Here is a 56,508-nt window from a genome sequence, read left to right as displayed (position 1 = left end):
TGCATGTTTAGCCTACTTATCAGAAATGTCCATGCTCATGTTTAATATACTTATAAAGTACATTGCCATAGTTTACGTGGATATTGTTGTTAAGTACTTTGATACCAACAATGTCTAGGAAAACTGGGGGGTTGGTTGTATTTTTTCTGCAACTTTGTTACCTGCTTTAAACACTTGAGCCTTGCATTTATCGATGCTTAACACACCGCATCTACTAAGCTGCTGGCTTCACCATACAGCATACTGTATTTTTGGCGCATTGGTGCCACTGTAGAAGCAGCTGCTTATCCTTGTGCTCTTTTGCCGGATGACCTTTGTCCTCTTAGTCAGTCCTCTCTATCTCAGCGCTGGAGACGGTCCACTTTGTGTAAGCATCCCAGTGGATCTGTCCTTTCCATTTCAAATGGTGCAACGGGTCGCCATCAAAGACGTAAAGGGTTGTGACTCTATTTCTGTCTCCTTTGTGAGGCGGTCCATGTGGGCCACTGTACAGCCCGGCTGTCCCTGAGACTAAGCGGCACCTGTCCTCCCCTCTATGTGGAGTTGAGTCGCTGTTAGAGAGCAATGTAGGTCAGCTTATGTTCTCAATATGGGACCATGGGGAATACAGCGCCACATTCACAATACCCACTTTATGCCTGTTAGAGGTCCTCTAAACGCAGGTTGGCTTCCCTTCTTTGCAGTGGAAAGAGGTAGAGTTTCCGAAAGGGACTCTGACTAAAGGTCTCTCTGTGTCACTTTTTCCCACAGAGGCCTAGTGAAGAGTGAAATGTCGAGAACAAAAAACCACAGCGCTTTCACTACTTTGCAAATAGTGCAAAAGCTAAATGCAACTGTGGGACAGCTTGTTCGCTATCATATCCCTACTTCAGTGTTATCCAAATTGTTGAGATGGTTGGAAACGTCTCCATCTGAACGAAAAAAAGAAATGGATTATAATATTATCAATTATGTTTTCTTTAGTATATATCACCTGAAACTAGAAATAGTTGTGTTTTCGTTACCTTAGAATGAGCTGTTGTATATCTACATACAGGGGCGGTCTACGTCACAGAGCTGATTGCCATGTTTCTACAGTAGCCAAGAAGGGACAAACCAAACACTAGCTCTAGATAGGGCTATATATATATGTTTTCACATCGGCCAACAACACGCTTGACACAAGGGAGAAGTTTCAGTTGACTGCAAACTGCAAAGTTATCACTACATGCCGCCAAATCCTACAAACTAGACCTTTAAAAGAAGCTTCATATCCTCCATTGCCAATTACAAATGGAGGCAAATTTAGGAAATCAGGCGATAAAATATCCATCCATCCATCCATTTTCTTTAACCTTACCCTGTTCAGGGTCTAGGTTTTGAAGGCACTGTCAAAAATACACATAAATAATTTTGAAGTTTATGCTGTATGAGATTTTCACATTGTTTGCTTGCTAACTGTACATGCTTGCTTTGCACAGAAGAGGAGGAGGTGGAGGAGGAAGAGATAGCAGAGGAGGAGGAGGAGGAGGAGGAGGAGGAGGTAGTAGAGGAGGAGGAGGAGGAGGAGGAAGAGGAGGAGGTAGAAGGTAGTATTGCTTATGCTAATATTTGTTTGCATGCCAGCTGTTAATAGATGACTTAATTCTTAACATACTGTTGTCAACCACGTAGTCTAAAAAAATATATGTTGTCGCTGTCCATGGAAAACCAATGTTTCTCCAAAAACGATTTATCAGCTGAGAAAAAAACACCTTGTTCCCATCAACATTACAACACATTTTAATGTTAAGCTATGCATTACATTCCAATTTACCAGGAGATTCATAGTTTTCACTGGACAGTGATGATATAAAAGTCTGGGAATATAATGTTATTCTATCTCTCTGTTTTACTTATGTACCCGTATATCTGCGGAAAATCCAGTTAGTGTTTAAATTTTCAATTTGAGTTGTACCGGTTTATAAAGGTACATTTAACACCTAAATAGAAGTCCAGAATCCTGAAAGTATTGCCTTTCTCTGTGTCTTTTGTTATTTGACTTATGGACAAATTCCTCCGTGTTAGTTACTGGGTGGGGATTCAGGTGGAGACAACATACAGTTATCTGTGATGATAATCTTAAGCAGTGTCCTCTAAACACACCTGCATTCCTCTCTGGACAAGTCCATCAGCACTGACAGGTGAAGGTCAGATTTGTTGCCTCAGTTCCATAGCAGTCTACTCAGGTCATTCCAACTGCAATCATTATTGAGAGCTTACTAGACCAGCAGGTTTGCAACGTGTGTCAATCAACAATAACACTGAGTTATTGTTTTACAACCTGCTAAACCAGAAGAGCACCAAAAGAAAAAAAGAATAAAACAATTGACAAAGTAAAATTTTTAATTATCGAAGGGATCCTATCATTATTAATTTTATTTAGTCTCTTATTACCTTTTTTTTATGTTAAATTATCATTTCATTATATTGTGGTGTTGTTATGTGTATTATTTTGCCTGTTTTAAAAAATTATAATAAAAAATGTATTATTCGCAAGCAGTAATCCCTTACATCAAACTTAAAACTTGTTTTGACAATTATATATACTTTTTAAAATCTTGCTAAGTATGACCTCTGACCTTGTTCATCAGTCAAAAAGTATCTACATGTCAGTGTGAAATGTTGACTTTGCACTGACCCTCTCATCTTTTAGCAAATACTGCAGAGGAAAACGAAGCAGGTATGGACAGGATTTAGCAAGTTGAGAAGCTTTCATCAGTATTACCCTGTGGGATGTTTCTTTTTTACTTTTCTTTTTAAATATGTTGCCTCATAAACTAAAGATTTTGCTTTGTTTTATTCTTTTTTATGCATACACAGATGAGGCAAAGCACAGGTCAAAGTAAGAACAGAGTTTATATGTATTCATATAACTTAAATTGAAACTCTGTTCTCTGTGAGAGACATGTTAAGATGAAAAGATTTCTATTTTTCAATCCTCCTCCTCAGGCCTGGTTTTGTGCCCGGCATGGCACCTCCTAAAATCCCAGATGGAGAGAAAGTGGACTTTGATGTGAGTTCATCTCAGTACTGACTACACCTGCGAGCTGTCTTTTTTTGGGGAAGGTTGATTGTTCACATTTTGAGTTCTTGCTATAATTTCAGGACATTCATCGAAAACGAATGGAGAAGGACATGAACGAGCTCCACACTCTGATTGATGCTCACTTTGAGAAGCGTAAGAAGGAGGAAGAAGAGCTTCTCAACCTCACAGATCGCATTGTATGTTCATATCTCACTCATTTGTAACATGTTTAGTATCAAATTTTTATTCTAAAATCTTTAAGTCACATTTTGAGATTACTGTGGTGGAGTGGAGAACAGGGTAGTTCTCCAATCAGAGGATCGGCGGTTCGATACCTTGCCTCGGCAGTCGATGTGTCCTTGGGCAAGACATTTAACCCCAAGTTGCTCCCGAAGTCTTGCCATCGGTGTGGACTGGATGTTGCATGAATGTTAGTTAGAGTCTGATGGGCATGTGGCACCTTGCATGGTAGCCTGTCATCAGTGTGTGAATGATATGTAATGATATGTAATATAAGCTTTGAGCTACGGATTGTAAGTCGCTTTGGATAAAAGCGTCTGCTAAAATGACTGTAATGTAAAAACATGATTTTGTTTTGGTCTGTAAAATATATTTTCTTTGCTACTTTAGGAGACACGCAGGTCAGAGAGAGCAGAGCAGATGAAGATCAGGGCAGAGAGAGAAAAGGAACGGCAGAACAAAGTAAATGTACGTATACCAAGATAAATAACATCCATAGGAGATACTGCAACTGTAAGATCGATCATCTTCGTAACCTGCTATGCCTAGGAAGCGGTTGGCCACTGGCTTTTAAATATTTCAATGTGCCATTTGGTTATCTTACCCCAGTCCAATCCCACCTATAATCATTCTTACATAAAATGAAACCAAGTTCAGACAATATCACTCATCAAAATACTGTAAACTAAGTGATTAAAGTTACCATAATGATTTCCACCAGGAAGAGAAAGCGAGAAAAGAAGGGGAAGAGGCGAAGAAGAAAGCAGACGACGATGCAAGGAAGAAGATGATTCTGTCCAACTTGAGTTTCACTGGATACAAGGTAAAGATTTTCTTTATATTTAAAAGTACACAAGCATACTGTTTATATGGACACGTCGCTCAATGTGTCCTCTTCCTGAACAGCAGACACAGCCTGGCGCGAAAAAACCAACGGAGAGAGAAAAGAAGAAGAAGATCCTAAATGAGCGACGCAAAGAGATAAATGTTGATCACATGAAAGAGGACAAACTCAGGTAAAATAAAGACACAGTGGCAAAAACGTAACTCGTTTTTTCCCCGATATGTTTCACGATCGATCGCTTTCTTGTTTGTACTGATGCAGGGAAAAAGCCAAGGAGCTGTGGGACTGGGCTCGCCAGCTGGAGGCCGAGAAATTTGAACTGCAGTATAAGCAGGCAAAGCAAAAGTACGAGGTAAGGTATCGGGTCATCAAGCGTACCATACATCACAAACCTGTTTTGAATCTTGGATGCATGCCAACATATAAATAGACCATGACAGAAAGATGTATGGGAACATTTAGTTACGTTTAACACCATATCAAACTGGCCCACCAGTTTCTCAGTTATCAAAAGTGGAATTCAGCCAAAGATCAAGGGATAAAGATGAAGTAGCATTATAAAAACAAGAGTGAGATTTGATAGATAGCTTATCTAGACTGCTATAAGCAGGACTAGCTAGTTTAGCAAGTGTTACCCTACTTTTTGTCCCTCCCTCATCACAATAGGGTTCAACCGAACTCATGTATGTGAGATTTCAAATTTCAGATACTAACATGTAATATCATTAAAATTAATTTCCCAATTAAAGGGAACAGGTTGTGAAAAATCGGATAAATTTAGCCTCAGGTAACGCGAGCTGTGGCTATCTCACCAGCTAGCTTTAACTTAACTGCATGCTCTTTTTTATGACACATTTCTATTGCATAGTCCTTTTTTAAATGGTAACAACCATTTCAAAAAGTCACAATCAGTTTTGGCCCAAACATTTTTTTTTTTTCAACATCATTTCCACAGATCACGGTGCTGAGAAACCGGGTCAGTGATCATCAGAAAGTGTAAGTTTATTGTCTTATGTATACAAATCAGAGTCAAAATGTCATTATTTGAAGTGCCTTCTAACACATGTAGGCTACTGCATGAAAGCAAGAAGTAGTACTTTAGTAAATAATGCTTTTTGTGTGATGAAATATCACTTCTGTATAAAGTCTATCACCTCTTTTCATTGAGAAGTAACTGGGTACATTTAATCTAATGAAATAAATACATTTAAAATAAGCCCCACATTTACCAGTTGAAATATTAAGGTAATAAACACATTCATGCAATGACAATCATAATCCTGTGTTATAGTTTAACATCATTTTGAAATGGGCCATTCCACACAATGAGTAGTTTTACTTTTTGTACCTTAAAACTGTTTTGATGCTAATACTTTTGGCCTACTTTTACTTAAGTGAAATCTTAAATGCCTTTATTTTTACTTGGGAAGAATTTCTGCACTGTTGTATTGCTACTTTTACTTTAGTGAAATATCTGAGTAGGCCACTTCTTCCCCTACTGCAACGTAGACATCTGACATCTAATATGTATCTTTAAACCAATGGATCTTTTATCGAGACAGGTATAAATACAAAATGCAAAGCCATAAAGTAGAATTGAAAAGGCAGAAAGTAACATTCAGGTAACCAATAATTCCCTGCTGACAGTCTGCCCCAATGTAAACGTTCACTTACTGACCTCATCGAGTTTCCACCTCCTCCTATTTCAACTTCCCCTCAGCTTCTATCGCTACACTGATCTCCGTTTGTTTGAAGCGGCATCAGTTGCAGCCAACACAGTGGCTTCCTGACAGCAGGACTAAAGTTTCCTGAGTGGCCAAACAGGACTTGGGAAACAAAAGGGCCATAAACACGAGAGGTGTTTAGACAAAGGGCAAGCCGAGGTATCTGAACAACAAATATGCACTCCGTCTCGAAGGAGGGATGGGGTTGAAATGCAAGTACAACAGCTGAGGGATCTTACAACTGCTATGTGATATCATCGGTGTTAAAGTAGCTCAAAGTTAAACAGTGACCGGACTCTGCTGCCATCCTAAACATGTGGATCCTTCCTTCTGATCTCATGGAGGCAGCAATGAGGGTTCTGAACAAAACTTAAAAAAGCTTATATTGTTTTTCCTGAAGAACATGAATCGGCTTTGCAAACCAGTAATACTTTAATACTGTAACTGATCATTTTTTTATGGTTTCAAGTAATAAAAACCATAAATAAACAGAATTTGTCCCAATTTCAACTAAAATGTATAGATGTATGTGTTTATCATGAAGCTGCAGGGGTCAGGTACCTTGGTAGCAACAGCAGATAAAGATAGCAGTCAACTATTTGGTACCAAATCCCCTTACAACAGCAGACAGCTATGAAAAGCTCTCTGCGCAGTATCTGAGGCCAGCACAAGCTCTCTGTGGAGCAGTGGTTCCCAACCTGGGGGGCAGGACCCCTAGAAGGAGTCACGCGATAAACACAAAATTGTGTTTATTTTTCTCTAACATTTGCTACTTTCCTTTTGACATTCAGTATAATTTCATCTCTTTGGGCTACTATGATTATTCAAATGAAATACAAATAGGAAAATTGTTATCTGAGAGGGAAATTACTCTTTGATAGAACTCCTTACAACTTGTTGACATGTACCTTCTCATGAGGGGTAATTACTGCTTTGTGGTTAAAGAGTTGGACCAGACATAACATTGACCCTAAAGAGATTGTAAAAAAAGAAAGAAACAAAAAATAAGAGATTCTGGTCTGCTGCTGTTTAATGCACGTGCGAGAAAATGTCAAATGGCTAGATTCTGAACTATGAGGATAAACTGCTGCAAATGAAGGGTAAATGACAACAAGACCAAAAGTTAACAACTTTTAAAAGAAATCTTGCTTGTAGTCTCATGATGTCTGAAGTTTCCTTTCTGCAACAAGAATTTCCCTAACATGATTTAAATTTCAAATGCAGCCACAGTGAACGATTTATTTGCATCACAACAAATAATTCCATTTTTTAAGTTTGTTAGAATCAGAAGATCGGTGAGACACACAGCTCAAATTAAAGGGTTCCACACACAAATGCATTAACCATGGGAGGGAATATACAAGGTTCATTGTGCATTACAGGTTAGGCAGGTTGTGTGTTGGCTGATATGGCGGAAATCTACTGACTTTAACTCTATTGTCAGTTCAAAGGGTACCAGAAGCAAGCGTGGACTGAGGAAGTAACGTGTGAACACCTGAAAATAACCGCTTTATAACATTTTTCCAAAATACTTGAACAGGCATGGTCAAATTTCCAAATGCTCTTAAATATGATATCTGTAAAACAAAGTACATGCTGAGTTCATCTGCAGGAATGCAGCGGTATAGTAGTAGAAGGCTGAGGTGTTACAGCTTGTGTTTATTAAACAGGGATTTGACAGGAGTTGTGTAACCCATTAAAGGATATCACTATGACAACACTTTTCAAAGTAATCATAGTTCTGTCATACCAATAAATCTGTCATTTTTAAAGTACTAAAAGTGAAGTTGGGACGAATTCATTAGTTCTTGTGTGTACGAGTTTGTGGTTTCAATGAATTAAAAGAAAATCTTTGTTTAACAAACCAGAAATGGTGGCCTCTTTTTTTTAAAAAGTCTTTAGTTCTCTCACTTGTGGGAACTTAAACATGAGCGCTAACTTCATGGTAATTATAAAAAATACTTCTTCTTTAATCAGGTAAAAATCCAGACAGCCTTGATGTGAGCTCACTGTATTACCAGTCCTCTATAAATAACCGAGAATTCTGCACATAAATATATCGATGTAAAATGAGTAAAAGTGTCACACATGACCCAAGGATTCCCTCTTGGCCGTTGGCTGAATTAAGTTGTTTTAACAGTTAGGAATCAGGTGAACAATTACATAATGCACAGAGTGAAACAACAACTGCAGTGTCTGGCTCTCAGAGCTGGTTCATAAGCCTCAGAAAATAAATTATAAGGGTGGAGTAAAGTATCTGCCCAGAAGCATTTCAAACTGGCCAAAAGCCCAGAGGGGTGTGACAAGGGGTGTGACGAGACATGAGCGAGGTTTAATGAAACTCTTTATTCATGCACCAGTGACTGTGACTAATGATGGATAATTAACTCAAATTCAAGAATTTAGCAACACATTTACAGCTGGAGGAGAAGATTTCTGTCAGCTTTATTTATTACACTTTTTGGGGACATTACACATTTTTCAAGATCATGCACATACATATGAAAAAAAAGATACATCACCAACAAAAATTGTCAAATGTAAGCTCTCATCACTGCTTAAGACAAGTTCACTGTGTTTATAGCAAACGTATAAACTCCAACAGAAAATGTTCTTTGTGTTGCCTTTGTTCATTTAACATCATTACATCTTGTTATGATGTTAAAAAACAATCTCAGTGCAAAATTGAATCTTAACCCTTATGTTATTATCTAATAAAGCAAGCTCATGGCACAAGATTTCAGGCATAGACCCAAATGCTACGTTAAAAAGACATTTGAAAGCAGTTCAAACTAGAAAAGCAAACAATAGCAGTCTAAGTTGCTAACATGTTACATCTTACCCTTTCTTTCCTACAAAGAAAAATGTACATGGCTACCGTTGATGGAATCATCATGTGGATGCATGTATTAAAACTGTAAGTATTTGTGAAATTAGAAGGGATACCGCTAAGCCCTCGGCGAATGTGCAGCAGAACTTCTGGTGAGTTTCTCTGTCAAAATGACTTCCAGCCATCGGTTGAAGCTGATTCCTTAATCGACAACTTGAACCGACTTGTGTGCTGCCGTGGTGATGTCATTCACAAACGTGGACTTGTTCATCCCCTGCTGCGGGACAAATAGTAAAATGAAAATCAGTGCACCGCCTCAGTAACCGCACTGAATTTACTGTAAGTGACAAACCCGTGAAATAAACTGCACTCTGCTCATGGCTCATTTCTCGTGGACACGCTTTGAGTTGGGGTTGAAAAGAAAGTCACGATGCATCGCGCTAATGTGAGTAATGTGCAAACAAAGCTACTGAGCTACTAGATTTCCTCGACCGTATTGCTTTCAGAGCCTCGATCACACTCATTGGGCATTTCTTGAGAACCCAGCCTAATTACAGCTTTCTCCCTCCGTTTCTCACAAATACCTGAGAGAGGCGTGGACACTTTTGAGTTGAAGGTGTGAAACAGAGAGGACACACCCAAACCTCAACAGGTCTTGTCAATCGGGGTTAAGGCTTCAACTCACCTTTTTCAGGAAGCTTTGTAAATCTTTTTCTGACCACAGGTTGTAGAGAAGCACGGACGCAGCTTTGCTGGTCTTGGGTAAATATCTTAGTAGAGGGAAAATAACAGTTAAAGATCTGTTTGAACATACAAGTCAAATATAATCTCGGTGAGTCATAGTTAATACCCGTATCTTGAATGTCTGCTTCTATTCATAAGAATACATATTCTCGCTCTGCTGACGTGCAAACTTACTCTTTTAGGCTGAGAACTTTCAGGGAGTTGATCAGGTTGTTGTTCAACAGTTGCTTGCCCATCTCAGGTTCCTTCATAAGCAGGCAACGCGAAGTCTGGCAGGCCATGGCCAGTGTGTCATCAGACTCGTTTCCTTCCTTGGTGCCTGTGCTGAGGATGCCCAGGAGCTCTGGGAGGGCTTTACGACCTTCAGTATCAAGGCAAACAAAAAACCCACAGGCTGGTTAACACAAGCAAACACTTGTAAAACTGTAAATGATTGTTTAAAGGTAATGCATTTTAAGGTACTAACTCAAATGCTACAACTAGGAAGTAAAACAAAATATATATATATTTCTTAATACTATGATTAATGGTATTTATGTTTAAAACAAGCAGGTGACTTTTTTTGTCTCCTGCTTGTGACGCATGTTCTTACCTATGGCGTTCTGCAAGTTTGGGTTTTTGGTCAGGTTTCCTACCAAAGCCACTGCATTCTTCTGGATGTTGATTTTCTCTGATTTTAAAAGGGGACTGATAAATTGCAGACCATTCAGTTTCTGCACAATGGTCTGGCTCATTACACCGGCAACCTGTCAGGACAGATAACCATGCGAACTCAGGAAAACATAAAGCAGAGTGCAAGCGTATACCAAAACATGCATTTATTAGTTGACCTACAAGTTTTACTGGTGACAGAAACCTAAAATGATCATTTTTAAAACTTAAAATGATAATTGAAAGGTTATCTAAACAAGTCTCCATGAGCTACAACTGCTCAGATAATCAAGTGTAATGGTCAGCGTTTAACAGCACAACATATTTTTTCTCACAATGCTTTCGTTTGCGGTGAGGTTCTGCATGGCTCCACAACAGGCATCCTGTGTTTCTTCTTGCTGGCTGGTCCCAAGCAGAGACAGGTAACTCTGCAGAGTTTTGGAGTGGATCAGGTGACCGGCTCCACTAGGTTGTGGATCCTCAACGACCGGGAAGTCAAAGTGACGCTGGATAAGAAAGGGGGCAGAAATGGTGATTTTCACATGCACAAGCAATTTTTTGGCTAGACTAATCAATAAATTGCTTGTTTGCAGGACAATATGGAGCGATTTGGTGTGTAATGCCAAGGCAAGGGGAGATCTCTCAGTTGAGAATAGATGGATTGGCACTATTTAACTATTACTATTCTTTTTAATTACTATTTGTGTGCTGTTGATATGATGGTGAAATTAATAAATATTGTTTCCATTGAAAAAATAAAAATAATAATCTATTTAACATATAAATAAACATTCAACACACTGAAGAAAGACGTGCTTTCATTTCTAACACAAAGCAAAAGGTAACACCTACTGGAATCAGAGCACGAAGACACACACTGTCACTCTAAGCCTTTCAAAACCTAGAAAGTAATTACCGGTTAAACTGCCATAGTCTTGACACATTTAATGGACAAGTCACACTAAAGAGAAAGATTAATGACAGACATAATATATAATCTAGAGAAGACACACTGATTCTGTCTAGACAAAGTGAACACTTGTAGGAAGTGTCAAAAGGTAGTTTTCAAAGTATCCCTCTGGCCCTGTTCTACATCAGTATTTAAGTTTGTCTCTGTTGTGCACTTTCCTCGTCTCACCTCGTGCTCTGAGGATTTGCCCTGTGGACTGAAGCAGCCGATGGGGCCGGTGTCTCCCTGGCTGTGGCCCCCGTTGACAGCCTTGGCCAGCGTTGTGATCCTGCTGAACAGAGCCGGAGCCTCGGCCTCCAGCTGGAAGGTCAGGTTGTGCAGGACGCACACGCAGTTTTCCACCGACTGTTCCGACATGTAGAACAACACACAACATAAGGGCACGTGCAAGACTCAGACACAGAAAAAGTGCAATAAGGCTCAATTTTGGCTCAAATATTGTGCTGGTGATGTTCCAACTTTGTCCCAGACCTATAAATTACCAGAAATAAGAAGCGTCACTGCCTGTTGTGCAGAAAGATATTTAGCCACTAATTAAGCTATAATAATAGATAGGAAATTGTAGAGCACAGATACATTTTAATAACCCATTTTTGCCACAGGAAATTGATAATTACAAGAATGAGGCAAACAGATAATTTAAAGACTAAAGCAAAAACAATAAGTTGTTGCATTGAATCATTTTTTGTGTCAAATGGAGCCATTATCCTGCTCATTGGTGACAGTTTTTTAATAATCCACATCACTGTACAATATTGAGCATCAATAGCTTGACTCTTCTGTTCAAATCACGAGTCTGTAAACCTGTCTGTATGAAGGCTACATCGTGAAGTAGCTCGTTTTCTGATCAGCTGAGAACATTATGACTCATCTGGGGTTTTTGTTACAATAGAACTGCTCTGTGGAAACTACGATAGCTTCCCGCTATTATGATGAATGTTTTTTTTTTCCACGTTCCTCTTGAAGGTGTGACATGTGAAAAGAGGTGCAGAGAGACAGAGAGACAGTTTGTAGCTCTAACAGAGAGTTTGAATAAACACATTATTTTCTCCCTCTTACCTTATCATCGGGTTTTCCTGCATCCACGCAGTCTTTAACATAACTGACCATGGAGTCCACCAAACCTCGACATTTTCTCATCGCCTGCCTGTTGCTTTGCTTCGTGCTGCTTAAATTTCTGTTTAAAATTAAATTACATTACAGTCATTTAGCAGACGCTTTTATCCAAAGCGACTTACAATCAGTAGTATATTACATATCATTCACCCATTCACACACTGATGACAGGCTACCATCAAGGTGCCACCATCAGACTCTAACTAACATTCATGCAACATCCAGTCCACACCGATGGCAAGCCTTCAGGAGCAACTTGGGGTTAAGTGTCTTGCCCAAGGACACATCGACTGCCGAAGCCAGGTATCGAACCACCGACCCTCTGATTGGAGAACTACCTTGCTCTCCACTACGCCACAGCCGAAAAATCACACATTAAAAAATGTTAATATACATGAAACATTATTATTTTTTATTAGTATTTTCTTGTCAGTTGGTGTGTAAATGTAGAACAAGCACAGCGGCATTTACTGTTCGGATTTAATAAAGCCTTGCAGCAATGCAGCGATTTAATTGTCTGACACTAATTTCGCCTTGCCTTGAAGGTAAACAGTAGTAATCTAGTTCATTCAAAGGAAAACAATAAAACAAGTCAAGTCAAACAACTACAGCTTTCCCAGAATGATACGGGAAGTGAGTCAATGTTCTACACGAGAGCCGTGTGTTTGCTGATGCAGTACGATAACTGACTGACATCCTAATATCACCTGTGACTGCGGTTTGAATGATGGTGATGTTGTACATTTACACTCAAAAGAACAAGTATTAGAAACGCCTTCAGACTCTGCAGCCTGACTCTCCTGCAGCTCTTTCTTTTTAAAGCATCAACTTTGACATAAAAAAAGCTTCTTTTTAGGTGCAGACAAGCTTGGAAAGTTTTGGAAAGTCAATGAAGGCATGAAAGGAATAAAGTTTTGCACAGCACGGAAATAATTAAAATCAGTGGAGACACATGAAGATCAGTATAATGCAACCCATGCAATCTCAATACAGTTTTACTCTAACATTACAAACTGTATCCTCAAAAATGACCTTAAAGTTCAGTCAACATCTCTGAAGACAGGGCTGGTGTTTCAAAAGAAATTAGTTTTACCCAAGTGTACCTAATAAACTAGCAGCTGAGTGTCTTATTGTCTTATTGTGATGATATTCATATCTTAGAAATAATTAGATGTATTTTTCACACAGGTGACTTAATAACAACCTTCTACTGTGTTGCTCAAAGGGCGGGGTCGAATATTAAATCAATTACATCAATATACTATTGATTTATCGTGGTTCCAGTTTGCAAGTCACGTTCACCCCGCCCTTTGTAAAAACACAGCGGATTGAGAGCTTGCCACCAAGAGTAGTAGTATTAAAAGCAGTAAAAACAACTGCTATTAGTAAGCTATGTCATGTATATATATATATATTAATGTGTCTACTAATTGGTCCGATTGGAACCTGAGCCTCATGACAGATAAAGCAAACACACACTGGGGTGATATCAGGTGCTCGGCTGGATCTTAAGCTTGCCTTAGACATCCGGTGGCGTTGAAGAAGACCTCAGGGTCCTGGCTGTTACTGCTGCTCCGGTCTGGACCTGTTGTGTACGGCAGGATCGCACGCTCCATTAAGACTGGCAGAGCACTCTTCAGCAGGTCTGGCTTCAAGCTTTCTACTGAGGACAAATTCCACAGGAGACCTGGAAGGAAAATGAAAAACCTCAGTTGTTTGCATGGCACGTCAAACAAATATTCATTCACAGCCCATGGGAAAAATATTTAGCTATTCTGTCAGATTGTAATTACAGGAGGACTTGATTTGTTATGCTACACACAAGTGGCTCCCTGTATGACTTGTTTGCATGGATAGGTGTGTGTGTGTGTGTGTGTGTGTGTGTGTGTGTGTGTGTGTGTGTGTGTGTGTGTGTGTGTGTGTGTGTGTGTGTGTGTGTGTGTGTGTGTGTGTGTGTGTGTGTGTACCCCTCTGTGTGGGCTAACTTGTACCTGTCAGCTGTTTCTGTATCTCGACAGAGTCCGTATCTCTGAGCAGAGCCGTGGCCTCCGTGATGCCGCCCGAGTGATGGATCTTTTCCTTGTTATCGTTGCTCTTAAAGGACAGGTTACGGAGGGCGGCCGAGGCTGTCTGGCTGACCTGGGAGCTGGAGCTGCGCAGCAGACCCACCAAAGGATGGATCCCTTTGAGCTTCAACACCTGCGAGACAGGAGGGCTTCGGAAGTTAGCACAGTAATAATTTACCACATCAAAATGATTGGGACCCTTTATTTTTTATGATGGATTAAAATGAGTTGAATAATACTCCAAGTCAGCAACAAAGGCTGAAATACAAACGGGGGAAACCGAGCCACGGTCAAGGACTTGAAGGACGTCCAAAAAACCCATGTTTACTGCATGTTAAAGATATAATCCTTAAAGGGACAGTTCATCTTTAAATTCAAAATACAAATGTTTCCTCTTACCTGTAGTGCTTTTTATCACTCTGATTCTGATTTTGATCTCGTTATGGTGTGAGTTGCCTTGTTTGGGAGATATAGGCTGTTGACATGTCGGCCTTCTCTCAAACACAACAGCACCATGTGGCACTCGGCAAAGTCTCTTTTAAGCAATCATTACCCGGTTACTTAAGATAATCCACAGACCTTGTTGTGAACAGTTTCATGTAAGAACTATTTTTTTTCAACCATAGTTTCTAGATAAAACTCACACAACAAATAGCACACTACAGGTAAGAGGGAAGATATGCATTTTTGATTTTGGGGATGAACTTCCCTCTAAGATTTGCATAAAACTAAAAGGATGAAATCAAAGGTTTTTGTTAATATTCAAATGCAGATAACAGATCCAAGGATGATTGACTGCCAGGAATGCTCACATTTGATCTCACAGGTATCAGCCATACTGTTCACCTACACAGGATCAGAGCTGTCTTAAGTTACTGCCAAGTCTTCAGTGGAGTTCTGACTGACATGGGGTGAGTGGGTAATGACTGAATGTTCATTTTGGCAGGACAGTATGTTTATGACATTCGTAAAGATCTCCACACTGAATCTCATGTGCTAAAACTCATAAGCAGTGTGTCAATAGGATATATGAAGATGACAAGACAAACCACCTCCTCTTTAGCCTTGTCGTCGATGAAGGCATTGTGCTGTATGTAGGAAGCGCCACAGTGCTGATACGTCTCATCCTCGTTGGAAAGATACTCAACAGCCTCCTTCATAGTGATATCAACAACGCCATTGTTGTTGTTTGACCTGTAAAAAAAAAAAAATACAATGTGAATGCTATTTAAACACACTGAGAGGATGCTTTAATTCATTTTTTAATTTACATATTTAATTCATATCATTTGAAATTAGGGAAAAAATATGGCGAACTAACCCAGGATCTCCTTTGCTCTTCGGAGCACTCTCAGTGACGGGAGACTTCGGGACTGTTTTGGTCACTTTAACTTGGCTGCCAATAAACTGGTTGTTTGTTTTGATCTGACCTGTGCCATTCACTGTGTGCACAGACTGCAGCTGAGGCTGGGATGCGGTGTTTGTTACAAACTGAGTGGTGACCCTCTCCGGTGTCCTGTAGGTGCCCATGGTGGAAAAGAACATCTTCGGAGGAGCCGAGCGCTGTTGCATGGAGCGCTGCCAGACCAGATCAGAGTCGCTGCGGCTGGTGTTGGCTGGACCGGCCGCCACGGAGGCGACGGGGGCGTATCCCCTCTTGGACTGATAGGTGGAAGCTGAGCTCAGCTTCACACTGGATCGATTATTGTTGATGACTGACTGACGGTTGGCGTTTTTCTCTAGGCTGAGCTGCAGAGACACAGAGCACATGTGTTTGCAATGAAAGATATATTCTTGTCTCATGAAGGCTTATTTCAGCAGCAACGAAGCAAAGAGACAGAGTGACTGGTGTAAAACTGGCGGTGGAAAGCTAAATTATGAAAGATGGTTCTTGGTGTGCAGCCATGTGGGTTTGTTATGTGACGGCTGGCAGTTTCTTTGGGAGAGGCTGGTAAACAACATATTCATGTGGAGACAGAAAGTCTGGAAACAGGTTTTTGAGGAAGAAATGGGAGAACAAATCTTTGAGCCTGTTTCTTATTATTGGTATCAGGCCGCCACAATGTGGTATACACAGGGTGGAACGAAACTGACGCAGCAAATAGTGGTGAATAAAAAAAACTTTGATATATTGGAAGTTATAAGTCAGTTGTAATTCGCACAGACCTGGGAAGGATCTTAAAAATACAGAAAGAAATTATAAACTTTTTAGATTGTCTTATTTTATTTTTCAAGTTGAATTAATTCAGTTTAAAGTTGAAATAATTATTTGATTGATTGATTGATGAGCCAGTTAGTCAGTTTGAAAAAAATTATATCTGCAACAGTTTTTCATAATATGTTTTTGCCTTTTTAAGCACAAATGCCAAATATTGGCTGGTTACATTTCTTTAAATGTGAGTAATTGTCTCTGTCATTTATTATACATATTAAATAAAATATGTTTGGGTTTTCGAAAGTTATTTGGACAAAACAAGCTCTTTGCATCTTGGCCCTGATCTAAATCCAATATATCTCATGGTGTTTAAAATTAAAAATAATAAAAATTCAAAGACATTAGGTTCTAAATAAGATCAATACCAGCTTTACAAAACACTGTGTAATGTCTGCAGTCTTGTTAAATGAGATCTCTGATTAAAAACCCTCAGTGGTAGCTGCGGCCCTGCCCTCTATGACTAACAATAAAGATAAACAAATAAAATAAAGATAAGCTCCATTACTTACAGATTTAGAAATGCCATTCCCGAAGAAGAGGGCTCCATTAGACGCGTTGGACTGTGACTGTGACTTTGAAGTGTCTATGAAAACGAAGTCATACAGAGGAGCTGAGGAGACACGAGGAGGGTTATCAGCTGATATCATATCACACAGTTCATCCACGAGATCAATGTATTCAATTTATGTCTATTGTTTAAGGAAACAGAAAACAATCAGCTGGCGGCAAGTCTGATCTTTGGTTTATACTTAATGACAATAGTGTTCATTTGGTAATAAAAGAGGAATTCAAGACGGTATATCATTACTGCTCTTATCTAATCTTAATTTCTTCCATCATTAATCTGCTTACTACTCTTATTATATGACTCTTTTATATCAGATGATATTGAATGTGTTGTAACTCTGTTGTTCATTCTGTACACATGCCATCTATTGCATATCTATTAGTTTCTTCTTTTTTTTTTCTCCCTGTTAAAGGTTTTTTGGGGTGGAGTTTCTTTCCTGTTCCAATGGGAGGGTCCCGGGACAGAAGATGTCATATGTGTACACATTGTAAAGCCCTCTGAGGCAAATTTATCATTTTTGGCTATACAGAATAAATTGAATTGAATTAAACAATTAAACATGAGAGGTAAGAACACTTAAGACTGGTAGACAACAGGAAACAGAGGGTCCAAAGTTGAAACATACGAGGGAAGGTATAGATTATTGCTTAATATACCTGAAAAGGTCACACTGACAATCTTATTTTGATATTCAGCATTATTTGTTGTCGTTGTCCAATCAATAATCACTTGTATCATATATTTATATGGAACATTTGATTAAAAAGAAATCCGGGTATGGTGGACATTCAAATATGATTAACTAAATATACTCTTGTTATTCTGATGTAAATTGTTTCATCCCATAGACAGATACAGACTGGTCTCAGGTTTCTTTTTAATTTATTTTCTTTCTCCTGTAGGTCACTTAATGCAATTTAGAGACGCATAGGCCACCACCCAAACAATGAATTAAAAAATACTGAGTCCACAATCAGCCCCACGCCCCAATAAACCACCATAAACATTTGACCACAAACCAAAAAGGGGGCCCTAAAAATGGTTCAATTATAAAGTTGTGTAATTACTGTTCATATTTTACATACTCGGCTCAATGTTCAGCTACACTTCCGGTAAATATAATCTCCTGACATTTAAGTCTAAAAGGTTTCTCAAAGTCTTCTCCAATCTGCCAGAGGGGCTGACATGAAAACTTCCCCTAGGCTGTAAAAAGTCTCTAAACCTTTTCACAGAGATAGATAAACAACAAGCAGATGGCACTAGATAAGGAGCAACAGGTGAAACTGGTTGACATGACATCAGTGCCCTGCAGGGCCGTAGACACATTATTGTTGAGAAATAAACAATCATGAGTCACAGTCCCCCATGAATATGTGAAAAAATGTTAAGTCTTGCCACATTTTGGCAGTTATTGTAAATAGTATTGTAAATTAGCTTTTGAATTATAACGATCTGCACATGTTATTCAAATGCAGCAGCTCTTTAAAAGGAACAATTTCCCTAAAAAGCAACTGCCGCAACAAGAGCTTTGTCTCTGTTTGCTCTCAACTCATCTAATTATTCCCAGATTGCATCAACATTTCTAGACAAAAAAAAAACTCCTAGAAAATTATGGAAATTTTCTACAACTCATAACAGGTTTATTTCCAAACATAAGGGGTCTAAATGGAGGTTTTACACTCTGACTCCTGGAGGGTAAAGCCATCACAGTGATCATCCACAGTAATCATAATAAAAGTTGTTGTTTTTATATTATTGTATACTGTACAACTATCTTTAGTCTTGGTGTTGTGTGCAGGGCTCTGGAGTACTGGCTGCTCTTACATGTTGGAGATAAAGAAGTGGATCCGCTCCTGCTGCTGGACGTCCTGGACTTGGTCCTCCGGATAGTCTGCACTTGTTCCAGGACTCGCTGTTGTCCTGACCGGTACTGGTGGACGGACGGCAGGGCCAGAGACGTGTCGTCCACATTGCCGATGGAAATGGCCGATTTCATGGGATCCAGACTCATTTTTGTTTATTTTTACAACTGTCCGGGTGGTCCCAAAAAAAAAAAGCATCCAGACGAGGACCGTGAATGAACTCGTTTAACTGTGTTTAACTGAGTGTTAAAGTGTCGGGAGGTGCCAGAGGATAGGAGCGCACCTTGCCCTGCCCACCACGAGACCGCGCCCAGGCACACAATGCAGGCTGTGAAGAACACTTTCTCCTGCTCGTCTTCACACACACATTGTCTGTGTAGTTGTATAGTATGTGTATTTATTGTCTGTGTCTGTGTAGTTGTATAGTATGTGTATTTATTGTCTGTGTAGTTGTATAGTATGTGTATTTATTGTCTGTGTCTGTGTAGTTGTATAGTATGTGTATTTATTGTCTGTGTAGTTGTATAGTATGTGTATTTATTGTCTGTGTAGTTGTATAGTATGTGTATTTATTGTCTGTGTAGTTGTATAGTATGTGTATTTATTGTCTGTGTAGTTGTATAGTATGTGTATTTATTGTCTGTGTAGTTGTATAGTATGTGTATTTATTGTCTGTGTAGTTGTATAGTATGTGTATTTATTGTCATTTATTGTCTGTGTAGTTGTATAGTATGTGTATTTATTGTCTGTGTAGTTGTATAGTATGTGTATTTATTGTCTGTGTAGTTGTATAGTATGTGTATTTATTGTCTGTGTAGTTGTATAGTATGTGTATTTATTGTCTGTGTAGTTGTATAGTATGTGTCTGTGTAGTTGTATAGTATGTGTATTTATTGTCTGTGTAGTTGTATAGTATGTGTATTTATTGTCTGTGTCTGTGTAGTTGTATAGTATGTGTATTTATTGTCTGTGTAGTTGTATAGTATGTGTATTTATTTATTGTCTGTGTAGTTGTATAGTATGTGTATTTATTGTCTGTGTAGTTGTATAGTATGTGTATTTATTGTCTGTGTAGTTGTATAGTATGTGTATTTATTGTCTGTGTCTGTGTAGTTGTATAGTATGTGTATTTATTGTCTGTGTAGTTGTATAGTATGTGTATTTATTGTCTGTGTAGTTGTATAGTATGTGTATTTATTGTCTGTGTAGTTGTATAGTATGTGTATTTATTGTCTGTGTAGTTGTATAGTATGTGTATTTATTGTCTGTGTCTGTGTAGTTGTATAGTATGTGTATTTATTGTCTGTGTAGTTGTATAGTATGTGTATTTATTGTCTGTGTAGTTGTATAGTATGTGTATTTATTGTCTGTGTAGTTGTATAGTATGTGTATTTATTGTCTGTGTCTGTGTAGTTGAGCTGCTGCAACACTTGAATTCCCCCATGGGGATCAATAAAGGAATATAACATACCTCTCTCCATCATGGAGGACGTGACCTATTCTCCACTGACAAACAGAAGTAAGAAAAAGTGACCATCCGCTCGAGCAGAATGAAAGGTTTTAGAAACCTACTTTCACTTGAGAGTTTCTATCCTGTGTAAGACATAATAACATATCACTAACACTAACAAAAAAAGTCCAGTCCTTCAAAATGTTACTAATTAAGAGTACTGAAGTATTATAAGTAAATCTACAGAACATACTGGTTTACTATTTTTTTTTCTTTTTTTTAATATGACATAACTAGATAGCTATCAATGCTATGTACTATTTTCCTGCTGTAGCTGGTTGAGGTGGAGATACTTTACTTTAAATACTATGTCATTTAGTACAGTGGTTCCCAAACCAGAGATAAATCTAAATAAAACGATTGATAATTAATGGAGCAGGGACAAGAAAAAAGTAATACACTAATAGGAATTCAGTTCTTGGATTTTCTTTTTTTTGGGGTGCAGTTATTGTATAATGTTAGTGCTTTGGGACTTGACAGTCATTAAACAGTTATTTAACCCAGTAATGATGTCGTTTCATGTAAAATCTGAAGCTGAAAAGAAACTAAATCTGTGAAATCAATGTACAGTAGTGCAGTAAAAAATAAGTTCCTCCTAAATTTAGGGCAGTACAAGTAAAAAGTATTTAATTTATTAATTTTACAGTAAATATACTAAGATACTTTCCACCCCTATATATTTTATTAGAACACTCTGAGGGCCAGTTTGCTTACGGAGTACCTCTACTTTTAATGTATAATTTTTTAGTCATAAAATTTAAATATAGGCTACGACAGCCACAATCAGTCACTTTAACTACCAGTTATCAAACAAAATGTCACAAAAGCAACTCACAAATCAGACTACATTAGGACAGATAGGTGATAAAGAACACTAGAGGCTGAAATGTAGATCATAATCACGCTACTAAATCAAAGTTCAGACCTGTTCACAGTGCGTGCTATTCCTCCTTACCTGCAACGACTGCAGGAGTTGGAAAATGATGCCATCACATGACAGTGCTGAGGCCTACTCGGCCGAAAATATCACTTAAATATCATGCAAGAAAAATAATAAGACTTTTATTGAAAATGCATGAGTTAAAGTAGGAAAAACAAACAATATATACTTACTGAAGTTTGAAAGGCCAGGGTTGCACAAGGGATGGGTGGCATATACTGAGTATTTCACCCCAACAACCCTTCATTTAAATCCTGTTCAGTGTACACCACTTCATTATTCTCTCCTTTCATAAAACAAAACATCAATCTTCTGTGAAAATCCAAAGACTGATTTCTGTTTGTGCAAAAAAGACCTAGCGTCAAGTTTATTTGCATGCATTAGGTGTTGTGTAGCCTGATTTGCCTTCAGCATATGTATTCATTTGTGTTTATGGGTTGTGTCATGCAATCTGAAATCCCTTTGTAACCCTGACCCTAGATTTATTGGCGTTCTTAACCGCGGCACCTTTACTGTAGGTAATGGCACTGTTATGGATTTTTTTTTTTTTTTTTTTTAAATATGTACCACACCCATGGGTGCTATTGCCCTGAAGGTGTGCCTGTACCAGCTGGCAAGTGCAATCTGGTAAATATCTCTCCTATGCTTCACCATTTGTCTTGTAATTACTGGTGAAAAGCCAGTTTGGTGTTCCCCAGTCACATGTACTTACATTGCTCTCTAGTGGTGAATGTGAAACCCATCAGACAGAAGTCAGGCAGTAAGAGTGAAACATCTTTATTATTGCTTTCATAATCATGCCCATCACAATTTACAATTGGAATGAACATCAGGTGTTTTTTAAAATCTATATCCTTTACCAAATTAAGAACTATTGAGTGCTTTTTCAACATCGTGGTGAGATAATGAACTTTAAAAAAGATCAGTCATTGTTAGGCTTTTGGTGTGTCATAATACTGTTTTATAGCCATCTAGATTATTAAGTTATGTCCTATCTTACATAAAAGGAAGTGGTTCATCGGGTTAGTCAACTAAGTGCACTGCACACTTTCTGCTACACCTTTTCTACAGTACTAAAAACATCATGTACTAACATGATGATACATAAAGATGCTTTCCGGTGCAAGACAGTGAACATGAGAAATGCTGATAAAGTTTGTCCCTTTCCCCTCAATACTAAACTGAGAATACTTAACTGGTGCATGGGATTGTTGTTTTTAAATGCCACAGGAAGCCACAACAATCTGTCCTTCAGAGAAAAAAATGTTACTGACAATTATGTAAAAACTTCAATGTCCAGAGTGCTTATTTCTTCTGTACATTGGAGACCACAGTGCTTCTATCTGAAAGTAAATCAGCCAACCGTCTGGACCTACGAGGATTGTGGTCGAGTCATGAAAAGGGGAACATGAAAATAAGAAAAAGAAACAACTGGTCCCGCTGAAACTGGTGGGTGGAATGCAGGTCCGACTTAGGTTTGAGATACATAGAAGGTCTCCTTTAAGACCTTAAAGAACAGCAGTAGCACAGACAGTAAAATACTATGTTACAGAGAGTGTGTTTGTTGAGGTGCATTAAGGGTAATCTAATCTGAAGACGAGTATATAAAATGTACAAAAAAGATCAAAGCATGTGTCCTGCACTACTTTCAGAAACGTTCTTTGGAAACTCATTCTGCGGTGCAAATCTAAACCTCCACAGCATATAACACATTCACAGGGTAAACCTCTCCTCAAACATCCACCTTAAAGCTCACTTCAAGGGGTTTCTTTCCGTGAGCCCACATTCCCGTCCTGCTCCCGTTCTATTCCTCCGGGTTGAGGGCGCTGGGCTCGTGACCCTCTGGGGGTTTCCGTTGGGCGTTGTGGGGCTGAGCCAGAGGGAAACCCCTGAGCTTCTCTTGCAGGCTTCCTACAGCCAGCCTCATCTGGTCTTCGGCCCCCTGAAGAGATTTCACCTCCATGGAGTAGAAGACGTACAGCAGACCGGTGGCGAGCAGGATGGCGAAGCACAACGCAGCCAGCAGGTAGAAGGAGGTGCGAGGGAAGGGCTGCTCTGCTCCCAGAGCCAACCAGGGCACGGCGGCGATGGCCAGCTCCAGAAACAGCAGAGCCAGCCCCATCACGCCGGTGCGTGTTGCTGTGTAGCGCCTCCTCTCAGCGCAGTGCAGGCCCACTTTCACCTCAGTACGCGCCTCTGTCACGATGTCCACCAACTCAGCCACATTCCCTATAGACGTGAAAGGGAGAAAAGAGAAGGAGAGTGAAAAATAGAAAAAGAAGTCTACCGCCATGCTAGCAGCTCTGGGAGGCTGTGTTTAGGCTCCATTCAAACAGCATTAACATTGCAATATAACATTAAATATTCAATGTGCTCCTTGTTAATTAAAACTCATCGTTGCAGAGGGCAATTTCAGTTTTAACGCTACAACAAGGAACTTTCATTTTGTGTTGATTTTGGCGGCCCCTGTGGACAAACGTTGTAGTGTTTCCAAACACCAGATTCCCTTTAGAAAACCTCTCATTGCACTGCAGCAGGAATTTTGCATGAATTCCAACGTGGCATCAAGGACAAGCATTAATAATTACTAAATAAAAATAGACAATCTAGTCACTGATTGTCTTGTTTACATGTGGGTCATATAGAGGCATAAGTATTATATTGTGACCGTGTCATAACCAGTTGAAAGTTCCTTCTTTAACCATGAAGCTATTACAGGATGTGTTCTGGAACAGACATGGACATTTTGCAAGACTGAACAAAGTAGATTCCGGTACCTGTGACTGACATTAACGGAACCTTTCTGAATTGCTTTTAGGGGATCTTTATGGGCTCTCCTGACAACTTTATTTTCCCGTCTTTTTATTGGTTCCCAAATAGACCTAAAGATATGTTGGTGTTAACATATTTCCAATTGATGGGATTAGCAGTTATTACAATTCACCCTGAGGGAACCATGAACGGCACAGCAGCCCACCCGTAACTGTTGATGTACATCAGTCTGGACCAAAGCGATCGACCGACACTGGCGTCACTAGAGCCACTCAGCTAGCACGGTGGCTGAGCACACATACCTGCAGCAGAGTCCTGATTCTTTGATGTTCTTTGCCTGCCACTTTCAGCCTCAGTTGGAGTGTGTGGCTCCAGTCTTAATCCAGCGTTCAGAGCCTCGTGGTCGGAGTACGGGAATGGATGGTCAGGGACGGAGCCTTTGGTGGTTGACATGAAATCACAATAAACGTCCGTTTTGGAAGATCCCTGAGAATAAAAAAAGAAAGAAAGGAGAAATGGTTTGGGGGGTCAAAACGCATCGCAAATTCATTTGATGACTCAAATATCTTGACGTGAAAGTGACGGGATACACATTTCACCCACCTTGAACAGGATGTAGTCGATTCGAATTCCTTTCTCAAAGGGACCAAGCTCATTTTTACCGATAAAAGGGTTGTCAGCTATTAAAGTCATGCCATCCTCACATCCCTGAAAAATATATTTTTTATAACATTTATTAAAAACAAAATACAAGTTAAAGTAAAATAAAATTTTACAACCTGACTCTTGTTTTCATAGTCTTGACCCATAATTTCTATATGTCAGTTATGATGACATATAACTTGCCATCTGAATGCCAGAGATATGGGGCCAAAATGACTCTGCTCGATACAGCTTTACAATTTTGCAGAACTACTTTCTGACCAAGAAATGTGTCATGGATGATAATACCAGATGTCTAAGGTATGGTCACTTTACTTTTACTTCCACAGAAATGTTTTAGAGAATGCTAAATTAAGGACTTGTTAGCCATCCGTGCTGTTTTAGAGCTGTCTACGACTGTTATTCCTTATAAAACGTAAAAAGTTAAACGTTATCATATCCAATACAAATTATGGCCCAAACTGCAAGAATAAGATCCACATTAGAAAGCTTAATTTTCCTTTACTTGATATTAAAGTAAAGTATGGTATCAGGATAAACAACGCTATTATCGTTGTTGTCACTAATGGGGCTGAACTATTTTGAAAAAAAGATTTAATTGCAATTATTTTTAAATGTTTTCTTAAGTTTGTAGAATATAAAGTGTAGGTCAGGATATCTCTGCAGCATGACAATATTTAATAAAAAATTAAAAAATGGTACTTTGACATTTTGTCTTTAACAAATATTGCGATTGAACTACCTACGTCAAATTTAGCAGTTTCTAAATAAGAGTCTCGGAGTCCGGTGTAAGACTTCAATAGTCTGTTGCCGAGGTCCTGAGGGTGTACGTTGAGGTCCCCACCTAGAATAACCACATCTGCTCCAGCAGAGGTGTGGCTGATAGGCACAGAAAAAAAACACACTATTAGTAAGGAACACAAACAAGATGAAACTTAGTTAAAAAGTAAGTACTGAATAGGAATACTGTCAGGCACTGTAGTGTGGCTTTAAACACTTCAGTAACAGGTGAAGTTCACCCTTAGAAAATATGCAAATATCCTCCAGTGTAGACAAATAGTGGCCCGCACTCTTTGTGCAGAATCAACAAACAAAGACACACTACCGAACAAACTGCTGCAGCTCCCAGGCCTGAACCACTCGGTGAGGTAGATAAGAGTCCTTGTCTCTGCAGTACTCTGCATGCAGCTGAAATCAATACACAGAGACGGCAGCGCATTGATCAATAACTGTATTTAATACATCGGCAGGGCTGAGGACTGATGTCAGGAAACCTTACATGAGTCACGTAGACGTTTGCAGTCAGGCTGCCCAATTTTAAGACCGCCATCCCGACAGCTTTACCTCCAAACCAGTCGCCATGGTGAACCTAATTATTGGGAAAAACACAATATGTTATTAGAGACAGTTTGATAGTCTGCACAGAGAGGTTGTTACACCAGAGAATCACTTATCCACTCTCCTTTGTGGTCCGTATCTCTGGACTCTGGAATGAGCTGCTGGAGAAGCTCAGACAAGCCATCTATCTATCTTAGAGCTGCATTTATTATCTCCGCCCAGGGTAATCTTTTCAGTTCGGTTTGTTGGTTTGTTTGTCAGCAAAATTATGGAAAAACTACTGGCCCGATTTGCTGAACGGAAAAGTTTGCATTCAGGGCTTTCTGCGAGAAAGGGTTTATTTTAACAAACTCAAACATGATCTTTTCCTGAACCTAATCAAGTAAGTTAATGGCTAAACTTAAGGAGATTTCTGGCAGAAAGCCCAGAGTGCAAACTTCTTTTAGATGCAAAACTTGGTGGCAGGGTGTAGCACGGGCCAAAGAAGAACTCTTAAGTTTTGGAGCAAATCAATTATTTATTTTCGTGTGTAAATATTTAGCTGCTAAATCATAGTGTTTTGTGTACTAGGACTTTTTTATGTATCCAAATTCAAATGTGACGCAAGTTATTACTTCACCTACATTTTTTCGTTTATGATAACAAGCTTCAATTTTCATGATGTTATTTGAGTCTAAGCATTTCATATTTGGATATGTGCACATGATGATAAGGTGTCATCTTTTTTTTTTTACAAATGAATGTGTGATATTTCCAAATTAGAAGTACATAATAAATGCACAGCTGAGATTATGACACTTTAGCTAGCCACAACCATATTCAGACATAATTCTTAATGATTTTGGAAATATATACAGATATATAGAGTGGTTGTGTTTGCATATTTGCATTTCATTGGCCTCGGCAGAATTCTCTGCTCTCTCTGTTCAATTGTTCTTTATTTTAATCTTGTTTATATTTTATTACAGCGTTCATCTCTTAGTTTTATGTCTTTTATGATCACTCTGTAACCTATTGTTAGTGTCTCAGGCTCTCTAGACTCACCATGTAAGGATAACCATTCAGTGAGTAGCGATAAAGGAATGTCTCATGGATTCTGTGTTTGGAGAAAATGGCCAGGCCACTGCCGATGGCTCCACTGAAAAAAGAGAAACAGGACATGTGGGTATGTGGCATGTTCCGCACACCAGCTTCAGCAGTACGTGATTATTGTTCAAAGAAACAAGTCACATCCCTGGTTTCCGTTCAGATCTACAGTATTATGGGATGTAGAAGTGAGAACATATCTACTAGAGAAGACAGTTTTGTGAGCTGCAAAGGGGATTAGAAAGGTAGGGCCTTTGATTAAACTCAGTCTTATGCTTTGGTATGGAGGTCAAGAAAGAATTAAGCCACACAAAAGTTAATCCTTTAGGTACTGCCTAGGCTTCACTTATATTTTGGGTCTTTGGATCAATGCTTTGCAAGTACATTCTTCTGACAGAGAGACACTTCAGGAGCCTTTTGAAAATATGACAAGTACCTCGTGACTTTTAATCTTAGATTGAAAAGAGTGAAAAAAAGTACCTTTTGAAGTGATGAGAGTAAGGATGACTACAGGCAAGTTTCTTTTTCAAGGAGAGAAAGTCCTTCTCACTCCACACCTGAAAAAAATGGATATGTAACGTGGAAAGTAGAATATAGCAGCAATCTTTGCATAATTAATATTGTTGAGACGAGTTTACAAGAAGATTTATGACTTTAGGTTGATCTTCATTGCAAAAAAAAAAGTGCATGAACCGAAAAAGTCGGTAGACAATGTAACTCTATAACTCTGAAAGATTGCATCCACCAACCTCTTGCAGTAAGACAATATCATGCTCTTCCTTGCACAACATATCTCCAATCATAGCATATCGCTGAGAAATGTGTTTGCTGAGGTAGCGGATCCCCCTGGGAAAAAAAAAACCGAACGCAGTGTTTTTGTAAACGTGTATCGAGACAAAAACAACACAGTGCATTAAGAATCACTACAAACCACAGCCACTGACCAGCAGTTCAGAGAGAAGACCCGGACATTGACAGGGTCTGTGTTAGCCATGCTGGAAGATCAGAGGATCAGTAGATGATGGGAGTGTCAGATCAGGTGAGATGACTGGGACAGCTCCTAATGTGACACGTAAAAATGATTGTTGTTATTAATGAGGTCAATTTTTGTTATCTGATCCGACACACATTAGTTGGCATGTCTGAGGGCACAAAACTTTCCAATTAATACACATAAGCATTGTAATAAAACTGGAGTAATTCAGCACGGAAACACAGTTTGAGGGTTGGACGACTGGAACTTGCCGACCAAGGGTTAAAGTCACATATGACTTAGATTCCTAAACTTTATGAGCTGAAAAACCACACAGTCACAAGCCTCGATAGGAATGTGGTAAAAGACATACAAATAAAGATAAAATGTAGCGATGTAAGCACCAATAGTGCAAAGCAAGCAGATTGCAAGCCTGACTATAGTTCCAGTTCTTGGTCTTAAATAGGTTTAAGGATTCAGCAGATTTTCACCATATGTAACGGAAAACCTCGAAACAAATCTCATTTGTTCCTCTGGAATACTAGTTAAATATGTATAGACTATTAATACGATACAAAAAAAGTTTGGTATCCGTAAAGGTATAGTCAGGTCAGAAATAAGCATCTTTGTTTTGTAGTTAATATGTTGTTAACTGACCCTGGCAGGCCTAACGGTGTCATGCAGCTGAGAAGTGTTGATTCTTTCATAAAGAGACAAAGTCAAGAGGCGATTGCATTCTCTCCTTTCTCCTGGGAGAGTAACAATACACCGGCCCCCGGACAGAGTGCTGACATGGCTTTACTCTGTCTGGAGAGAGTAACGGCAAGCAGCAATGCAGTGCAAACCAAGAAGCTTTAGTGTCAAAGGAAGAACTGGATGTTAATACAGAAAAACCCAAAAAGCATACATAAAATAAACAATTTCCTTGCTACATTACATTACAGTCATTTAGCAGACGCTTTTATCCAAAGCGACTTACAGGAAGTGTATTCAACATAGGTATTCAAGAGAACTACTAGTCACCAGAAGTCATAAGTGCATCTCCTTTCTTAAACAAGCATCTTAAAGCATAAACCAGAGCAAAAGTATAGTGCAGAAGCAAATTACTACGAAGACAATAATTGCAACAGACTAATACGAATAGAATAAGTGCTACAAACTACTACGAATAGGTATGCTATTTTAAGGGTAAACATTAACCTAAAGTTGTACAAAGCATATGACTAGTAGTTCTCTTGAATACCTACAGTGGGAACGGAAAGTATTCAGACCCCTTTAAATTTTTCACTCTGTTTCATTGCAGCCATTTGCTAAAATCGAAAAAGTTAATTTTTTTCGCATTAATGTACACTCAGCAACCCACCTTGACAGAAAAAACCAGAAATGTAGAATTTTTTGCAAATTTATTAAAAAAGAAAAACTGAAATATCACATGGTCATAAGTATTCAGACCCTTTGCTGTGACACTCATATTTAACTCACATGCTGTCCATTTCTTCTGATCCTCCTTGAGATGGTTCTACTCCTTCATTGGAGTCCAGCTGTGTTTAATTAAACTGATTGGACTTGATTAGGAAAGGCACACACCTGTCTAGTGAAAAATTTAAAAGGGGTCTGAATACTTTCCGTACCCACTGTATGTTGAATACACTCATTGTAAGCTGCTAAATGACTGTAATGTAATGTAATGTAATGCATATGTCTGTGTTTACCCATAGAGAAGTGTATAGACAGTACATGTTGTAGCTTATATTACATGTTAACCTTAATGCAACCAACACTGGACTTTAACCCAAAAATGTGGTAACACTTACTGACACTATTTGCAAAATATGACAAATACCCCGGATGTAGCACATGAAAAATCACTCCAGATGAATAAGTTACATGTGGCCCCAAAATCCTGGTTGTCTGGTGGTGTTCAACTCACCTATCGAACCTGATGACGTCAGCGGAAGTGAACTGGACCGCTGGACCGCTCACTGTGCCGCTATGTTAGTTTAGCTCCGGAGATAAAAAAAAAACACTTCCTTGAAGCGCGCCAGCTGGTCAACTATGACTGAAATACTAGTTAATTATTACCCAAGTCGGTTGGCCATCATCTCCAGAACACTAACTGAGCGCAGTTTAGAAATCACCATCGCTATGTGCTGTTCCTTCCAGCGCAAAGTCAGCTGGGATGAAAAGTATTTGTGCTGGACTTCCGGTTGTATTTTTTTTTCCCCCTCCAAAATAAAACGGGAACTTGAGTCGCGTCCCTATTTCAGCGACATGGCTCCCTGAGTTACATTTTGAGTGAATTGTAACTGTAAATAAGTTAGGTTTAAAAAATATAAGAATAAGAATTTATTGTGCAAAATTTGAATTAGGAGGCTTTTCTCAAACATCCGGTTTTATTTCGCTAACTTCATTGTCGTTTCCGGTTGGAGTTTGGCAGCCGCAATTACCTCTGGGAGGTGAAGTTCTTTTAGTCAAAAAAGTTAATGCCCTATTTAAGAACAGAAGTATTATCAGATTAATGTATTTAATGTATAAAAAGTAGAAGTATTCAGTGTACAGAAAATGGACACTGTTAATAATGTATCACTTCATTTAGATAGGAAATCACGCTTTTTGTAACGGACTACAAGCCAAAGGGGTTTAATCTTATACTTCTGATGTAAAATCTTAATCTGAAAAGTAACCAGTATTGACAGTATATTTGTCAACTTAATATAGTGGAGTAAAATAAAGGATAAATAAAAAAGACCCTTTTTAACTAGTGAAGAAGAAAGTAACAGAAAATTAAATGACTCAAGTAAAGTAAGTACAAGAACCTCAAAATTGCAATCAATTAAACTACAGGACTGCACTAAATTATCTTACCTGATCATGAATTTTAACTAGAAACATTTTTATCATACTTTAACACATAGGCTCTCTATTGTGGTTTCAGTGCACCAATATCTCTGGCCTTCATGTTGCTAAACTTAAGCATCATGCAGCTACTATAAAGTATTAACTTCTATGATAAGAGCATTTGAAGCTGCAAAACAGTGGATAATTCTAATCGGGTTACAGAATTTGGTGCAACATTTGGGATCCCAGGGGCACCCTGAAATAAATGTTACACTGCACCTTCCATTCAGTGAAATGGGTAAAAAAAGAAGTACAAGCAAGATCACAAAGCTAAATTGTGAAAGCCAACACTAACATAATTAAAAGTATGTATGTAAATAAAAGTAGTTTCTATAGGTCTAAAGGTCTCTTTGATATTGAAAAGAAAAGAACCATCATGGACAAAACAAATTTAAACAAACATGTTTAATAAGTTTTCTGGGGGAAAATGGCCCCAAAGGCACCATGCGTCTCTTATTGTTAGATACATTTGTTTGATTACATAGTCCAACCTCTACTTTGAAGTATAAAATTGCAATGCACAATGGTAACAAAGACAACAGTAAACCACCTTAAACCAAAAACAAATAAAACAAACAAAAAAAACTGCCCACACCATTCAGAATATGATACATTAGATATCTCATTATTAATTATCAATATCAGCACAATCACACATTATTTTCAGTGAGGCATATGGCAAACACTGAAAGTCAAAAGACAACAGAATCAAAACAAAACATGAATCTTTATAATGGCGAAAACATGTCTGTATAAAAGATAAATTGAGAAACCTGCTAGAGGAGGAGTGTTATTGTATCTAGCTTGTGAAATATGACATTCAAAGCCAGGTGCAATTATCCCACCGCACAATATCTTAAATTTGAACTTTTATAACACAATTGTCCAGTGAACCACAAAGAGCAGACACTTGTCAAGCAGGATCCATGGGATGACAGTTCTCCTGTCTCTAATATGAGTCCTGCAATACTTTAAACATCTCCATCACAGTGGAAAAAAACGATCAATACATCTTCAGTACCCCACCCTGCCCTCCCGCTATTTCTCATCCAACCCTATAAATAACAATCAATGGTCATACTCCACAGCACAGAGACAATAGCTCTCATTCAAGACAATGATTTCGTTTGATTTCAAAATGATTTCATTTTTAATGTCAGTAAAAAGAAAAAAAAAAGTCTTAAATATCAAAACTGAACTTTAATCACGAATGCAGCTTCTCCACACATTACAACGGAGAAGGGTGAAGCAAATGAACCGACTTCACAGCATACAATCTCTTTTTTAAACAAAAGAAACAGTGATTAACTCCCCCCCCCCCCCTCGCCCATTAAACCATGGTCTCTGTGCTGAGTTACTTGAACACAAATATGAACAGAAAGTCCCCGCCCCCCTCCAAAAAAAAAATACTCCTATGTAACACGTATTCCTTTAGCATCCACTGACTCACAGTACAGAAACAATTCATTTTTTTCAATTAGGCTACATAACTCAAGGCAGAAAATAAGCACTGCTGTTGCTTCACCTCCCCTTTCTTGATCTTTTAAGTGCAACCAAGCACACGTCTTCAAACAGAGAGAATTAACAGTGGATCTCGTAAGGATGGCAAAGCCTTGGCTTTATGTCAGGCTAGCATTTTTACAAGGCATCCCTAGTGTCAAAAGTCAGTTACAGATAGATGCTTGTAAGACCTGATTTTTTAAAACGGTGTAATAAAATGTAAAAAAAGCAGAACCTAAATAGTACGGTAACACAATAAACCTTCTCCCTATACATGTGGACTGGAAAACTTGGGATGATCTTTATGTAAAAACAACAGGCTACATGAAAATTTGTTGTGTGACATCCCATTACTCTGTGTGCCCAAATACAAAAAAAAAAATACGCCTCAAAAGATGTCAATTTGAGAGATTTCTTTCCAATTAATTTGGACAAACCACACCTGTCTGACTGTTTTCCGTTCGTTTAAAAACAAGAGGTAGTAAAAAAAAAAAAAAAAAAAAAAAAGGCAATCCAAAGTGGCAGGCAATGATATAATCTTTGGAGACAAGGCACTTGCTTTCCTAACAAACCTACTGCAACAACACCACTTGGCTCTGGTTTTCCCCTTCTGTGGTCCTGTTCTCTCTGTACTTCTTCCATCTTATATACACTTCTCTTAGTGCTCAGAGTGTGATCCTCTTGGATACTATAAGAGTCTTTTCAACACATTCTCATTCCCTCGATAAAACGTTTCAGGCTCCATCAATTACCTTGGCAAAGAGTGACCCACTTCATCTAAAGCATGTTTAAAACACATGGAAAATAGTTGGTTGTTCGAAAAATCTGTCATTCTTCAAAAGTTATTTGCGTGTCGGCACATTGAGATTCATTCTTTTTTTTCCCCTTGCAAACAAGACTTTTTAAAGCATTAAATGTGTCCATGTTAGTTCGGTCTAGCATTGTTTTGAATGTTTTTTTTGTTTTTGTGGTTTTCCTGGATGGTTGAGCTGGTCGAAGAGAGATTGTGTCACGCTTTAGTCTGGCTTTTCCAAAAAACCTCCCAGAGGAGCTGTTAGTCTTTAACAAGTCTGTAGACGTGATACTGAGCTCCATGTTCACTTGTGGAAACCTCGAAAACAAACGCTATACAGAGCAAGGTCTCCTGGGTGTCGCGGTTCGTCACCACCTGAGGGTCAGAGGGAAAATGTCAAGTGAGAAACACGAAGCATCGACGTCTGTTTATAAATAATAAGAAACAGTTGCTCATTTCTTAATTTGTTAAAGGTCAAATTTTTATTTTTGCGGAAAGTTTGACGAGAAGATTGACACCAGTCTCAAGTCTGTGCTCTAAATATGAAGCTAATGCCAGCAGCAGATTAGCTTAGCTTAGCATAAAGACAGCTAGGCCTGGCCCTGTTTGAAGGTAACAATATCCTCCTACTACCACATCTAAAGCTCACTAATGAACACATTATATCTTGTTTGTTTAATACGTACTAAAACACAGTTTAAAAACCACCAATGTTGTAGTTTTAAGTATTATCTGAGAGCTAGCTGTTTCCCCATTTTCAGTCTTTGTGCTAAGCTAAGCTATGCTATGCAGCTGCCTGCTGTAACTTCTTATTGACAGTACAGACTTGAGAGTGGTATCGATTATCTTATCCAACTCTCGTCAAAAAAGTGCATATTACATACATATTCCCAGAGATGTCAAACTGTTCCTTCAACAATTCTATAATACCGAGTGCGTGTTTACCTGTAGGATAGTGAAGTTTTCAAGAACACTGTTCATCATGTATTTTTCAGGCAAGTGTTTGAGTTTGTGGATAAAGTTGATCATGTACTCGCACATAGGAGAGCGGTGGATCCTGTAAACACACCTTCCTCCCTCCAGGCGGGCATATTCTGTCTGTAACACACACACACACACACACACACACACAGTCAAAAATAACCCGAGTAGTGAAAATGAGAGGCCGTATATCAGTTGTTTGAGAGGAGAATACAGAATCTATTGCTACTCTTACCTCTACTTTCTCTACAACCTGCTTGCCAAACGAGCAGACTTTGGTTGAAACAGTGATCGTCATGTTCTCGAGGCTGCTGTATTGGCTGCTGACGCCGTAGAAAGAACCAGGGCCGTCCTGCATGCCGCTGCTGTTCAGGTCGGCCTGCAGAGGACAAACGGGTTATCAGATTGGTGGTGATGATCACATAATTGGATGTAACTTAAATTTCCTCATAGCACATGGATTGTTGGGTTGCATGAAAAATTTCACGGTCTTTATTTTTCATTTTTTGTTTCTGTGCAATGTCTAGGTTTTTGGGCGAAAACATCATGTGTGCCAAGACAGTTTACTTAAATGAAAGGCTAATGTACATGATGAAGCAATTCATTGTGAAATGCCTACTTCATCTGTTTAATCTTGAGATAATATCTTTCAGTTTAAGAAATTCCCCACTGTGTCATAAGGAAAGGAAGTGGTTTTCAATTGCCAACTTGTGAAGCTAAATGTTATAAAATATCTGTTATGGTCTAATATATCTTAAAAATGTTTATGTATAAGATAAAATAATCCTTTATTAGTCCCGCAGCGGGCAAATTTACAGCCTGTAGTAAGCCTGTCAGTAACCTAAATAAGTAATTATTAGAAAAAGGGATAGTAACGTAATGGGATTTTGTCAGTTAAAATACATTTAATGTCAGTTTTATGACACTTCTAGCAACAGTTTATAAATAATTTTCACAGCTATATTCTTTTAAAAGTGGGTGTTTGAACCTCCATCTGTTGGCGTTGTTACTGCCTCCAAATGAGCTAAGAGGTTGCACATAAAGATATCACACTTTTCCATATTGGAAAATACTATACATACTGCTAGCCATAAACAAGACAAAGTGAAATACAAATGCACAATAACAACTAATACCTGGTAGATGATAATATAAAGATAACAACCCACCCAGAATTTAACGAGGAAGAAAGCATTCTGAGGGCCTTTCTCATAAAGCTCTTTGAGCCCGCCCTTCTTCTCAGGGAACTTGTCGTAGATCTGCCGGATGTCCACGGCCTCGAGGAGCGGGTCGCTGTACGAGGGGTTGGTCTGTCCAATGTGGACAAACAGGTGTTTGCTGTACTGCAGTGGACAGAGACAAAAAAGAGACAAAGGAGGAAGTGGTTAACCTCAAGAACCTCAGCTGCAGAACTTACTATGACAAAAAGAGGACAGAGTGTTGGGCTGTTTACCAAACCCCATAGAATATTCAGGTATTTTTAGTGTTTGTTGTACATTAGGGAATCAGTTTTATTACATCAGAACACTCCAGATGGAGTAAGACATCCTTGAGCACACACATGTGACATCTAGACTACACGTTTGTAATAGTTTTGTGTCTCTTTTGGTGACATTATGCGTTTGAGGCAGAGCCCTAAGGTGCTGCTGCTAGTTCTAAATCTGCACCTGGATTCCAGTATTTAGTTAACTCCCTCTGGATTATCAGACACAGTAGATACACACTGACTATCCTCTACACACATATTGTACTAATAACTACAACGTTCTCTATGAAATATTACAGGACACATTAAAAGGAAGTTGCTGGTTCTACTTTCTTAAAGCATAGATGCTATTACTGATTATGACTTTGACTGTATTTTAATGAAATGCTACTGTGGCTTCAGTATGTTGTGCAGCTTTAATATGAAGGGAAAAAATGCAAAAATATTGGATTGGATTTGATAAGCAGATGCACGATATTAAAAAAGTGCCTATTTGCACCCAAGTAAGACTAGTCACATGGCAGCTATTTGGCTATTTACACCCGTTCAAGTTGAATTGGCTACTTTTATTAGCAATAGTAAGCTAGAGGGCCCTTTCTGGCTGAAACAAATCCGGTCGAAGTAAAGGTAATAGTAGGAACAAGAACAAAAAGTAAATATGAGAAGTGCAATGTAGTGGATGAATGAGTCAAACTAAGGACTTACATCCTGGAGAATGGGGTTTAAAACCTGTGAGAAGCTTTTATTTACACTTAGTTGACTTAATCATTTTATTTTATTCTTCTTTTTTCCAAGTTTGGTTAGGTCTAGGCAACAGAAATACTCTGTTATGTTTAGGAAAAATATACATAGCCAACAGTAGGCTAAATATACACATACGGTATCTAATGTGTTTCCGGGTCGGGTGCAAATAGCATTGTTGGCTCAGGAAACCTGGGTGCTTGTCTCTGCCATGCTATATACACCTGTGTGTAAATAGCCACATTGGCTATTTCGCATTGGGTGCAAATAGTATTGTTGCTAGGCCTGTGCAGCAATCCATCCATGTCTGTAAGTGGGAAGCCTTATTGTACATTCTCACTCACGTTGTCTGGGTCTCTCTGGACCTCCATGAAGGCTGAGTACTCCAGCATCCGCAGCTTAGAGGAGGCGATGGTCCGGTCCTGCCACACCGGCACAGCAGTAGCAGATGGAGGAGGTGGAGGTGCCAAGGGCTCATAACCTGGAAGGTACACACACAAGCCTTTATAAAAACGGTTATTTCTCATACCATTTAAAAAATGTTAACCTCATACTTACTTGGTATGGATTGTGGTATAGGACCTGATAGGCTCTGGTACGGGGGCTGTGCAAAAGGTTTGATGCTGAAAGACAACGAGTGGTTCAGTGAGACAATGAGATCTACTTTACACAGATGTTTATGGCACATGGGTCCTTCTAAACTTCTAAAATCTGTTAGTGTCAAATTGTAAGCATGTGGTTTTGCACCAGCTAGGCGTAAGTCCACCTGCTTCAATATTTCTTAAAGATGCAAAATAGCGTTAATGAATTGTGCATTTATTGACATATCTATAATAGAAATATTTTGAGATTTTAGTCTCAAAATATGAGAGAGATTTATCTCCCAATTTTTTTTATAATCAATCAAATTTAAAGGATTTAATTTGCCCGGTGGTGTTTTATTTATCAGTGCAGGAAATATACAGTACAGTACAGTGTAGAAGGAGAGTTAGTTCTGCTTTGTGCTCACAGCTGGACCTCAGCTAGGGGGAACTTACGCATGGCTGGTGCGGCCAAGCCCAGGAGTCCTTCCCGGGTTGAGATCTAGGACCAGCCTGGTGTGCAAAAACGTGATCCGTTAAACATGCCCTGCAATACCCACCTGATATCAAACCTAGCCTAGTTACTCTTTACTCATCTCTAGCACCAATCTCTCTCATCAGATATCTAAACACGCCCTGATGTCACCCCAGAAACATCATGTGGGTTCAGTAGAGGGGTTTACTTACTCCTGAGAGGGTCCAGGCTGTCCTGGGATAGAAGGCCAGAACTGGAGGGGAAAGAAAACACTGTTAATTGTTTTTATAGGATTAATTTGTTTTTGTTTGTTTTCATGGTAAAATCCAACACAATTTTTATGACTTAAAAAATATAACAAAATGAGTTGTATGTGTGAGAAAATGAGTGGTGGGCTAACTCTGGGTGGTTGGTAGTGGGCAGGAGGCAGTGGTGGAAGGTGATTCTTTATCATACTCGGGGAGACGATCTGTGCAGACGACAGCGCTGCCATGTTCTGCAGGGCTTTGTCCTTAGAGGCCTGATCCTACAGAAGGAAAAGAGGAATAACCAGAGTCAGCCACAAGGTGGCACTGTAACCTAAACATGATCTCCTGTTGTGTTAGTAGGGAGTTGCATATAGACTGCCACCCTACCCTGTCTCTATTGTATCTGTTCAATTAATAACTTAAACATATTGATTCTAAAATTACTATAAAGTTGACACACTTAGGTTTAGCTTAAGAGTCAATAAAAACCTGATTATTCTAATTATTCTCAAAACTTAATAAAGCAAAACATTTTTTAAAGAGCAGCTTGACAGAATGAAGCAACGGGTAGAGCGTAGAAGATGAAGCTGCACAGTTATTTAAGCTCGGGTCACAAGACAAATTGAATGTCAGTGTGTTACCAGGACTACCACAGGGAAAGGAGAATGGTTGGAAATGCAGATTTGCATATGCATTGCACTGAAAAGTGTACATCGACAAATGAAATTACTGCTATGCAGATGAAGGCGGTATAATGTCGTTGAAATACAAAGCAAGAGATATACAAACTTACAAATTCCTATCCGTGGTGCATGATACATATTTCATGATTTACAAACACATTAAAGCTTTGGTTTTAATACATCTAACTAGTTTAAAATGCATCCTGTTGCTTCTTTTTTTCATTTTTGCAAAAGAATGCACTTAAGTTAATCAAGCTGTGACTTTGCAATTAAGGGACAGATGTCTCAGAATTGAGACCCCGAATCAAAGAGCGACACCTTAATGCAAAGCAAGCAAGACTTTGGCTTTTTGGCCGATGCTGGGGGGGATTACACTAGGATGCGCATCAGTATTGTGTTCAAAGCGTGGCTGTTTCCTATGCATTGCTTCATTACAGGGAGGTAATGGGACGGGGACGCCATGCCAGCAAAGGGCCATAGCAAGCGGACAGTGCATTGGTGCTGCCAAACAAAGGGGAGGAGGGAAGCATATTGCACAAATCAGATCCACTTACCAAATTCATCGCCTGAATCAAAAAAGAGAGAAACCATTAGTACGGTGCAGTTATAAACGATGTGTTAAGATTAATTAATTAAGTTTTCGTTGATTTAAAAAATTGCCTCTTTTAGATTTTTACACTCAAGGCATTAACATACGACGGTTCAGTAGGGACTCAGGTATTTGAAGAATGCTTCGATACTGAATTATCACAGTATTTTTTAACTATATATGTTATATTGGGTAAAGTTTTGTTGCCAAAACTTTTGCATTACATTTGGTAATGTAAATTCTTATTGTATCGCATTATTACATCGGACAACAGTAAAAGGTTAAAACAATACACATTAATTCATGCAATCATTATCAAATCATGTAATACGACTATAAAGCAGAGTGTCAGGTTGTACGGTTTTTTTTCGAGGATATTCTTTCATAACTGGGGAGCACATTGCTTCATAAAACTGGACATTTGCCCCAATGTAAGAACAACAAGCCTTCAGTGTGTTACGTCAAATGTACAGCTGTCACATGTTTACTTCCTGTTTGTTCAGCTGATTCTGCAATTTCGCTTTATTCCCAAGCGGCAGGAGTCACTCTTTGTCAGACAAATTGACTTAGAGAGTGTAGCTTGGAAACTAGTTAGTTGAGTTTTTTTTCTCTTAATAAATAATACAAATAAACTACTTTGGCTTAACTTACTACTGTCTTGATTTATACTTGAACAAGGCGTTGGTACTGCATGTACACGTTATTAGTTGATATCTAACACTTAAAAGCTACAGAAATACTGCCAATACTATCATCCAATTAAGGTGAACTCACGAAGCATAAAAAACACTATGACTGAACTAAATTACATGGCGAGTGAAATCGAAATATGTATTTGTAAAAGGGTTTAAGAAATTCACATGAGCGGATTATTATTAATCATATTCATTTTGCCACAAAAATGTGACAAGTCAAATATGTCAAGTGAGAAGAATATTTTAACCCGGTCAAGCAGAGAGGATTAAAGTCACCACACAAAATATATGACAAATCATGAGAAACCTAAAAGCTGATTTTACAACACTTTTGCCTGTTGACCCATTTTTGAGCACACTTTCCACAAAATATGTAAGACAAAGTGTGTCAATGAGATGTGTGGTTGAGATATGCAGACCCCAACAAAACGACCACATGAAGAAAAAGGTTTTGGAAAAAGAAGTTTAAAAAAAAGACAGGAAGTATAATGTGGGAACCTTGCTTTACAAGTTCTATAACTTCACTGGTGGGGACTTCTAACTATTGAACAGGGGAGGGAAATTATGGCATATTATATATATATACATACATATTTCAAGCAATATTTTTCGCAGCAATATCAAAACACTGAGGCCAAGTATCAATCTTTTATTATGTTAACTATTAATATTGCACATACAGATTTAACCATTTGGTAATATTTGCTTTACCAGTTCACTAAATTGTGCTTTATTTGTGAACCAGTTTTCTGGTGCAGTCTTGGGTAAAGTCAGCAGGATTTGACTATTTAAACTGTAAAACAAACAGCTCAGTTGGTCAGGTGCATTATTATACATGATGGGCATGATCCTGTCTGCTTGTTGACAAGTTTGAAGTGAGATGGACAGAAAATGTATCTTATTAAATGAATCAGATGTTGAAAAACTGCATAATTTGCAGTTAAAAAAGGTATTAAAGGTTTAAAATCCCAATAGGATCGTATCCTGACTTAAGTATCGTGGATCCTCTGGTGATTCCCAGCCCTACTCGCTATGAACTTATACTTTGCATTCAAGATAAGTTTGTCACCGGATAAACAAGTTGAGTCTTCCTACTACAAAATATACCACTTGTGGATGCTGGTGTCCACTGCAGGATTAGTCTGCATAAAAGGGGTTAAGTTAAAGTTAGCACTACAGAATGCTACATTGTCTTTGGTCTTTAAAAAAAAGTCTGCATTATGTTTTAGTGAATATGCAAAAAAGATTTTTAAAAAGCATGAAGAGAGACCAGAGGGATTGAAATAACTACAAGACAAAGTCAAAAAGAGTCATCTGATGCAGATTAATGTGTTTCCTTTTTTTGTTTGTGAATGTTCCGTTTTATAAAAGACATCACAAACAGACACATTAGAGGAACTAAAAGGATCAAAGTAGAGAGAGTTTATGGGGAAAGAAGAAGTCTCAGAGAAGTAGAGTCTGCTGCAGAGGCATGGCTGGCACAGAGGACAGATACAGAGCTGGAGCAGCATGCAGCTAAATGATGGGCTACTCATAACAGCTTGTGTGACATTCCTTTAAAGCAGCAGCTATACTTTCACTACAGAGTGCTGAGATTACTACAGTAGTGGTTATAAAGCTCTGTCTGTTTGTGCACTGCATGCATGGTAGAGAAGCAGGACTGTGGGTCCATGTCAGAGAATTAACTCCTAAATTATGTTTATATTATCTGATTTATCCTTCAACGATGTTTATCACTTGCCAAGCCTGCATCCACTTATCTAATTAAAGCCAGAACTGATAATGATAAGCATAAATAAGGTGGTTAGTGCAAAAGCCAAGCCTTTACCAGCCCCGCCGAGCCCGCGGTGAAGCGCATACCTTTAGCTTTGACTGGATCTCGCGAGATTTTCTCCGGGCGAGAACCTGCAAGTGGCTAGAAACCTGCACAGAAGAATAGCCAGGAGGAGGGAAGAGGAAAAAGGAGGCAGGGAGAGGAATAGACAAGGGAAGAAAGAGAGAGAGAAGCCGTAACCAAAGAGGAAAGAGACGCCCAGTCAGTGTCGCCGGGAGGCAGGTTGGGTAGCACCTACCTTTATACCCGCCTGGTATTCACGAACTTTCTTCCGTGCTAACACCTGTATGTGACTAGAAACCTAAAAGGGGTGTGAAACAGTTTTTTAAGCATAAAAAACGACATGCACTCAACGATGCATGCACACACACATGCATTCACGTGCAGACAGACACTGTGAGAGCTCTTAATAGTTCATGCAAACAGTGAGGCTGGCCATTTATTATTTTTATTAGCAACAAATCCCATGAATCAACCAAAACCATCAATGAACAGATCCGAACAACATGTACCGCCTGTGTTTGTCGGGTAATTATTATAAACTTTCAGTTTATTTTAAGTCAATCCTACTTACACCAACGTGCTGCCATAAATCCTTACTTTAATCCAGAGGGAAAAAAAAAATAATTAATATAATTAATAATATAAATTGTGTATTAATCTGCAGCTGAAAAAAGTCCCCAATAAATGCACTATTGTGTTCAAATAAATGCACTATTGTGTTCAAATAAATGCACTATATGTGCTTAAAACCAAAGTTCCATTTGATAGGATACTATTTTGCCTTTAAAAAAAAAAGTTTAACGATATTTACGACCCACTTTTAAAAATGAACATATTCAGAAGGAATACAGTGGGCTTTGGGGCCACGGGCAGGGTAGGTAAGTGGAAAGCTATTGAAAGATGAACTATCACAGTGTCTATTTTGGTCTTTTGGTGAGATTTGTTGACAATAAGAAAATAAAACCAGACTCATCCTTTAAATAACTAGTAATCCACTTTTATTTGTAACTAAGCATGACATCAGGAACTATAAATCCTTTATAAAACAGTTGTTGATGTTATTAATGGCTTTCACTCATCTAGTGGTGCATCTGTTATGTCTTCTACTGTCAGTAACTAAAAACAAACTCATGCGTGATTATTCTGATCCAATCATCAAATGTCTTATACCTGTTTTCTTGTGCGGGTTTTGCCCGTCCGCAGCTTGATGTACCTTGCTATCAATTCATTGCGACCTGTAACACAAAAACAGAAAGAAAGAAAGGTCACTAACAAAAACAAGAATACATGACAGAAGGTTTCATATTACTACATATATGGTAAAACCCTAAAATGGCCAAAAGATGGCAGTGTTGTCATAAGTTGCATACACGATTTTCAGAGTGTGACCTTTCCCAGAGCTGCTCAGACCCGAGGCAAACACACTTTTGTCACAGGTCACAGGCCATAATAACACCTCTGTTTCCCTACAGGAGACCGCATTTTAAATAATTTTCCTTCTTTGAAATAAGGCCGCTGATAAAAGGTTGATTTTTTTTTTTTGTTTTACCGCAAACTTTTCATTAGCTCGTTTCACACCTACTTATTGTCTGCTCACGTGGCCCTGAAGCCTAATTATAGAGAGTCGCTTAGAAAACAGAACCGTGTTTTTCATGACATAACATCTACTCTCGACATTCTGCACAAACAGGTTGTGCAGAGAACAGGCTTCTATTCAGGGCTTTTGAACGGCTCTCTTTACATTCAGTGCCGTGCACGGGATTTAACGACTGCTGCCTTTTCAGCAAAGAGCAGCTGGGATCAAGCAAAAGTCATCTACGGGTTATAAGAAGAGCAAAAAGCATTATTATGTTGTCTCCAGGGGAAATGAGTCCATCAGTCTTTTTCATGTCTTATCTTTGCCAAGGTTTCTGTGGCTGAGAATTGGGCCAAAGGGAGAGGTTGAACCACGGTATCATTATGAATAATGACCTAAACTCTTCTAAACTTGCTGACAGAAATTTTAACCGACAAAAACTGGTTAAGATGTGCCTTCTTGAACACACACAATAGACCGTGTGTCTAGGAAGTTTAACAGTCCTTAAAGTATCCAGACACATAATGACAGGAGAAACAAGTCCTGTTTTTTTCACGCAGTCTTCGGCACTTGGCCTCCAGAAGGCCATGGTTGGTGCAATTACCATAAAAGTACTGCAGACCATCTCCAGCGGGCTTGCAGCGCTCACCGTACTCTTTTAAAGCAGTCGGCCCGGCGGTCGGCCAGCAGAGCCGAGCTGAACTGTCTGCCGATACTGAGCTAGCCCCCCTGCCCCGGGCCAAGGATGGACACGCCCGCTCCAGCGCCTCCGCATTCCTAGCATTCCTCTAAGCCTGTCACATCTGTGCTAGCCAGTCTGATTGGCCTGGGCCTGCGAACACAGCCAGATCTTGGGGGCCAACACACACACACAAGCACTTCCAGCTCTGGGAGAAGTACGGGGGTTAGAGCCGGAGTTCAGGGCCATTAGGGTTGGGGTAGGGGGTAAGGGGCAGCTGATGCAGTAACTCTTGGAGGAAACACAAAGCCATAACTGTCTCTGCCAACAACTGCCACCTGGCAGCAAAGCAGCCCCCTCCTCCCAAAACAACACCACCGTGTGACCCTGCACTCAACGGACAGCAGCACCTGCTGCCGGCCATCCCGGCGGAGGATGGCGGAGAAAGAACAATGCCAGTTTGACCAGCGTGCAACTGTCACTCTCAATCTCTTCAACTGAGGAGCAGAGGGGGAAAAACATTACATTGTCCCAACCACCGAGTTCTGCTACGAGTTTCACAGATATCTCGTTGCAAAGTACTGTAACGTGAAGTACAGTTTGAATAAGAAAGAAAAAGATCTGAACTTCTCTGGGGAGGTGGTCTCTGTGTTGTTGGTCAAACTTTAAATCCCCAGCAGACTTTCAGGACTCCCCACATTTAGGTTCAATAAACCTAAACTAAACATCTTCTCCACAATATTATGGAAATTCTTTTTTTTACATTTCTTTGTAACTTGTTTTATAAGAATAAATACATTGCGTGGTAAATCAAAAACGTGTTTTGTTCCTCTGTTAAATGGTGCAGGCCTGTGGTTGTGAGCTGAGATGATATCTACAGTTTTTCTCCACAACATCTGGTTGGTTTCGTGATATTTCAAATTGCAGCTTTTTTGTTTTATGTGACATACAGCTTGCTGCAGAGACACCTCTTTGAAGCGGCTCGGACAAATAACTCCAGTGTTTGATTTCAAAGTTTCAAATAAACTTTTTATAAAGTTGAATGTTAAAATTACTTGGAAATGGAAACCTTTGAGACACATTTTTAGGCGCTACCTCTTCTGCTTTATGGAAGAATACAATCTGGATCACGACGTTATTGCAACATATTGAACATCCCTAAACGCACTTATTTACAAAAAATAAGAGTTGGCCAAAGGATTTTAGAAACACTGAGGTAATCGGTCCCATATGCCTCATCCTGCACTTCACACCCTTCATCAGATCTTAAAAGACCAGAGCATTTTTCAACAGCCTCTGGATCACTAAAAAACAACAACAAACAAAACCTGTTTCTGGATGTGATTCACTTCACTCAAACAATCAAATCACAACCTGACATAGAACGCATATTTAAAAAGTCAAGACTTCAAAGCAGCCACCTCACTGTGTGTGCACATGCACATTTCCTTCCCAGGAACAGTGACCCAGTAAGACTGGTTATATGAGTCTATCATCTTTTAGAGAGAATATAGAGGACGTGATCTCTGTTTTGTTAATGGCAGCTGCATCCGTGGCAGCAGAGATCTGCTCAGACTTGACGTGGTGGAGGTCAGAGAGACGGTGTGAAGGGCTGGTCTCTGCAGCAGCGGGGGGGGAGAACATGACAGGTGCGTACAAACAGACACAGTCGTACAATCGCATTCACAGCCCCAATGCGTGTCCTCGGCCTCTTCCTCCCCCACAATGGCTGTCTCTCCATCCCTTTTACCCTCTTTTTTTTTTTTTGGAGCTGCTGTGATCCCCTTGTTGATTGCTCAACACCCCGCTCAGATCGCCGCAGGCTGCCATTCTTAACCTCTTCCCCGACAGGACACGCCTATCTCTTTTTCTTTTTACTACACGACCGCTGGAATTTTCCACTTCCACGCTAAGATAGTGAGCAAAAAGGTAATCTCTCTTCACTCCCCCTGCCACACTCCTCCTCCTCCTCCCTCTCTGTCTCTCTCCTGAACCCTTTCTCCACCCATATTCCCTCCCCTCCTCCCTTCTCATAACATTGAGGTAATCCTAAATTGCTAACATACTGCTCAGCCATGACTGAAAACATTCCTAACATCTCAGTGAGGGGGCTGACAGTGAAGGCCTGCTCAGTCATCATTACACCCCCCCCTCTCAGACCTCCACACGCATCTTTTCGCATAACTTTGTTTTTTTACATATCCACTGAACCTGCTGCTAATTACTGATGCAACCTTTAAAAAGGTCAAAAAAGACATAAGCCTCTCTCTAGCAATAAAATCATTCTCTTCTTTTTTTTTTACCCAGAGTGCTTTGCAGTCGTGATAGCTGCAGGGCTGAGTGAGGTGTGCGTGTGTGTGTGTGTGTGAGTGTGTGCTTGGGATTTGACATACCTGTCGAGGCCAGAAAACGCAGAGGAACAACATGTCAGTACAGCCCCAAAGGAAAACAAGAAGGACAACATTTTTTTGACACACACACACACACACACACACACACACACACATCCTCTGAAGACACTTCCTCTAAACTTGTCGTAAAATGTGCCAACTATTCAGCTCCACAAGGAACGAATACCTCTGAGCCGCAACTATTCTTTGAATTTCGGACACAATGTGTTATTATTTTCTGAAAGAATATGAGTGAAAAATCAAAGGAATCAGAGTTTTGATGTTTTGGGAAGTGTTCAAGCTTGTTTTTGTCACAGAGAGTAACATTACAAGACAGATACCACACTCACATCTGTGTGTTTAATATAGGGCTAGGCAAACAGCCTGTTAGCTTAGCATAAGCCCTGTAAACAGGGGGAAACAGTTAGCCTGTCTCTGTCCAAAAATATAGGAAAGAATTAAATAAATTATGTGTTATATGTTGTTTGTTAACCAGCACATATGCCGAAGTTTAAAGATGTAATTTAGTGGTTTTATGGGCGTCCAACTTTCCGTTCGGCCGACATTGAGATGATCCTAAAACTGCTATTTTGATATCTAATAATACTCAGGAGAGCTTACGTTAGCCATCTCTCTCAATCATTTTTCATTATTGTCACTTTGTTGAGTGTTTAATTCCAGCCAGCATTATCTCTGTTATATATTTGGAGATAAAACCTTTAATGTTAGTAAGAAATAATCCTCAAAAAGATGTAAAAGAGGCAAACAGGGAGCGAATGTTACAGACTCTTTAGCTTAATCTTTGTCATGACTTATGTATGTTCTAGCTAATAATAAAGGCTAGATGACCGGTAGGGACATTAATCACTGAGGCAAGCTGAAGGCACTGCATCATACGGTCAAGTCCTAGTTTGGTTTAAAGCTATAGTTTATAACTGCAATAAAAGTAGCTTTATGTCATATTTGCTCAAACTATCTTTTTATTTTGAAAGAAGTACACAAGACATGTGAAAAAAATCATCAATGCACAACTTAATCTAAATGAGAAAGTTTGCCATGACCTCCTTGTTTTCACACACTGTACAGAAGAGGTAACTTGTTAATACTACTTATGTCTATACTGCAGTTTATTTGAGTGTTTTTCGTGTTCTTTTTATTAACATGTGTGACTTATTAAAAGTGAACTCTTTGTCAACCCCGAGCCACGTACATGACTGGCTATGCTTCTGGGAAGTCCTGACAGGTTTGAATAGCGAAGAACACACATGTATAAAGAGTCATCTCGCTCAGGGAATGGAAATTTGCGAAAGGTTTCCCACCAAATGAAATAAATAAATAAAAAAAATCTGGCAGAAAAAGTAGAATTCCCGATGGGAGGGATGACTTGCCTTCCTTTAGAGGCCATCGTGAGTCTGAGACTGCAAGGTAGACACTATTACACAGTGCAATCGTTAACATTCCCCCAAGCTCACGTCAGGGCAGCTTTTAGATGTCTGAGGTAATCACCTTGTGAGACGGCTTCTTCTGGGGCATGCCTCGGCCCTGCCAGCAGAGCCTCAGATGACTTATTGTAAATGGAGAGGGTGTTTAGTGCTCGAGAAAAAAACTGGCCCCTGAAAGGGCTCCTGACAGTTTGTTGCTAAGGGGGCAGGTTTGTGCACGGACGGCCTCTTTGTTGACATTCTCATGACAAATGTATGGAGCCGGGGACACAACACTACACTGCTAAACAGGCCTGAAGAGTTACTTAGGTAAATGTAGAGATGCCTGCAGTGATTTGAGCTTGAGGTCTGTACACCAATTAAAAGCATGTTGTGTACAAGTCATTCTGGAAAATATAGAATAAGTTTAGTAACACTGTCTTAAGCATGTCCCTCAAGTCTGCCTAAAAATGAACATTTGATTGGTTAATCATATTAAAAGTAATTAAAAATTATTAGATTCATTACTTAATCACATCAGAAATGCTTCCTGTAAACAGACAGAACATGACATCATTAGCTTAGTCTGTTTTTTTTCATTATAGATTGTTCTGTAATTTTTTTGTCCACAAAATGTTGGAAAAAAAATGAAAAATGAAAAATGCCTGCCTATCCTTGAGCCCAAGGTAATGTCCTAATATGCATTGTTTGGTCTAACCAAGTAACAATAATTCAAAACAAAGAATAGCATCAAATCATCATATTTGAGAAGGTTGAATAAGAAGATGTTTGGCATTTTTGCTTGATAAATGACATAGTAATAAATGGATCAGAATAAAAGAGTTGTTGATTAATGTTCTGTTGACTAATCGTTCAATCACAACTTGTTTCCCCACTAATACGGCTCCTTAAGACAGGATCTGAATTACAGAAGCAGCAACAGAGGCTGAGTTATCTCAGGTATGTGCTTGTCCTTGAATATCCGAATCTCCCTGACGAATGAGAGTATGAGATTCAATCTTGGATGAATCACTGCGAAAGAATTTCATCTGACGTCAAGAGCAGAAAAAAAACAAAAAAAAAACCCAAATCCAAATCCAAAAAAAGCCAAAGTGTTTTAAAAACAAACACTAATGCTTCTAAAATATACAGCCTGACTGAGACTTTGGTGGCAATGATTGATGGTTTTCACGGTCGCTCTGAAGATGGAATCAATTGCAAGTTTTCGAGACATGGACAATAATTAAAGGGAAGGAAAGTCTTACAAAGCTTGGCTCGAGGGAGTTGAATTACGATCGTGAAAAGAACACAATTTCGCAAAACCAAAAAGAGGTTTGTTGAAGGCATCGGCATGTAAAACAGTAAAAGACAAAAGCGGCACAATTCCTGCCAATCAACATTTTTTGCTGTTCAGCAAAAATTCCCAGCTTTAAATGATAAATCTAATTAGGAGAGCGTGTTCTGTCTCAACAATAGGAGCGGGAAAAGTGGGATCAAAATAATGAAAGACAAACATGTTCAATTCCCTACACCTGGATGTTAGTGATTCTACCAGAGACCTTGCCAACATATCCATCTGGAGTTTTTCAGGACATTAAAAGCTCAACACCTGCAATTTAATGAACACGCTGCAGGAAACAGCATAACTATTCTGAAACCATATGGATGTTTAAAATCTTCAACATGCCAATTTGATGTTTTTTTGTTCCTGAGTCTTGATTCACGCTGTGCTAATTATTGCCAATTGATTCGAGCCGTACGGCATCAAACGCAGAACTTCTCCGGAAAACCAGCTACAACCGGTCACCTACAGGCAAAAAAAACCCCTCTCCCAGCAATACCGGTTTGTGAGGAAACATTACGTTGAGCGATAAAACACAAAGAGCAGGGAAGAGAGGAGGCCGTAAAACTGTGAGCATAAAAAGCGGGGCTGTAAAGAAAAACAAAAAGACAGGTGTAAATCAGACGGAGAGGAGCGGAGATGCTCTCAGGACGGCAATAACCAGCTCTGAGAGCGCTGGAGCAACTGGAAGAACCTGCCCCTGGGTCACAACTCAACAGGTACAGACTTGTTAAAGAGAGCTCAGAGTGGAAAGAAAACATTCACCTCCGTGTCAAAGCTATGACAATGAGCACAAGAGGAAGGAAAAGTATTTTTCTAATTTTGTTTCAGGGCACTAGGAAGGGTGTTCGTTTTCTTTTAGCCACAAATTTCAGTGGAATGTGTGGAATTCTCATTTTTGTCCATTCACTATGGGACTAATTTCCATTTAGTTGTTCTTTTGTGTCTCATATATTTATAATATTCACTGTATTATATTTTGGAGTCTCCCAGCAAAACCTTTCACACACTTGTACTTGTATAACCGGAGTGACAGTAAACATCTTGAATCTGGAATCTCTGGCAGTGATCCAGCGTACTCACCATACATCTTTCCCTCATCTGACAGGATGATTTTCCTCCTTCCACAGGGAGGGTAGATGGCGAGGGCCTCCTGGAAGCTCTGCTCGATGTCCGGGCTCCACACGCCCTCGGCGTCCCCGTCAATGCCCTTTTCCTCGTTTTCCCCGTCCAGCCCATCTTCTGGGCTACCGTTGGCGCTCCACTCGTTGGACGCAATGGTGGCGGCTCCCCCTGGGCCCGACCCCGAGCCCCAAAATCAAAGGATCTGTAGGAGACCTGTGATATACATAAAGTTGATTAGCTGTTATGTTTAGTATTTATTTGAATTCTTTGGCAAATGTTAATCATAGTTACACAATCAAACCAACAACACAGTTAACAGTTCAGCCTTCTTCAGACAGACAGCGTGTCAAAGTATTTCTTAATAATCATCAAATCCCATGGCAACACCAAATCAACAATGATTGGACAAATAATGTCTGTGCAGCCAAAACCCAATATAGCTTTTTTTCCATAAAGTGGTGAAAGAATGAGTCCTAATTTCCGGATATGAATAATCCTTTTTGGACTTCAGGTTCCCTTGGCTTGTTGTAAATGTTTTTTAAATGGTTAAGTGGTTAACACAAGTTTAAGAGATTTTAAAGTTTTGTTCTAAGATATAAAATTCATCAGTAAATAACCCTCTTGTGAATTTTGAAGAAAATCCCATTGGCTTTTTTGGTCGAAAAGAACTAGTGCACTGCTAACTTCAATCCAACAAACACTATCCTCGTGACATAAGAATACTCATGGCTCAATACTCACATCAATTCTGTATTGATCAACAGCTGCAAATAGTCCCCAACAGCTGTTCTAGGAAATTACCAAGTCTTATTTAAGAATGAAACCTTATGTGTGTGACCCATTTTTAAGGATTTATGCCTTGAGTAGGACTTAATGGGACTGAGCCTGACTGCCACAGACGGAAAAGTCAGCCAGTCGTTAGAGACTTTTGGACCATGTCATGTCATATTTTGCCAATAATGATATAAATCACCAACATGATCCTTTTATGCTTACGTTGTTTTATCTGATCTGAAAACAATCACCACCAAAATAAACAAGCATGCTGTATACAACCATCATTTTGATAAAAGACACTTTTCCAATTAAAGCAAAATATGTGCAGCTTTGCAATGCTACAAAAGTCAGTCAAAGCTATTTCTAGCCGGATAATTTATCCAAACTTTTGTATAAATATTGGTCTTGACGCCACTTTTGGAAATGCGGGTCATGTGATGCCATCTTGCCAACAAATCCATCACTACTCTCTGTCTCAAAACATTTAAAACAAAACATAGTCTTTCATTAGATGGATCCTACTGTATAATTACAAGCCACCATGTGTCTTATCAACATATTATTTTTGTGACATTGATGTTTGGAGGAACTCAGCCAGCCTATGATGAACCCTGAACACATTTTATTGGCGACTCTGCTGGATGAGCAAGTTTTATGAACTTTGGAAAGCTGTTCTCAGGCTACATCTCATACCTTCATCTCATCACACTGTGCTTTAATAACCAGTTAGCAAACCTTAATAAGCCATTCAGTTCACTGAACGGCTTTCTTATTGTTTCCTTGTTTTTAAGTGTAATGCCGCTGACATTCACGCGCACATTTCAACTAGATGCCTATTAGAGCAATGAAATACAAGACAATATGATTAAATCAAATTCTCTCACATCTCCAACTTAATTTACACCTTCCAAAACTGTGTGAACTTAATGCATGCTAAGTTTCTCTACCGTTTTTATGCGTCTGCATTTGCGACAGACGCGCACAGTTGCATGATGTTTTTTGGTTTGTTCATCCAGCCGTCATGTCCATTCTAGTGAACGCAGTATTTCAGGATCACTGGAGCAAATTTCTTCAATATGCCACAAAAGTCCAGTTGGACTCAAGGATTCATTTATTTTTACTTTCAGAGGTCAAAGGTCAATGTGACCTCACAAAAATGACAAATTTAGGCCAACGTGGGAGTGCTTTGAACTCGCATTCTATCTGGCAATCAGGGTACGACTCCTCTGGTTGCAAAAAGAAGTCCAATTGTAAACAGTCTATTAAAAATGACCCTACTTCTCACTTGACTTATCACCTCAATAAACACTGTGAACAGCCAGTTAGTTTCAAGTCTTCTTCAATGCAGCATGATGTTCATTTAGTAAATTATGATCCCATTTAGAGTAAAATAAACCATAAAGCAGAGTATGCTTTAGGACGGGCTAAATTGTGATTGACAGCTCTCAACCGCTACCAGAGCCATAAACTGCTCCAAACTTCCAAACATAGTCCAAACATAGTCACTTCTGCTCACTGGTTGCAAAAAACCAAGAAGGTGACGGCTCAAATTCCGAACTGGAGGCTAAAAAACCCCAATGCGTGACGTCGCGGAGACTACGTTCACTTTTTATATACAATCTATGGTCATAACTCAAGAATTCATGTGCTAATTTGTGACAATTTCACACAAATGTCTAAGAGGATAAAAAATGGCATTTTGGACAGACATGGATTTAAACTGGTTGGCAGAGGCGTACAACCACGTGGCGACAATTCTACTTTTCCTTATAAGTATAGATACAGTGAATTATTTGTATGGCTGCAAAGAATGCCCAGAGCTGTGTGAGTTCATGTTGAGCATAATGAGACCGGAATAAGGAATGTCATTCATCTATAGGTCACTACTTTGGCTCTCTTTGACATTTTGTTTTTTGCAGTTGTTAAATTCGTATGAATAAACAATGCTAACTGTAATTATTACTATAATTCCTCAATTTTATTTCTCTGAACTGGCCAAATGAATTCAAGATATTCCATAAAACGAGGTTTAAAGACCTCACTAATCAGCGCTGGCCTCAAAGAATTCTTGTGGTCTGGGAACTGTGTCCCAGTGTGGTTTGCTTATGGCTGACTGCAGGCAAAGATCTTAAGTATTTTTCAAGCTGCCTTTGCAGCATCGTATTGTTTCTGAAATGGAAGTCTATGAGGTAACCACGATCCTCCCAGGATGCTTGTGTTTCTGCTTTCCGCATTTCTGCAGATGCTGACAAAAATAAAGTATAGCGGATAAATACAGAAAGTTATATTATACTGACATTTAAAGTTTATATGATAGAATGATTTGTTACATTATCCTTTTTCAGCTGTTTTTCCTCAGTATGGGCAATATTTGACCTCTTTTATGAGGTTTTGCACAGTGAGGGAGTCAAATATTAACAGTATGGTGGAAATTAAGTTTCAGTCTTGAAATGTGATTTGTACTTCTAACTTTACTTTGAAAAATAATATCAAGCAAAAAGAAAATATATATACCAACAGCGAAGCTCTACAAGGCTACATAAGTCTGTATGATTATCCATTGTATAATTACACCAAAGCTGGGCAGCCAAGACATTTTATCTAGATGTATTTGTGATGATAGCCTTGATATCTCCCATAGCCTCCTCTTCTTGGTTCATACTTTATAATTGCTGCGAGAACCACAAACTTGGAGGAAAAGCAGAGATGGAGGATTAGTAATGCTTCCTTTCTCTTCCCATCATCGTATAACAGGAATTAAAAAAGATAAAAGGCGAGTAGATCATATCCTACCACACGCCACGTACAACATGAAATTTATGGACGTCACTGAACTCAAACGAGAGTTTGACAGCTATCCTCAAGTCAAGCTGCTAATTTTAGCTGAGAGGGGTATTGGTTATGGCGGACCCTTTGCAACAGGGTCAGGGTGTTAAAACTCAACACTGAAACCGAGCACTCATCAGCAGCTCAAGTGATCCATGTCAGTCCTCACAGATCACACGGCTGGATCGCTCCCAATGTCTAACAACTTATGCCTAGAGTTAGGGTTAGTTAAATCATTATCTGCACCAGGGAAGAAAATGTAATCATTTTATCATGGTGCGATTTTGGGCTATTTTTGCCCCGATGTTTTAAATTTGGAGGGATTTACATACACAGTAACACAGTTTTATTTGCAACACACTGAATTTGGGAGCAGTTTTGCCTTTTGCCCCTGATTGTTTCTGACGCTGACTTGTACTGATACTTTATATAAATCGGCCACCCAAAGACAATAACAAAAAACATAGAAATGGGAGTAAATAAATGAATTAATAGAGTAAATTTGTCATTGAAAATATAAATTGTTATTTTTTTAAGAAAGAAATGCCACAGAATTATCTCGTTACAGCTTCTAAAATGTGAGGATTTCCTGCAAATTTTTGTCTTGTTTTATAGTAGACTGAATATTGTGTTTTGTTGAAGAAACTACGATGATTTTTAATAGCGATTATTTATTCTATCATTAATCATCTGCAAAATTAATAATAAAAAAAATATAATCCAGGTAGCACACTTTTTTGCTTGACAAATATTTAATTATCAAATTAGTTGCAAATACATTTTATTACTAATAATTTAAATATGTCACCTTTGACAGAAAATTGTGATGGGCACATTTTCTCAAGGCCCACATATACATGTGTTGGAATAGCCATATACACATTTACAGCAGCCTGTCAAGACATGAACAAAATAATTGTTCTTCATTCTCCTGCTGTCAGCTGCCTGTTTGTTGCTACAAATGAATTAACCAAAACATCTTTAGGCACAAAGAACCATTAACATCCACACAAGTGTTACCCTTAAATACACTTTTCTCTCTCAGCCTCGAGTGGAGCAGATGCCCTTTGTGTGCTCTGGTGTAAAAACGTATTTCAGGCAGCCCAAAAGTATTTAATCAATGAATGCACAGGTGCTGTGGGGCAACAGCTTCACTGGAGCCGGGGCAACAAATCAAAGCCTGGTGGCACACAGTGAGGGAGTGAGGGAGTGAGGGAGGGAGGGGGGGGAGGGAGGGGCGGCTGCTCTATTGTTTATCTCCAATTATAGCAGAGGAAAACACTGTAAAGCTCCTCCGCACTGCGAGCTGTGAGGCCAGCACGTTGGGTGTAACGCTCGGATCTGACGACCTCCAAGGAGCTCCGAGTGCTCGCAGGAGTGCGTTCAAGTGAGGTGCTGCGAAAAGAGAGGCTCTTCAACCGAGAGAGGGGGCCTGAATTCCAGACATGTCCTTATTAAGAAAGGGCTGCGAGTGCTCACTGTTTCTCCTCCTGCCTCCCTTGTGTCAACCCAACGCCCTCCCTCCTCTGCCACCCCCACCCCCCAACTCCCTCCCCCTCCTCCACCCCAGCGCTCAGAACGTCTCTACCCAAATAAGGACAGGAGACCAGGGGATGCGTGTATGGGAGGAGTGGGTGGGTGGATGGGTTGGTTGGTTGGTTGGTTGGTTGGAGAGCAGAGGGGGGGAGAGAGAGAGAGAGGGGGTGTGTATGTGGGGGTGGGGGGTGTTGTCCAATTTAGGCGTCCACTTTGGGGTCTGGAAAACAGTGGGATTGTTCCAGCTGGAATGCAACATCAGCAGTGAACACGCTCAGGGCTCAGACTAGAGGCAGGGCATTGTCAGCGGAGCCGTTTTTTCAATGCATCCTCTCGTGGAGTCACATGATCTGAAATCTGGACGATAGTCATGACAGCATTGAGCAGTAAATAAAGTCACAAAGACAGTTTTGTGGACTCAAATGCAACAGATTGCACTGACTCAAGATGGAGGCCGTTGGGATTCGGTTCTCCGGCGAGATTTACCGCCAGCACGTCATTTGAATAGAAGAGCTCTTGTAATTAACATAGTGATTACATTAGAACAGCTGTTATGAAGACACTGTATTGTGTCTTAGAGCCAAGTTTGGGTGAGAAACTCACAACAGAGTAATGACTTACATAACAACATAAGTTTATGCATCTACAGATGACTTGAATACAGTCAATCAACAGCAAATAAATCTGCAGCTTCAGCTCATTTTCAACTTCTCAAATGAAGGATTTCTTGCCTCTCTCCTTTTTATTTGATAATACATTGACTATCTTTAGGGTTTTGGGCTGATGGTCAAATCAAAAAAGGGAAACTGATGACACAAACAAGCCTTTAGAACTTTTTTCACTGATTTCAAGCAAACGCAAATAACAGTAATCGAGAAGATAATCTCCAGATTTATGCATAATGAAAACAATTGTTAGCTGCAGACCTCGTCCCAAGCACAAACATCTCCGCTAGACTCCCAGATTCAATGACACGCTGTTCACAGATATAACACAGAAATCAGCGACACACCTTCCCCTCCTGCTCTCTGGGAGTCAGGCCACAAGAGCAACATGCTACAGAATTCCAACCTGCAGCAGGAACAACGCTGCTAAGCTATGTGCCTTGCTCGTTTCATTCAAACGGCACCAGTCATGCACCAAAATCCCTCTTCCCATTTTCCTAGCCCCG

General features: G+C 39.3%; 4 protein-coding genes across 7 annotated transcripts; 1 reads left to right on the top strand and 3 right to left on the bottom strand.

The window, feature by feature from the left end:
• Positions 1 to 1,522: 1,522 nt before the first annotated feature.
• tnnt2b (troponin T type 2b (cardiac)) lies at positions 1,523 to 7,338 on the top strand (the record flags this gene model as incomplete). Its single annotated transcript, XM_054616136.1, has 10 exons — positions 1,523 to 1,568; positions 2,842 to 2,857; positions 2,971 to 3,034; positions 3,127 to 3,243; positions 3,677 to 3,754; positions 4,008 to 4,109; positions 4,193 to 4,302; positions 4,392 to 4,482; positions 5,086 to 5,126; positions 7,299 to 7,338. Coding segments are annotated over 10 exons (705 nt in total), but the record flags the coding sequence as incomplete, so codon positions are not given.
• A 1,548-nt stretch (positions 7,339 to 8,886) lies between these two features.
• pkp1b (plakophilin 1b) lies at positions 8,887 to 19,040 on the bottom strand. Its single transcript, XM_054617682.1, has 13 exons — positions 18,839 to 19,040; positions 16,956 to 17,056; positions 15,553 to 15,980; positions 15,284 to 15,425; positions 14,157 to 14,364; positions 13,684 to 13,852; positions 12,109 to 12,226; positions 11,218 to 11,394; positions 10,415 to 10,585; positions 10,021 to 10,174; positions 9,603 to 9,789; positions 9,370 to 9,454; positions 8,887 to 8,961 (listed from the first exon to the last, which is right to left on the bottom strand). The coding sequence occupies exons 1-13, from the start codon at positions 19,023 to 19,025 to the stop codon at positions 8,887 to 8,889; spliced, it is 2,202 nt and encodes a 733-aa protein (XP_054473657.1). The 5' UTR covers positions 19,026 to 19,040.
• Positions 19,041 to 22,098: 3,058 nt separating this feature from the next.
• On the bottom strand, positions 22,099 to 30,353 carry smpd2b (sphingomyelin phosphodiesterase 2b). Of its 2 annotated transcripts, XM_054617018.1 has the most exons (12): positions 30,089 to 30,353; positions 29,641 to 29,749; positions 28,130 to 28,245; positions 27,935 to 28,031; positions 27,666 to 27,742; positions 27,144 to 27,237; positions 26,041 to 26,130; positions 25,867 to 25,949; positions 25,508 to 25,640; positions 24,702 to 24,806; positions 24,401 to 24,584; positions 22,099 to 23,555 (listed from the first exon to the last, which is right to left on the bottom strand). In XM_054617018.1, the coding sequence occupies exons 3-12, from the start codon at positions 28,177 to 28,179 to the stop codon at positions 23,131 to 23,133; spliced, it is 1,338 nt and encodes a 445-aa protein (XP_054472993.1). In that variant the 5' UTR covers positions 28,180 to 28,245; positions 29,641 to 29,749; positions 30,089 to 30,353; the 3' UTR covers positions 22,099 to 23,130. The 2 variants fall into 2 exon arrangements, with proteins under 2 accessions (XP_054472993.1, XP_054472992.1); XM_054617017.1 differs by lacking the exon at positions 29,641 to 29,749.
• Positions 30,354 to 33,056: 2,703 nt separating this feature from the next.
• tead3b (TEA domain family member 3 b) lies at positions 33,057 to 50,231 on the bottom strand. Of its 3 annotated transcripts, XM_054616539.1 has the most exons (14): positions 50,157 to 50,231; positions 42,836 to 42,900; positions 41,901 to 41,963; positions 41,689 to 41,751; positions 39,099 to 39,110; positions 38,014 to 38,139; positions 37,826 to 37,866; positions 37,595 to 37,651; positions 37,116 to 37,180; positions 36,902 to 37,038; positions 35,500 to 35,673; positions 34,566 to 34,709; positions 34,295 to 34,447; positions 33,057 to 33,724 (listed from the first exon to the last, which is right to left on the bottom strand). In XM_054616539.1, exons 1-14 carry the CDS (start codon positions 50,161 to 50,163, stop codon positions 33,611 to 33,613), a joined length of 1,221 nt encoding a protein of 406 aa, XP_054472514.1. In that variant the 5' UTR covers positions 50,164 to 50,231; the 3' UTR covers positions 33,057 to 33,610. The 3 variants fall into 3 exon arrangements, with proteins under 3 accessions (XP_054472514.1, XP_054472512.1, XP_054472513.1); XM_054616537.1 differs by lacking the exons at positions 39,099 to 39,110; positions 41,689 to 41,751 and having other exon boundaries at positions 36,902 to 37,059; XM_054616538.1 differs by lacking the exons at positions 41,689 to 41,751; positions 41,901 to 41,963; positions 42,836 to 42,900; positions 50,157 to 50,231 and having other exon boundaries at positions 36,902 to 37,059; positions 39,099 to 39,162.
• Between the last annotated feature and the right edge of the window lie 6,277 nt (positions 50,232 to 56,508).

This window comes from Anoplopoma fimbria, chromosome 17 (assembly GCF_027596085.1).
Source record: "Anoplopoma fimbria isolate UVic2021 breed Golden Eagle Sablefish chromosome 17, Afim_UVic_2022, whole genome shotgun sequence".
Taxonomy (NCBI): domain Eukaryota; kingdom Metazoa; phylum Chordata; class Actinopteri; order Perciformes; family Anoplopomatidae; genus Anoplopoma; species Anoplopoma fimbria.
Note: the sequence above shows the minus strand (reverse complement) of the source record. Positions and strands in the feature narration are given on the sequence as shown.

Bases quoted from the DNA above. Each gene is read 5' to 3' on its own strand.
- pkp1b (XM_054617682.1), bottom strand. From the start codon at position 19,025: ATGAGTCTGGATCCCATGAAATCGGCCATTTCCATCGGCAATGTGGAC. The intron at 10,175-10,414 runs GTGAGAAAAAAT...CTGTCCTGACAG, and splicing joins TCACCGCAAACGAAAGCATT to GTTGCCGGTGTAATGAGCCA. The intron at 9,790-10,020 runs GTAAGAACATGC...TTGATACTGAAG, and splicing joins AAACTTGCAGAACGCCATAG to GTCGTAAAGCCCTCCCAGAG.
- smpd2b (XM_054617018.1), bottom strand. From the start codon at position 28,179: ATGGCTAACACAGACCCTGTCAATGTCCGGGTCTTCTCTCTGAACTGC. The intron at 24,585-24,701 runs GTGGGTGAAATG...TTTTATTCTCAG, and splicing joins TCGACTACATCCTGTTCAAG to GGATCTTCCAAAACGGACGT. The intron at 23,556-24,400 runs GTATGTGTGCTC...TCACGTCTATAG, and splicing joins GAATCAGGACTCTGCTGCAG to GGAATGTGGCTGAGTTGGTG.
- tead3b (XM_054616539.1), bottom strand. The intron at 37,181-37,594 runs GTAAGTTCCCCC...GTTGTCTTTCAG, and splicing joins CTTGGCCGCACCAGCCATGC to CATCAAACCTTTTGCACAGC. The intron at 37,039-37,115 runs GTAAGTATGAGG...TGTACCTTCCAG, and splicing joins TATACCACAATCCATACCAA to GTTATGAGCCCTTGGCACCT.